At 43.9% G+C, this 72,089-nt stretch overlaps 1 protein-coding gene across 2 annotated transcripts; it reads left to right on the top strand.

The window, feature by feature from the left end:
* The first annotated feature begins 26,418 nt into the window (after positions 1–26,418).
* SSTR5 (somatostatin receptor 5) lies at positions 26,419–65,841 on the top strand. Of its 2 annotated transcripts, none has more exons than XM_033914470.1 (2): positions 26,419–26,480; positions 64,366–65,841. In XM_033914470.1, the coding sequence occupies exon 2, from the start codon at positions 64,424–64,426 to the stop codon at positions 65,525–65,527; it is 1,104 nt and encodes a 367-aa protein (XP_033770361.1). In that variant the 5' UTR covers positions 26,419–26,480; positions 64,366–64,423; the 3' UTR covers positions 65,528–65,841. The 2 variants fall into 2 exon arrangements, with proteins under 2 accessions (XP_033770361.1, XP_033770360.1); XM_033914469.1 differs by lacking the exon at positions 26,419–26,480 and adding an exon at positions 49,850–49,974.
* The last annotated feature ends 6,248 nt before the right edge of the window (positions 65,842–72,089 follow it).

Genomic DNA, 72,089 nt, shown 5'->3' with positions numbered 1-72,089 from the left:
AGAAACAATAAGGGCCAGATTCTGTAAACGGTGCCTATGTCGGGCAGTGGCTACAAAAACGGTGCTTTCTGTATGCCAATCTCTCATAGGCGCTGTTAACAGAATTGCAACTACAGAAAAATGTAGGCGCTGGTAACGTAAGACCTAGGTTTGACAGAGAATGGTGGCTAATGGTGCCTAAGGTCAAATATGCCCCTAGCCACACCTATTTTGACCTTAGGCGCTGTTAGGCACCATGCTTAGACAAGATTCCAGCGCCTACTTTTTTAACGAGCTATTAACCAGTTTTTAACAGCACAGTCAATTACTTTACCAATGAAAAACAATTCAAGCAATTACGTTATGTGATAGGGCGCCTACCACCGCCTAACTTATGACGCCATTTCTAGAATCCAGGCCCAAGTGGTAAATGCATCAGTACAGCAAGAAATATAGTGTTACTCCAAGACCAATCATGGATCAACATCAGAGACATGAATGGTTAAGGGAAGGGGAATTGAAACCTAAGGATGAGCGATTGATAGTTGCAGCCCTGGATGGCAGAATATGGATGAGATGGTTTACAGCAAGCACTGAGGTAACTGGTGCAACAAATCTATGTAGAGTCTATAAGAAAAAGCTGGAAATAGTTGCGCATCTCATGGCTGGCTGCAAAGTGCTGATGGCGGAAAATTTTTATACAGAAAGGCACGACAATGCAGAGCGTTTCATCCACTGGAAACTCTGTAAGCATTACAATATTGGTGTACCGGAAAAGCTTTGGGATCATGACCCTAAGAAAAGAGTGGAAACTGAAGAGGTTACGATCACCTGGGACATCCTTGTCCCATCCGATAAAAAGCCTGATGCCAGAAAATTAGATATAGTGGTAAAAAAAGAAAACCACCAGAATGACACTGATTATAGAGATATCGGTCCCAATGGATTACTGAGCGTGTAGAGAGGGAAGATCCTCAAGTGCCAAGCAAAGCAGACCGAGACCCAGAAAATGTGGTAGAAAGATACAGTTATACAGTATTTTCCATCATTTTGGATGCCACTGCGTTGATTAAAAAGAACTTCCAAATACACCCGGATAACATGTTACATTTTATGAATTCCAGAAAGAAGCCCTCTTTGGCACAATGAAAGTGTTATGGCGAGAGTTAGCAGGAAATTTGAGAGACTGAGATCATACTCAAAACGCCTTGGCTTAGGAGTGAGGTTCATTCCTGTTATGATATGCACAAAATTAACCCACTTGGAGAAATTGCCCCGAGACAAAACCAAAGGCCTAATAGGACAAGCCACGAAATCTAAAACGTGACAATACAAAAGGAATAAAGGCAATAAAATGGCATAAGTCATGCTGTCATGGTAAGAGAAGTATGGGGACCAACTTGAGCAAAGAAATTGGCCTTTATGGATGCTATGAATTTCTGAAAATAGGTTTCTATCCTGATAGTCAGAGGCAGGCTATTCCACAAGGCAGAAGAGACAGGTGTAGTCCAGTTAGATCTGGTGTTCGGAGGGGATAGAGTATTCTCTTGGCAGTAAGTAGCTCGAAAAGAATCTAGTAGGTAACAGGGAGCCAATGCTCACTCTTGAAAAAGAAGGGGAAGAGGACAGTAAGATGATTATATTTCTTCATGCCCAAAAAGCAGTTTAATAGCTGCGTTTTTGGATCAGTTGCTTAACTGAGAAGCATTCAAGCCCTGATTTAGTGAATCGCGGTAATCCAAGCAAGAAATCGCCAAAGTAAGAATAAGGACGGCAACGGAGTGATAATGTAGAGTAGAATGAATGAAAGACTTCCTTCCAACGCATTCTTCAAGAAACCTAGGTGAGTTTATGCTAGCATGCAAATTAGCTTGGAACTAGGTCAGCAGCACTGTTAACATGAATTACAGGATAAATAAAAGCCCTAATGAAACCACCAGGTTAGGGCAAAAAGATCAATCCCTATCCAGCAATAACAGCAGCCTATCAAAAAAGTAATGAACGGCATAGAATGCATCGGTATTCTTAGGGAGTTGACGAGAATTATCTAGCAATAATGAACAAGTATGTGTCTAGAAAGAAATTATTCATTTATCCATTATTCATGGTGCATGATAAATTATTTTAATAATATTCCCTAACATTCTACTCATATTGCAGGGAGATTTCTGAATAAGTAATCGATCTCAGACTCAGTAAAAACAATGTTGAAGCAGTAACAGAGAAAACTGTAATGTAGCACAGAAAACATTCCTGGCTTTGTCAAGAAAGCACCTTGTTTTCATACAATTCACCTTCTGCATTGAGAGGGCAGAAATATCCTTATATTTTCATTGTTAAGTGATCTACTGAAAACGTCACTCCAGATATAGACATGAGAGCCAACAGAATATGTTATTGTTGAAATTTTTAATCTAGGCTGGGCAAAGATCCTGGTAGGACACATGAATATTAACCAAAATGACAATTGGAGTGTAGCTGGTTGCATTAACAGGGCGGAGCAAACCCAAAGTCTACAAAGGAGGACCAATGGTCCACAATGCAAACGAAGAATCCGAGAACACAAACGGTGGAACAGTAGCTTCTGGATATGAGGGAAGTTATATAAAAGTTTATATATTTATTTCATAACAATAAATAGAATTGCTCCACTTGTTAGGCTGAGAGTATTATCCCAACGGAAGAAAAAGCCTCAGGTTTGTTCCGGCAGAGAAAAATGCTCAAACCAGCTCCACCCATATAATAATAATAATAATAATAACTTTATTCTTGTATACCACAATACCATGGAAGTTCTATGCGGTTAACAGATGAAGAGACTGTACATTTACAGCAAAGTTACATTTACAGTGAAGTTACATACAGCGGTGTTACATACAGCGATGTTCGATAAGGCAGAGCAGAGGCATTTATTGTGAGGAGTAACGAAGACAGGATAATTAGTTAGATTGAGTGATCCGTTTTGTTAAGCCATATAGTGGCTAACAAGATTGGAGGAGTCGAAGAGTCTGGAGGTATGTCGAAGTCAGAGAAGGAGGCAAGGAAGAAGGGGGGGGGAGAAGTTAGAGGAATTTGTCAAAAAGGTAGGTTTTGATTGACTTCCTGAACATTTGATAGGGGGGGGAATTGGAGATGAGGGCGGTAAGGCATTTGTTCCATTTGCCTGCTTAGAATGCTAGGGATCTATCGAGGAATTTCTTGTAGAGGCAGCTCTTCAGGGAAGGAAAGGAAAACAGGTAAGTGTTTCGTGTACGAGAGGGGCCTGCAATTTCAAGGTGCTCAGATAGGTAGATTGGTGAAGAGCCTGCTAAGGTTTTGAAGCACAGGCAGGCGAATTTAAAGATGATCCTTGCCTCCACCGGCAGCCAGTGGAGTTTAGTGTAATAGGGGCTTACGTGGTCATATTTTTTGAGGTCGAAGATGAGGCGGACGGCCGCATTTTAGACTATTCTTAAACGTTTGATGGTATTTTTGTAGGATCCCAGGTATATGATGTTACAATAGTCCAGTATGCTTAAGATTAGTGATTGGACCAGTAGACAAAAGGAGAGGTGGTTGAAGTTGTGTTTAATGGTGCGAAGTTTCCAGAGGGCACAGAAACATTTTTTGACCTGGGCACTGGTATGATCTTTGAAGGTCAAGCATCTGTCTAGGAGGACTCCAAGGATTTTTATGGTGGGGTTGATTAGGTAATCTAGGCCATTCAATTTCAGGGAAGTGTTTGTTAGTTTATGGGTAGGACTTGCCAGGAAAATTTTGTTTTTTTCAGTGTTCAATTTTAATTTGAATTGTGAGGTCCATAGTTCTAAATTGGTGAGGACAGAAGAGGTGAGTTGTTCCGTCTCTTGTGTGAATGAAGTTAGGGGAATGATAATGGTGATGTCATCTGCGTATATGAATGATTTTAGGTTTAAGTCAGCGAGTGTCCGTGCCAGTGGGGCCAAGTAAATATTGAATAGGGAGGGGGATAGGGGGGGACCCTTGAGGGGCTCCACAGGGATTGCGCCAGTGATGGGAAAAGGTTCCGTTGCAGTGGACCTGGTAAGTACGGTTAGTTAGGAAGCTTGAGAACCAGTTTAGTACTTGGCCGGTGATGCCAATGGAGTCAAGGCAGCTGAGCAAAATATCATGGTCGATCAGGTCGAAGGCGCTGCTCAGGTCGAATTGGAGTACTAGGGCGCTTTTGCCCAATGAGAATAGGTGGAGAAGGTAATTGGTCAGAGCAGCTAAGACAGTTTCTGTGCTGTGGTTTGAGCGGAAGCCGGATTGGGAATCATGAAGAATGTTGAACTTTTCTAGGTAATTCATGAGGTCATGGTTAACTAGGCCTTCCATTAGTTTTGGAAGAGTGGTATGTTGGCGATGGGTCTGTAGTTGGCAGTGGAGGAGATGGGTTCCTTGGTGTTTTTAAGGAAAGGGAATACAAGAATGTGGCCAAGTTCAGTCAGGAAGTGACCAGTGGACAGGCATAGTGAGACCCAATTGAAGAGTTTGGCTTTGAATGAGGGGGGGGGGAGGATTTCATGATGGTGGGTGGGCAATTGTCTAATAGGCAGTTGGAGTTAGCGTATTTTGAGTAGAGTTTGAGAAAAAGGTTCCAGTCTGGGCTTTCGAAGGAACTCCAGATCATGTCGGTTATTGAACCTACTGTATCTGCTGCAGGAAGGTTGAATATTGGCTCAGAGCTGGGAATTACAAGAGACAATTTTAAGGTGTGAATTTTGTTGGCAAAGTAGTCGGCTAGGATTGTAGCGGAGGGCGGGAGGTCTGAGCTGGAGCGTTTGTATGAATCTGTGTCTAGCGGGGAGTTGACTATTCTAAAAAGTGCTTTACTGTTTAGAGAAGGGGAGTTGATTACTGCATTTTTCGTTGATCAATCTTTTGTATTAATTGACTTTTAGTTGCCAGTTGAGTCTATCGTTGTCAGTCCCTGATTTACGCCATGTTCTTTCTAATTTCCATACTTCGCGTTTTATGGCTAAGCGATCCGCATCAAACCAGCTGTTTGAGGGCCGAGGTGTTTTCTTGCGAAGTCTTAGAGGGGCGATGATGTTTAGGACTTGGTCGCTGAAGTTTTTCCAGTCTAGGTGGAAGTTGGGGTCGGAGTCGGAGTTAGAGATGAGGGTGTAATGTGACCAGAAATCTGCTGGATTAATTTTTTCTCATCGTCTTTGTGTGGTTGGGCATGGGCTTCCTGTCTGGTTGTTTTTTGAGCCAGGCTAGTTCGATGTAACACAGGAGGTGGTTGGACCAGGGGGTGTTAGACCAAGTTTGATCTGTGAGACTTATATTGGGAGTAGTAGAGGTGTTGGAAAGGAAAGTGATCAGGTCAAGGTGGTGACCTTTGTTGTGTGTTGTGATATGGGGGGGGGGGCTTGGTGAAGCCTAGCGATGTGAGGAAGGAGAATAGGTCTGCAACATTGGGGTTCTCTTCTTGCTCAAGGTGTAGATTGATGTCTCCTGCTAAGAGGTTGTGGGTGCCGGCTGCCGAGTTCGTGAGAAGGAATTCGTAATAGTCTTCTTTTGATAGATTCCATTTATTAGGAGGTATGTAGAATAACGTGACGATAAGGTTATCTATGCAGTCAGTTTTGGAGATTTTGCAGGTGAGGATTTCCAGGTCGTTGGTTAATTTGGAATCTAGGGTTTGAAAGTGAAAGTGGTCTCGGAGAATGATGGCCAGGCCACCTCCCCTTTTTAAGTTTCTTGAGAGGGGGATGATTTTGTAATGTGGTGGGAGAATATCCCCTATGATAGCATCCTGATCGGAAATGAGCCATGTTTCAGTTAGAAGTACAATGTCTAAGTGAGTTTCTTCCAGCCAATCTTTGAAGAGTTGGGCCTTATTTCTAACCAAGCGAATGTTCAGGTAGGCGCCAGGAAGAATGGATTGATCTGGGAGGGGCGAGGGTTCCATATGTTGTAGATTTTCTAGGGATCGTTTTCTATTGTGTGTTGGTCTGGGTGGGTGGCGGGTAGTGTTGATCACAGGGATGGGGAAAGGACCTGTTTCTGTGCAATCTTGAACGAGTCGGTGGGGGCGGAGGAATTTATCAGATCCTGGGATTCTAGTCCATGTGATGTAGGTAGGTATAGGTTCGAAGGCTAAAGCTTTTGTAATCCAGCCTCTTGTGCTAAGCAAGTAGAGGAGGAGGAGAAAGGCAATGAGCTTATGAGTGAGAGTAGACATGTTGGAGTAGCAGATAGGGTAGCGAAAAAGGGAGGCTGGACTGGGAGAGGGAGGGGGGAGGGCAGGCTGGGGTGGAGGGAAGACAGACGCTTAAGGGGAGGTGGGCAAATACAAAAGACTTATGAGCAGATAAGAAGAAAAGATCTGAGGGCTTGAGAGCTAGTACTGAATATAAGTCTTTGAACAGATGTACAAAATAAGACTATGAGCAGATATGATATAGAAGTGTATGAACAGGTCTATGCAATACGGAATGTAGGTCATGAACGGATGTGCAATATAAACCTATAAGCAGATATGATAGGTATGAAATCGTGCGAGCAAACATTTGAAACTCTGAGAAGATAGTCTAAGAGCCCTGAAGAAACGGTCCAATACCGTGAACCGTTGGCTATTAATCAAGACGCCACTTAAATCCTATAACGCAGTTGTCAGTGTTGCTATTCAGTCCCACATTAAGATTAGCATAGTGGCAATTGTATATTCTCTACAGAAGTTTTTTTTAGCTGATGATGTGGGTGGAGGTGGTTTGAGCATTTATGCTCTGCCAGAACAAACCTGAGGCTTTTTCTTCCGTTGGGATAATACTCTCAGCTTAACAAGTGGAGCGATTCTATTTTATTGTTATTTATTTACCCACTTCCACCAACTTATATTGATTGGTATATTTATTTCATAACATTTTCTATAATAAAAGCGAAAGCATGTCAGGTACAAATTGTCTGTGTCAAAAGTACAACAATAATGTAATGTAATGTAATTTATTTCTTATATACCGCTACATCCGTTAGGTTCTAAGCGGTTTGAAGAAAATATACATTAAGATTATAAATGAGAAGTAAGAAGGTACTTAAAAAATTCCCTTACTGTCCCGAAGGCTCACAATCTAACTAAAGTACCTGGAAATTAATAAAGAAGAGAAAATAAAGATGGTTGAAAAAAGAAAAATTCTATGTGAATTTATAGGATGGAAATTAAACTGACAGTGAAGAACTGTATGAAAAATACATATGGAATGCAGTTAGAGAGGGTAGGTTACAATCTATTGATGGTATTTGTTTAATTGGAAGGTGTTAAGGTGGGTCATTTGGGGGAAGGTTATCTGAAGGTCAAAGAGGAGGGGTTAAGATATTTGGATGAATTTTTTGAAAAGCAGGGTTTTGATTTCTTTTCTGAATGTTTTGAAGTTGTCTGATATTGTCATAAGATTGGAGATGGTATGGTCAAGTTTTGCTGCTTGTGTTGCCAGAAGGTTGTCAAACATTTTCTTGCGTTGTGTGCCTTTTAGTGGGGGGAAGGCAAAAGGGTTCGGTGTTCTTCTGTGTCTTGAGGTGGAGATTTGGTTTAAGCGGTTGTTTAGATAGGAGGGGGAAGAGCCGTGTAATGCTTTGAATATCAGGCAGTGGAATTTGAATTGGATTCGTGCTTGTATGGGTAGCCAGTGAGAGTCTAAGAAGGCAGTTGTGAGTAGATCAATCTGAGGGCGGTGTTTTGTATGGTCTGGAGTTGTTTTATCATAGTGGCTGGACAAGGAAGATAGAGGGAGTTGCAATAATCCAGCAGACCTAAGACTAGGGATTGGACGATTAGTCTAAATTGTGCTTGGTCAAAGAATTTTCTGATTTTACGGAGATTTCTCATGGTTAGAAAAGCTTTCTGGGTTGTTTTGTAATAATTGCATCAAATGTACTTCGAGTGAGACCCGGACCCTATACGGGCTGTGTTTCGGCAATGTAGCCTTCTTCAGGGGTCCTGATGATAAACCCTGATAAAGTTTGAATTTTGAACAAGAGTGAATAAGGACACGCACCGGATAAGCACGCGCTATAGCCGAAAATCTACCGCCTGCTCAAAAGGAGACGGTAGCGGCTAGCGTGCGTGGCAATTTAGCACACGCTATTCCGTGCGTTAAGGCCCTAGCGCAGTTTTGTAAAAGGAGCCCAATGTGTCGTACCCAATTTTTGCTATAATTGTTTCTAGTAGTTTCTGACTTTTGACAGTCAGTCGCTAGAAAGAGACATTAACAGGGCTCCAACTCCTCAAGGGTTTTCTCCACTTCTGAACTTTCCTTTGATGTCTTCACGTGTTTGACCCTTAATATGCTGGAAATGCTGAAAAACTGTTGAATGTGAAAGAACAGAGGTGGATTTATAAACGAAATACAGTGGAGCCTGGGGGGTTTAAATGCTGAGTTGGAATGGACGTCTCTGATCTGACCAGGGTGTCTGACTGGATAGAATTCAAAATCAGCAGGGTTATAATTAGTTTAAAGATTGGGAGGAAGACGCTGCCGCCATCTTGACTTGATAAGTTTGGCGAGATCGGATGGCAAAGGATGTCTCTGGTATGATTCTTTATGAATTTTTAATTGAAATGTTTAATAATATTTTGTGAAACATGTTGGATCCAGTCCTCCCAGATCATATCATTGACACAGCTAAAAGAGAAATAAAATGTTTGATTCATGATAAATAAAGAAAAATATGGTGAAAATTGAAATCTTAATCTCTAAGGCTAGAAACATAGACACATGAGGGCAGATAGAGGCCAAATGGCCCATCCGCAGCATCCACTCTCTCCTCCTCTCCCTATTGGCTAAGACTCTTTACACCTGCATTGTGACATCATAGAAACATGAGAGTAGATAGAGGCCAAATGGCCCATCCGCAGCATCCACTCTCTCCTCCTCTCCCTATTGGCTAAGACTCTTTACACCTGCATTGTAACATCATAGAAACATGAGAGTAGATAGAGGCCAAATGGCCCATCCGCAGCATCCACTCTCTCCTCCTCTCCCTATTGGCTAAGGCTCTTTACACCTGCATTGTGACATCATAGAAACATGAGAGTAGATAGAGGCCAAATGGCCCATCCGCAGCATCCACTCTCTCCTCCTCTCCCTATTGGCTAAGGCTCTTTACACCTGCATTGTGACATCATAGAAACATGAGAGTAGATAGAGGCCAAATGGCCCATCCGCAGCATCCACTCTCTCCTCCTCTCCCTATTGGCTAAGGCTCTTTACACCTGCATTGTGACATCATAGAAACATGAGAGTAGATAGAGGCCAAATGGCCCATCCGCAGCATCCACTCTCTCCTCCTCTCCCTATTGGCTAAGACTCTTTACACCTGCATTGTGACATCATAGAAACATAAGAACATAAGAACATAAGCAATGCCTCTGCTGGGTCAGACCTGAGGTCCATCATGCCCAGCAGTCCGCTCACGCGGCGGCCCAACAGGTCCAGGACCTGTGCAGTAATCCTCTATTTATACCCCTCTATCCCCTTTTCCAGCAGGAAATTGTCCAATCCTTTCTTAAACCCCTGTACTGTACTCTGCCCTATTACTCCCTCTGGAAGCGCATTCCAGGTGTCCACCACTCGTTGGGTAAAGAAGAACTTCCTAGCATTCGTTTTAAATCTGTCCCCTTTCAACTTTTCCAAGTGTCCTCTTGTTCTTTTATTTTTCGAAAGTTTGAAGAATCTGTCCTTCTCTACTCTCTCTATGCCCTTCATGATCTTATAAGTCTCTATCATATCCCCTCTAAGTCTCCTCTTCTCCAGGGAAAAGAGACCCAGTTTCTCCAATCTCTCAGCGTATGAGAGGTTTTCCATCCCTTTTATCAAGCGTGTCGCTCTCCTCTGAACCCTCTCGAGTAACGCCATATCCTTCCTAAGGTACGGAGACCAATATTGGACGCAGTATTCCAGATGCGGGCGCACCATCGCCCGATACAATGGCAGGATAACTTCTTTTGTCCTTGTTGTAATACCCTTCTTGATTATGCCTAGCATTCTATTTGCTTTCTTAGCGGCTGTTGCGCACTGTGCCGTCGGCTTCATTGTCATGTCCACCATTACCCCCAAGTCCCTTTCTTGGTTGCTCTCATTCAATAATATCCCTCCCAACGTATAGTTGTACCTCGGGTTTCTGTTTCCAACATGCAATACTTTACATTTCTCAACGTTGAACTTCATCTGCCATCTCGCCGCCCATTCCCCCAATTTGTTCAAGTCCCTTTGCAATTCTTCGCATTCCTCTTTAGTCCCAGCTCCACTAAATAGTTTTGTATCGTCCGCAAATTTTATTATCTCACACTTCGTGCCTGTTTCTAGATCATTTATGAATATATTAAATAGCAGCGGCCCGAGCACTGAGCCCTGCGGAACACCACTCGTGACCCCCATCCAGTCCGAGTAGTGGCCCTTCACCCCTACCCTCTGTTTCCTACCCGCCAACCAGTTTCTGATCCATCTATGTACGTCTCCGTCCACTCCATGGTTCTTCAGTTTCCGGAGTAGACGTTCGTGAGGCACCTTGTCAAAGGCTTTTTGGAAATCAAGGTATATGATGTCTATGGGGTCTCCTCTGTCCATCCGTTTGTTAATTCCTTCGAAGAAGTGCAATAAGTTCGTTAGGCACGATCTCCCCCTGCAGAAACCATGTTGGGTTGTTTTCAAAAGTTCGTTTCTTTCCAGATGTTCATCGATGTGTTCTTTAATCAGTGCTTCCGTCAGTTTCCCCGGAACCGAAGTCAAACTCACTGGTCTGTAGTTTCCCGGGTCACCTCTTGATCCCTTTTTAAAGATGGGCGTGACATTGGCTATCTTCCAATCCTCCGGGATCATGCCTGTTTTCAAGGATAGGTTGCAAATTTGCTGCAGTAGTTCCGCTATCTCCTCCTTTAATTCCTTCAGAACCCTGGGATGGATTCCGTCCGGACCCGGGGATTTGTCAGTTTTAAGTTTTTCTATCTGCCTGTGTACATCATCAAGGCTCACTTCCATGGATGTTAATTTTTCTGCTTGATTTCCATTGAATATTTGTTCAGGTTCCGGTATGTTGGTTGTGTCTTCGTTTGTAAATACAGACGAGAAGAACATGTTGAGTCTTTCTGCGACTTCTTTCTCCTCCTTCACCGCTCCCTTCCTGTCTCCTTCGTCCAGCGGTCCTACCTCCTCCCTAGCTGGCTGTTTCCCTTTAACATATCTGAAGAACGGTTTGAAATTTCGTGCCTCCCTGGCTAGCCTCTCTTCATACTCTCTTTTGGCTTTTCGAACCACACGGTGACATTCTTTTTGATACTTCCTGTGCTCCTTCTGGTTCCCTTCAGTTTTGTCCTTTTTCCATTCCCTGAATGAATTTTTCTTATTGCCTATCGCTTCCTTCACTATTTTAGTCATCCATACTGGGTCTTTTGTTCGACCCTTTTTGCACCCCTTTCTGAATCTGGGGATGTGCAGATTTTGTGCCTCGCTCACTGTGTCTTTGAAAAAAGACCAGGCATGTTCTACTGTTTGCCATTTTTTGGAAGTGTTCCTAAGTTTCTTCCTTACCATTTCCCTCATTGCTTCATAGTTTCCTTTCCTGAAGTTGAAAGATGTCGCTATGGTTCTCTTTCCGTTCGGTATGCCTACTTCAACCTTGAACTTGATCATATTATGATCACTGTTTCCCAACGGTCCCACTACTTCCACTTCCTTTGCAGGTCCCCTTAGTCCATTTAGGATTAAATCCAGAGTGGCATTTCCTCTCGTCGGTTCTCTAACAAGCTGCTCCATGAAGCAATCTTGTATAGCCTCCAGGAATTCTGTCTCCCTAGCGCATCTTGAGCTTCCAAGACTCCAGTCTATCCCAGGATAGTTGAAGTCTCCCATAACAACTGTGTAACCACTTTTGCATTCTCGCTTCATCTCGGCATCCATTTCTTTATCGCTATCTCCGGTTTGCCCGGGTGGACGATAGTATAGGCCCATCTTTATTTCATGCCCTTTCCTACCCGGTATTTTAACCCATAGCGATTCCAGTTTGTTGATCATCTCCGCTGTGTCCATTCTTGTCGATTGTATGCTTTCTTTTACGTATAGGGCTATTCCTCCTCCTTTCTGACCTGACCTATCCCGGCGATAGAGCTTGTACCCCGGCAGTGCTGTATCCCATTTGTTTTCCTCATTCCACCACGTTTCAGAGATTCCAATGATGTCTATGTCCTCTGCATTGGCCATGGCTTCTAGCTCCCCCATTTTGTTTCTTAAACTCCTTGCATTAGTATATATGCAGTTTAGATCCTGGCATTTTGTCGTCTTCATTTCTTTTCCCTGTGCTTCAGTCTTTGGTGTCTTCTCTTTTGCTACAATCTTTCTAACCTCCTCTTCTGGGTTAGTTGACTCCTGTAATTTGTCTCTTGTTTCTTCCCTGCCTTTTTTCCCCTTAGTATCTTCACGGGATACCTTCTTCCGAATCATCGACGCTAGGTCGACTGTCGGCTTTCCCCTTTCTCTTAGTTTAAAGCCTGTTCTATTCCTCTCTTGACGTTGTTTGCTAGAAGTCTTGTTCCCGCCACGCTCAGGTGCAGTCCATCTCTCCTGTAGAGCTTGCTCTTGCCCCAGAACGTTGTCCAGTTCCTCACGAAGTGGAACCCTTCTTCCTCACACCATCTCCTCATCCATGCATTTATTGATTGTAGTTCTTCCTGCCTTTTCACATCTGCCCTCGGTACCGGTAGGATCTCTGAGAATGCTATCTTCTGGGTCCTCATCTTCAGTTTCCTTCCTAGAATCTTGAACTGTTCTATCAGCGTGCCTCTTCTGTAGTCTCTCCTGCTGACATCATTCGTCCCGATGTGGATCATTACTGCGGTCTCTTCCGTCTCTGCTCCTTCCAAGACCTTCTCAATTTTGTCCACGATGTCCTTGGTTCTCGCTCCTGGGAGGCAGGTCACCAGTCGATCCTCTCTTCCTCCTGCTATGTGGCTGTCTACATGCCTCAATATCGAGTCTCCCACCAGGATCGCTGACTTTCCCTTCTTCAATTTTCTTATCGGTCTCAGGTCAATGTCCTCGGTGTGCTTAGCTCTCTCTTCTTCTGGGCATCGACTAGCCAATTCTTCCCCCTCGTGTGGTATTCTTCTGTGGGTGTCTTCTTTGAGGTCATCTGCTTCTTGCTCCCCCTTCCAAGTTGGTGTTGCATCATCTCTCATCTGGAGTTCGTTCTCTTCCACCCTCCTCCTGTATGCTTCCTCAATGAATTCCTCGAGTTCCCTGACTTCCTTCTCGATGTGTTTCTCACTCCTGAAGTCTTCAAATGCCCTGGTAGGGTCCTCCGTGGTGTAAAGTCCTTCTAGCTCCTGTATCTTGTCCTCAAGTCGCTTGACTTCTTTCTTCAAGCTTTTCAGCTCCTGACACCGACTGCATACGTATGACTGTCTCCCCGAGGGGAGGTAGTCATACATATGACAGTCCGCGCAGAACACTGGAAAGCTCATCTTCTGGTTACCTTCTGCTTCCATCGGGGTTACTACTTTAAGAAAACAGATAAGTTTACGTGTTCCTTCGGTGCCTGCTTCCTTCTGCACCTGCTTCTTGCTTTACTGCCTTCTGCCTTTGTATGGACTGCCTACGCTCTACCTTTCCTTACTTTTGTTTGTGTGATTGTTCTTTCTGTGCCTGGTGCCTTTGCACAACCTTGCCTAACTTTTGCTTGTGTGTGGTTGTTCCTTCTGTATCTGCTTCTTGCCTTGCTGCTTTCTTGTGTGTGTTGTCTTTTCTCTTCCTTACCTTACTGCTGCTTGTGTGTTCGTCTCTTCTGCGCTGCTTGCCACTTCCTCACCTTTCAGTCCTTCCCTGTGCTCTTGGGTGTAGTGACTTGGCCCTTCTTGAGGCCCTTCGCAAAGGCGCTCTCGCTAAGGCGAGCGCCTTTGCCGCTCGCCTTCGCCGCGCGCCTAACGGCTGTGCGCCGTTGGCTCCGCCCCCTTTTATGGGGGTTCGGCCCATCCGCAGCATCCACTCTCTCCTCCTCTCCCTATTGGCTAAGACTCTTTACACCTGCATTGTGACATCATAGAAACATGAGAGTAGATAGAGGCCAAATGGCCCATCCGCAGCATCCACTCTCTCCTCCTCTCCCTATTGGCTAAGACTCTTTACACCTGCATTGTGACATCATAGAAACATGAGAGTAGATAGAGGCCAAATGGCCCATCCGCAGCATCCACTCTCTCCTCCTCTCCCTATTGGCTAAGGCTCTTTACACCTGCATTGTGACATCATAGAAACATGAGAGTAGATAGAGGCCAAATGGCCCATCCGCAGCATCCACTCTCTCCTCCTCTCCCTATTGGCTAAGGCTCTTAACATTTGCATCTCCTCTTCCTATAGGCTAAGGCTCTTTACACCTGCATTGTGATCTCATAGAGCTTTATGATTATAGAAACATAGAAACACGATGGCAGATAAAGGCCAAATGGCCCATCCAGTCTGCCCATCCGCAGTAACCATTATCTCTTCCTCTCTCTGAGAGATCCCATGAGCCTATCCCAGGCTTTCTTGAATCCAGACACAGTCTCCATCTCCACCACTTCCTCTGGGAGACTGTTCCACACATCTACCACCCTTTCTGTAAAAAAGTATTTCCTTAGATTACTCCGGACCCTATCACCTCTTAACTTCATCCTATGGCCTCTTTGTAGAATGTCCTATCAAAATGCTTGGAAAAGGGAGAAATTATGCAAATACTCTATTTAAGTAAAGGACCGGTGACGAGTGGACACATAAAGCTTTACCGCTATGAGATAATTTGAGCGGAGTTTGGTGTCGCTGAGGTCCAGAAGACACGGTTGGAGACTTGGGGGAAGTTTTGTAGATTGGCCCTTAAATATAACACGCGATTCTCAGCTGTTTTTCTATGCAACCTCATTTTTATGCCACCAGAACTGGGAAAGAAATGGAAGGGCTGAAAACCCTTCATGCAAATCAGATCTGAAAACATTTAAAGGAAAGACAACACCTTTTGCTCTCATTTCTTTTTCCCTCCCTGGCATTCTCTTGCAACACTTTTCACTTTGTTACAGTAAGAAAACACTTCTGTATTTCCTGCCATATCGGGAATGAAATTGGCGTCATGGGGATGTGCTTTACTGTCTCAGATCTTCTATTTAGAAATATGAGCTCTCAGCATCCAAGCTGGTAGGAACCGATTAGGAGGAGGCAGGTTACGAAGGGATGGAGATAGTTTTTGTACCTCTGGCAATTTTCAAAACCCCGTGAAGAAATACTGCCGACAAATGAATCTTTTGTTTGTAAACCAGAAATGTTTCTTTTTCACCACAGGTCTCTTCTCTCTCATTACATCTTGCCTCATCTCTGTCTGACGTAGCCTCCTCCTGCCTTTCCTCCCATTTAGACTTTTTTTATACCTTCCTCCTATATTCTCTCCAGTCCCTTCTTCTCTCCCTCCCTTCTGTCTGTTACTACTACTACTGATCACTTATATAGGGATGAAAGGCGTACGCAGCGCTGTACATTTTGACATTTATAGATGGTCCCTGCTCAGAAGAGCTTACAATCTAACTTGGACAGAGAGACATGACATATAGGGTTGGGCATGCAGAACCCAAGGTGAAAGGAGCTGAAAGCACTCTCAAAGAGGTGGGCTGACATTTATAGATGGTCCATGCTCAGAAGAGCTTACAATCTAACTTGGACAGAGAGACATGACATATAGGGTTGGGCATGCAGAACCCAAGGTGAGAGGAGTTGAAAGCACTCTCAAAGAGGTGGGCTGACATTTATAGATGGTCCATGCTCAGAAGAGCTTACAATCTAACTTGGACAGAGAGACATGACATATAGGGTTGGGCATGCAGAACCCAAGGTGAGCAGACTTAGGAGTTGAAAGCACTCTGAAAGAGGTGGGCTGACATTTATAGATGGTCCCTGCTCAGAAGAGCTTACAATCTAACTTAAACAGACAGACATGACATATAGGGTTGGGGTTGCAGAACCCAAGGTGAAAGGAGTTGAAAGCACTCTCAAAGAGGTGGGCTGACATTTATAGATGGTCCATGCTCAGAAGAGCTTACAATCTAACTTGGACAAAGAGACAAGACATATAGGGTTGGGCATGCAGAACCCAAGGTGAGAGGAGTTGAAAGCACTCTCAAAGAGGTGGGCTGACATTTATAGATGGTCCATGCTCAGAAGAGCTTACAATCTAACTTGGACAGAGAGACATGACATATAGGGTTGGGCATGCAGAACCCAAGGTGAGCAGACTTAGGAGTTGAAAGCACTCTGAAAGAGGTGGGCTGACATTTATAGATGGTCCCTGCTCAGAAGAGCTTACAATCTAACTTAAACAGACAGACATGACATATAGGGTTGGGCATGCAGAACCCAAGGTGAGAGGAGTTAGGAGTTGAAAACAAGTCTCAATGAGGTGGGCTTTGACTGGACCTTGAACACTGCCAGAGATGGAGCCCGCTGTAGGGATTCAGGCAGCTTGTTCCAAGCATACGGGGCAGCAAGGCAGAAGGGATGGAGTGTGAAGTCGGCAGCCGAAGAGAAAGGCACAGAAAGGAGGGACTTACCAGCTGAGCGGAGCACACGGGGAGGATCATAGGGGGAGATAAGGGAAAAGAGATAGTGAGGGGCAGCTGAGTGAGTGCATTTTATAGGCCAGTAAGAGGAGTTTGAATTGTTTTCAGAAACAGATGGGAAGCCAATGAGGTGACTTTAGGAGAGTTTGGAAATTCGCATTTTCACGCCAGCATTGTCATGGGCAAGTGCACACTTATGCATCTAAGGGGCAGAAAACCATCTGAGAGCTGTGGAGGGCCATTTTCATAAAGGACGTCTAAGTCTGACTTGAATGGTTCCCACTAAATGTCCAAATTCAGAAGCACAAAAATGTCCATTTTCAAAAGGGACGTCGAAATATATAGATATAGATTTTTTTTTTTTTTTTAAATGTCTAGACCACCAGAACGTCTAACTTTATTCGCCATTTTCGACCACAAAAACGGTCAAGTTAGAAATGTCCAAATCAGCACCATTTGGATGTCAGAGGGGGCCATCATTCTTATGGACTGGCTACATGGACATGCTAACAGAGCAAGGGGGCAATGCTATGAACTTCATGGAAAAGGTACCAGGTATAAAGTACATCTCACCATATATCCCTTATTATTTATGAAGAGTCCTCCAAACCTACTACCCCCACTTGTCTACCATCCCAATAGCTCTTGTGGCTGTAGGTGGCACCTAAATGGCTGTATAGTAGGGTTTTGATGGGCTCATAGTTTGCACCATTGATGTTGTGGTTAGATTGCCTTATGGGTATGGCTTCTTCTCTCTATGATACACTAGCCCACCCCACCCCCAATCTGACTACTTAAGACACCTGTGTGATGCTCTTACCAGATGCTGGTGTTCAAAATTGTGGGAGGGGGGTCAGTGAACACTGGGGGAGTGAATGTATGTAGGGGGGGGGTCATTATTTAATCCTTCCAGTGGTCATCTGGTCAGTGTGGGTACATTTTGACACATATTTCCAGAAGAGGTCTAACCCCAAATGACTTAAGTTCTATCCAGGATGTTTTGGGAAAGGTTTGATTAACCCTGCAAGAAGACAAGTCTAGCACCCTCACAGCCCACCCAAAGTGCGCCCATAACACGCCTCCTTGAACTCTGGACACACAGTGGAGGAAACATCTCACTAGATGTCCAAGACAATGATTTTGATTATCAGCACTTGGACGTCCCAGGAATTAGGATATCCACGTGCCAACTTAGGCGGTTTTTTTGGTTGTTTTAGTTTTTTGATTATGTCCCTAATAGTGTAACGGCATGCATAAGTAGCACAGTGTATTAATACAATGAGGGGGTTTCAAATGGACAGAGTTTGGGAAGGACATGGATGGTGCTGCCACTTACACGTATCATTTATAGAATACACTTTGGGATTCTGGAATCTTGCTACTCTTTGGGATTCTGGAATCTTGCTACTCTTTAGGATTCTGGAATCTTGCTACTCTTTAGGATTCTGGAATGTTTCTTCTCTTTGGGATTTTGGAATGTTGCTTCTCTTTGGGATTCTGGAATCTTGCTACTCTTTGTGATTCTGGAATGTTTCTTCTCTTTGGGATATTGGAATCTTGTTACTCTATGGGATTCTGGAATGTTTCTTATCTTTGGGATTTTGGAATGTTGCTACTCTTTGGGATTCTGTAATGTTGCTTCTGTTTGGGATTCTGGAATGTTGCTACTCTTTGGGATTCTGGAATGTTGCTTCTCTTTGGGATTCTAGAATCTTGCTACTCTTTGGTATTCTGAAATGTTGCTTCTCTTTGGGATTCCAGAATCATTCTACTCTTTGGGATATTGGAATCTTGCTACTCTTTGGGATTCTGGAATGTTGCTTCTTTTTGGGATTCTAGAATCTTGCTACTCTTTGGGATTTTGGAATGTTGTTTCTTTTTGGGATTCTGGAATCGTTCTACTCTTTGGGATATTGGAATCTTGCTACTCTATGGAATTCTGGAATGTTGCTTCTCTTTGGGATTTTGGAATGTTGCTACTCTATGGAATTCTGCCAGGTACTTGTGACCTGGATTGGCCACTGTTGGAAGCAAGATACTGTGCTAGATGAACCATCAGTCTGACACAGTATGGCTATACTGATGGTCTTCTTTAGATACCTGCAGTTATTCCAGATCTAAGACTGGTGTATAGGGAGTAAAGTTCTTCCATGTATTCTTGAAAGAGGAGGTGCACATGGAGGTTGCTGTACCTGAGGATTTAAGGATGGCCAAACTGGTAGAAAAGGTGATAGAAAAAGCAGAAGGATGTTTGGGTGTATAGGGAGAGAAACAGCCAAGAGGAAAAATAAGTGTCTTGGAGTAGTGCGCACAGTTCTGGTGAAACCACACAGGAGACATGACAGAGACATCAAAATACCTCCTATAGATAAATGCACAAGACACGGGCCTCTTTGACCAGAAAAGAAACCCTGAAACAAGGAGTCACAGGATAAGGGTGAAAGGTGATAGACAGAAGGTTTGGACAAGTTCCTGAAGGAAATGTCCATAGTCTTCTATTGACATAGACATGGGGGGAGCCACTGCTTGCCCTGGATTGTAGCATGGACTGTTGCTACTCTTTGGGGTTCCAGACTCTTGCTTACTCTTTGAGGTTCTGGAATGTTGCTGCTGTCTGCCTTTCTACCAGGTACTTGTGATCTAGATTGGCCACTGTGAAAACAGGATTCTGGGCTAGATGGACCATTGGTCTGACCCACTATAGCTATACGTATGTTCTTATGAAATAAAATAAAATGATCTACCAGTCCTAAACTGCTTTTGAGAGAGACATGGGAGAAGCCACTGCTTACCCTGGATCGGTGGCATGGAATGCTGCTACTATTTGGGTTTTTGCCAGGTACTTGTGACCTGGATTGGCCTCCATGAAGAGAGGATACTGGGACAGATGGACCATTGGTCTGATCCAGTAAGGCTATTTTTATGTTCTTAACACTGGAGTTGCTGAAGCTTCACCTGTCTTTTGCCAAAAGCCACATTGAGCTAAGGCCATCATATGGCTCCAGAAAAAGGAGGATGGAATTAGATATCCGGGTTTTACTTCCATTGAAAGAAATGGAAGTAAAACCTGGCTGTCTTAATCCATCCTCCTTTTCCTGGAGCCATATGGTAACCAGAGGAGGGAAATTCAATAGTGACGTAAGGAAGTATTTCTTCACAGAAAGGGTTGTAGATCACTGGAACAAGCTTCCAGAGCAGGTGATCAAGGCCACCAGCGTGCTTGACTTTAAGAATAAATGGGATGCCCTAGTGGGATCCTTACGAGGGTCAAGTTAAGGAACTAGGTCATTAGTACTCAGACTTAATGGGGTGGGTCAGTAGTGTGGGCAGACTTGATGGGCTATAGCCCTTTTCTGCCATCATCTTTCTATGTTTCTATGTTTCTACATTGAATGCAATCGACTAATATGGGGGTATCGAGTAAGTGTCAAGAATGATGGATGTAAATGAAACAATATACAAAGAATATTGGTATATTCGATGGCATTTTTAATGTCTTCACCTCCCCAGTGTCTACAGAGCTCAGTGAGTCACACTGCGATTAAAACAAAGAGACAGACCCGTTAACAGGAAACAGTCGTTAAAATGAATATTGCCTGTGGCAACAGCGACAGGACAAGGAATAAAAGATGAAATTGTTAAAAAAGTTAATTAAATCTCCTTCTGAGCATGTTGATGTGAGGCATATAATTGTCTTTTCATCCTTAAATCTGCCTTGCCTGCTGTCTTGCCCAGCTGCTTTATTGGGTCAGAATTCACCAGAACTTTTATCATCTGCAGAAACCGTTGATAAACTTGGGGTCTTCATATACCCTGTTTCCCCGAAAATAAGACCTACCCAAAAATATGCCCTTGCATGATTTTTAAAGATGCTCCTAATATAAGCCCTACCACCAAAATAAGCCCTAGTTAAGATCGACCCCCGAAGCCCCTCTCCCCTAATGTCCCCAACACTCCCTGACTCCATCCCTGACACTAGTGCTGCCGATTTGCTGAAAAAAATCAGACTCGTCAATTCAGCAACCCCCACCCCTGCTGCTTTAGGAGGTCTCGGAGCAGAGGTATGTCAGTCTCACGGTGGGAGGGTCGGTGGAGTTCTGCTGCACAAGGGCATGGGTGAGAGGGGAGGAAAGATGCTGCACCTGGGAGGGTGGGGAGAAAGGAAAGAGGAAGAATTGGGGTGGAGGAGAGAAAGGGAGAGATGATTGTTGTACATGAAAAAAATAAGACATCCCTGAATATAAGCCCTAGTGCGTTTTTGGACCTAAAATAATAATAATAACTTTATTCTTGTATACCGCAATACCATGGAAGTTCAATGCGGTTAACAGAAGAAGAGACTGTACATTTACAGCGAAGTTACATACATGGCAATGATAAGACATATAATATATAGGCGTAACCAGGGAAGGTCATTTAGATAAACAGAGTCGATTAAGAAAGGCCATATAGTGGCTTGGCAAGGTAGGAGGGTTCAGAGTTTGGAGGCATATCAAGGGCAGGGGAGGGGGAGGAGAGTTAGAGGAATTTGTCAAAGAGATAGGTTTTTAATGACTTCCTGAACAATTGGTAGGGCGGAGAGTTGGAGATGAGGGCGGTTAGGCAATTGTTCCATTTGCCCGCTTGGAATGCTAGTGATCTATCGAGGAATCTATTGTAGAGGCAGCCTTTTAGGGAGGGAAAGGTGAACAGGTAGGCGTTTCGTGTGCGGGAGGGGCCTGCGATTTCAAGGTGCTCAGACAGGTAGATAGGAGAAGAGCCGGTTAGAGTTTTGAAGCAGAGGCAGGCGAACTTAAAGATGATTCTTGCCTCTACTGGAAGCCAGTGGAGTTTGGTGTAATAGGGGCTTGCATGGTCGTATTTTTTGAGATCGTAAATGAGGCGACACTGTCTTATTTTGGGGAAACACAGTAGGTAAAGTAAACAGGAAATGGCATGAAGATGGAGCTGGAGAACGAGCAACATCCATCATTTCTTTTGCCTGTAAAGAAAGAGATCGGACCAAGAAGCCTCTTTGCAGAATGTGAAACTGTGAAAGGCTCCATCTTTAATGATCGTTGATACGCACACTAAGGCCCAAATTCTCAAAAGTGCGCCTAATTTAATTGTTTTTAATCAGCGTGGTAAATGACCGTGTCATTTAAAACCACAAAGAGCGCCCTTTACAAAATAGATCATAATAAACGTATGTAAATGAGCAGAATGCTGGCATATACTGTATATCTGAATTTATGTGCACATATGCATATGTATGCAGTGTACGTGTGGGTACCTTTTCCTGCTATTCAAATCGTTCCCTCACTAAGCACCAAACATGGTATCTGAAAATACTTAAAGGGAAGGATTAGCAGTGGTGGAAATTGTTCTTTGCCTTGCAAGGACCGCGCTCGGCTCTTTCTCTCCCTTTTATTCTTTTTTCCCAGCCGCTGACATTCTCCTTCTTTTCAGACTGTTCGCTGCTTGAACCTCCTTCTCATTAGCATTCCAGCCTGTTGCTACGGGCTTCTGCTCCTCTGTTTTCCTTCCGTCCCTTCTGTGGACGCTTAACTCCTAATCCCCAGAGGTCCATAAAGGTGAGTGCTTTCCTGGCAAGGGCTTTATCAGCACCGGATACGGATTTATCTTAGGACTTAGCCTGCTTTGCTCCCATCTGAAGCAGAACTCATCCCTCTTACTTACAGAAACTCATCAGAACATTGAGGCCAGAAATTGTTTTATCTCCAAATTACAGACAGCCACTAATTGACATTCAATGTACAGTGGTGGTTGGGGCTTGGAGGACCTCAGAGTCTGATTAACATATACAGGGTTATGCAGTGGCGTAGCGAGGAGGGGGGAGAGGCGCCCCTTCCCTTACCCCATACCTCTGGTGGTTCACCCTCACAAGTAACAACTCGCAACGCCAGCAGCTCTCCCTATGACATCACTTCCTGTGTGCGGCACCCAGAAGTGACATCAACGGAAGAGATGACAAGGTTGTGCGGAACACATTGAAACGGTGAATAGAGGTGCAGGAGAAGGGGGGAAAATTTCATGGTGACACCAGTATCCCAGACTTCAAGAATAAATGGGATACCTACGTGGGATCACTGCGAGAGTCATACCAATGAATAGGGTCGCTAGAATATAGATTTAATAGAGCAGGTCAGTAGAGTTAAGGGGGCCAGTAGACTTAAAAGGGGGTCAATGGTATGGGCAGACTTGATGGGCTGTAGCCCTTATCTGCCGTCATCTTTCTATGTTTCTATGTTTCTACTTCTTCACCGAGCGGGTGATTGATCGATGGAATAAACTTCCACGCCAGGTGGTCGAGGCTAGTAGCGTGCTCGACTTCAAAAGTCGATGGGACAAACAGGTGGGGCTGCTACAGAGTTATGCATAAAAGATGGGTACTCCAGGGAGGGAGGGGCCTTGAGTGGGCAGACTTGGGCCGCCGGCCCTCTTCTGCCGTCATGCTCTATGTTTCTATGAGTAGGGGGGCATGCATGTGGTGAGAGGAGGCAGGGTGAGGGTGCCCCCCCAAACATGGCACCCCTGGTGTACCACCTCCCTTACTAAGCCACTAGGGGGTTATGTGTTCTTAGGGATACACATTTTATTCATTAACATATCTGAAAATTTAGGACTAATTCTAAAACTGAGTGTTGCATCTTAAACACCCAACTTAGGCAGGCTGTGAGCCCTTTTCTGCAAGATGTTAAGTTGGCATCAGTGCTTTTTCGCCATGGTGCACCCAAAAGTGACTCTGAATCAGTCCAACAAGGAGCTGCATTCTGTGGCTCTTAAACAAAAGTTTGGATCTTTCACTTAGAGGACATCGCATTCATGCCGCAGGTGGCGTAATCATTGCAGACCAGTTTCAGGTATATTGCTCTGCGGTTTCTTCATTTATGAGGCGCTGCATTACTTTGGATGGCCCCCGGTGCAGGCATGGGATTCGCTTCGGCCAAAGGTCAGAGCCAGAGCAATTCACCAGCACACCGGTTCTCAGGGGAAGGCAAAATTTCCCAGACTAAATGTTTCTTACAACTGAATACAGCATTTAGTAGCAAAAGAAAGAGTATTTACAAAGTATCAAAACATCACCGCGATAAAAGACTCATAGTATCATAGTAAATGACGGCAGATAAAGGCCTGAATGGTCCATCCAGTCTGCCCAACTGTACATGCTCCATAAATTAATCTTGACTCCATCTTCTAGCCTTTCAAACAAAGACCGGGAAGCCCCAAAGCACGGTGTGGCCCGGAGTTGCTCACGGGAGGGATCCTGGGCGGTAGAACTCATACACCACAGGTGAACTTCAAGCCAGCCACCCACAAAGCATAAGATGATACATGTTCCCAAAATATGAAACTAATAAGGTAAACTCAAGACATCTGCTCACGGAGAAGAAAAAACGGGTCAGCACGTGAAAGTTGCCAAGCGGTGAGAGCAGATGTTCTGCCTGAGCCTCAGTAAAGAATTTGGTTTCTCACAAACCCTGGCAGACACAATAGGGCTCCACTGATTAGACTTTATATTCCAGCACTGGATTCAATTCCTACCAAGCACGAAACGTGTCAACAAAACTATGCCAGTAAGCAGCCAGCCATAGTCGAGTCAGTAGAAACAATGGCCAACTCACCTTGTCTACCTCTGTGATACAGTTCATAATCCTATCCTACATAGTATATAGGCCTTAGGAAAGGGCTCTAAGCTAAATAGTGCACCAAAGTGTTCTACACCAAAATGCAGCTCGTGCTGGGTCACTAAAGACTGTTACCTGTTCGTTGAGGCCCTTTGTGCTTTTTGAACGAGTTGCTTGGGTGTACTTCGACCCAGTTCATGTTCTTCTGGCCTCCTAAGTGTACCATCTCCAAGCCAGTATATGCCTGGCCAGCCCTGATGGAGTCAATAACTCACAAAACAGTGCCCAGCGCTATCACCTAAACTATGGGGCTGGTCCCTAAAGCACTGTTGTACACTATAATATTGGGTTCGTTGGTTTTGTACTTGGAATGGTGCTTCTCTGTTGGAATGAAGAGAAATATTCTCCATTTACAGCTCATTTTCCATGCCTTGGACTGATGTCGACCTAGTTCCTTGAATCACAGACCCAATTAATTGCTGTCACGGTTCTTTTCAACTATACCTGAAGGGCTCTGGTGGAAAGTCTTATGTAATGGATAACCTGTTTCCATCGCTGCCTGAAAAGAGCAGAAGCCCTGCCTTTCTACACCCCCGACCTTCATCTAGGACAGAGATGGGCAACCACCTGCTTGAGGGCTGCAACGCAAATTTCCACAATTAACATGCATGAGATCTATTTGCATACAATAGAAACAGTACATGCATATTAATATCATGTACATATATTCATTGTGGAAATCTAGAAAGCCCAACTGGGTTGTGGCCCTCGAGGACCATGGTTGCCCACCCCTAATTTATGAGGAGTCATTTCTACCTTGAGAACTGTAAATAGGAAAGAGGAAGAAGGAAGAAGACCATAGAGAACTATAGAAACCTGATGGGAGATAAAGGCCAAATGGCCCATCCACAGCATCCACTAGCTCCTCCTCTCCCTATTGGCTAAGGCTCTTAACATTTGCATCTCCTCTTCCTATAGGCTAAGGCTCTTTACACCTGCATTGTGATGTCATAGAAACATGATGGCAGATAAAGGCCAAATGGCCCATTCACAGCATCCACTATCTCCTCCTCTCCCTATTGACTAAGGCTCTTAACATTTGCATCTCCTCTTCCTATAGGCTAAGGCTCTTTACACCTGCATTGTGATGTCATAGAAACATGATGGCAGATAAAGGCCAAATGGCCCATCCACAGCATCCACCATCTCCTCCTCTCGCTAAGAGATCCCATGAGCCTATCCCAGGCTTTCTTGAAATCAGACACAGTCTCTGTCTCCACCACCTCTTCTGGGAGACTGTTTCGTGCATCTACCACCCTTTCTATAAAAATGTATTTCCTTAGATTACTTCTAAGCCTATATCACCTCTTAACTTCATCCTATTCCCTCATTGCAGAGTTTCCTTTCAACTGAAAGAGACTCAACTCATGCACATTTACATTACGTAGGTATTTAAACGTCTCTATCATATCTCCCCTCTCCCGCCTTTCCTCCAAAGTATACAGATTGAGATCTTTAAGTCTGTTCCCATACGCCTTATGACGAAGACCACACACCATTTTAGTAGCCTTCCACTGGACTGACTCCATCCTTTTTATATCTTTTAATTACACTGGCCAACACTCATTTTGGTGCCTCAAATGTTAGACCTATCTCTGGGTATATCTGACCTGCTGATTCCAACAAGATTTCTTCTATCAGGTCTATTTTTTGAGATACAGCACACGTGCCATATACTGTACCACTCTTCACTCTGCTCGTCCATTAAAAAATCAGAATACTTTAATGTAGTATTTAAATTAATATCTTTTAAGCATGAAGGAATCATATAAAAATTGAAAAGAAAAGTGTACAACATGCAAATCTACTGATTTCATACCAAAAGCAAACTTTCCAGTCATTCGAAACCCAAGAAGCTCCTTTAGTAAGACTTCCGAGAGTGGGATCTGCCAGGACAATAATGGTCTGCCATCACGTGTGCATCCCATCTTCCTTGGGATCTGGCTTCCATAGTTTTTATGCCACCTTGCTCTTCGCTTAAGTCATCAAGGTTCTCTGGAAAGAGATCTAAGTGACTGTGCAGATAATGGACTTGAACTCTCATGTTAAAGCCAAGTCTGTTGAAATGAAAGAGCATATCGTCTACTAATTGTGTGTAGTGTCTGCCTTCTTGTTGCCAAGAAAGTTTTTCACAACAAATGAAGACCAGGCACATGATTCGATTTCATTCACTGATGCTCTGAAATGTCTGATCTGTAGACCATCGAAAATTCCTGCCTTCAGTATTTCCATGGTAAATCCAGGTAACTTATGCACAAAGGAGGGAGTGCTGGCTGCTAATTATGCTTTCAAAACATAATTTAAAAAATGTAAAACCTTGTTCATTTCTCTTTCATTTTCAAAGGGGTAAAGAAGCAAAATGGGACATTGCAAGGATACTTCCTATTTCTTTTCAAACAAAAGAGCTCCTGCAACTGCTTTTATGTACAATTTCTAGCCTTATTTTCTCGGTTCAGCAACAGGAAGGTCCTAGTTTTTATGTGGAAAAGCAATAAAAATGCAAAACAGCCGACATGCTGGAGGGAAATGCCGCCGTACAGTATGGCGACGTCTGCTCTGTAGCACAATAGCTAATAGCTGGGGACTGAAAACAATGCCCAAGACAGAGCTTTGACGTTATCTCCGAAAGCAGCAGCAAGCCACCTATCATTCTCTTCACTACTGGTCCTCGGGGGTAGCTGTGTTTTATGTATGATTTCCTCCATTAATCCGGCGAGCACATGGCGAGCAGCTGGTGTGCATCTGGCACCTCGTTCCATTCCAGTGCTAAGCAGGACCTTTAGAAATACTGACACACAATAAGAGATGCTGTATGGACACAGAGATTAGAAAGCGCAAACATCGCTGTCCTTTAAGAATAGCACAAGGGGAGAGGGTTGTCTGTTTGTGATCACTGCTATCTCGCACATGGATGGGGGAATAATGGTGACCCGCCAAATGCGGGTAGGACAATTTCACGCCCCCCGACCTTTGCGTGCATGGACAAATGTGTGCACTAAATGGGAGGTGACCCGACAATTAGGATATTATTTTGTATTTTTGAGGGTTGGTGTTAGGGTTAGGTTTTAATCATGATTATGGGAACCCTTTTAGTGCATATCTGGAAGGCCCTGATTTGCTCAGACTCCTCAGGCCCCATCCCTTGGGAGGGGCTTGAGGGGCCTCAAGCCCCTCCCAAGGGATGGGACCTGAGGAGTCTGAGCAAATCAGGGCCTTCCACCGACAAATCCAATGGGCTGCAATTCTCCTGCATGCACTTGTCCATGCGTGCAATTGTCGGAGCGCAATTATCCTGCGCGGATTTGTCGGTGTACCGGAATAATAATATTCTGTAACATGATCAAATTTCTGTAAAGAAAATATCAATAGTTGAAGCAGTCTGGAAAATTCTTCAGGAATGACCACTGTCACATACTTTTTCCATCTAAGGGAAATTTTTCTCTACATCACATTGCGACCGTGTTTCCCCGAAAATAAGACCTACCCTGAAAATAAGCCCTAGCATGATTTTCTGGGTAGGTCCTAATATAAGTCCTACCCTCCAAAATAAGCTCTAGTTGGATCGACCCCCGAGGCCCCTCCCGAATGTCTCCAACACTCCCCGATTCGCCGGCAGCAGCGCTTTCTCCCCTCCCCCCCATGTGCCTCATTTTTCCTCCCCTCTCACCCATCCCCTTGCGCAGTTTTCAGATGCTTTCGGAATAATTGGTAGGAGCCCAGATTCCGCAGCAGGGCAAGAAGGTTATTCCAAAGCTCAGTGATTTTGAAGAAAAAAGATTTCCCTAATTTTCCTGCATAGATGACGCCTTTTAACAAGGGGAAAGATAGTTTAAGTTTTTGGGTGAAGAATTCCAAGATAGTGGGATTAGGGGAGGAAGAATGCCATGTAGGATCTTGAATGTTAGGCAGGAACATTGAAAGTGAATCCTAGAAATCACCGGAAGCCAGTGAAGTTTTGACAGAAGCAGGGAAACATGATCGAATTTGCTTTTTGTGAAGATCAACCTAGCCGCAGTGTTCTGGATCCGCTGAAGTCTTTGAAGCCTTTTCTTGGTTAGACTTAGATAGATGGAGTTAGAATAGCCCAGTCTGGAAAGAATGATTGATTGTACAAGGACAGCGAAATGTTGTTGGCGGAAGCAGGATCTCACGTTCCTCAGCATGTGAAGACTAAAAAAACATTTTTTTTTTTTTACCAGAGTTGAGATGATCATTAAAGGAAAGTGAAGAGTCAATAATTTACCCAATTTGTTGGGTAGAGCCCTCCAAGACCCACCCAAAACCTATCGTATCGACATAAAGCTTGCACCTGCAGGCAAAAGGGCTTTTGTTGTGGTGTGCAGATGGGTACAGTAAGTTTTGGGTGGGTTTTGGAGGGCTCACCATACAGTATAAGCAGGTTATAGTGAAATGTGTACCTGGGTCATTTTGAAAATGAGAAAAGCAACCTCCCCCCCCCCTCTTTCTTCTTATCTGGGATTCCAAAGGTGCAGGAATGATACCTTATGGGTCGGACCCCCTTGTACTGCCTTTTTGACATATGAGACTCCTGGAGCATAAGAAACTTTGGGTCGTTCATGCCTTCTTCCAATCTTGTGGGTAAGGCAAGAAGTGGGAAGGCTTTGGAGCACACTGGGCATGGCAGCAAGCCTGGGGACATTTTTTTTTTAAAGTTTGATGGATACGTTTAATAGGTTGGGAGGAGGAAGCAATTATTGGAAACAAAATACAACAATGAAATAAGAAAGATCGTTGGCATCTCCATAATGGGCAGACGTTCCCTGTGCATCACCAGTGGAGAGGTGAGGGGAAGACAGCAGAAACCTTGGAAAGGACTGCAGAGGAGAAGTTGCAGAAGGACTGAGGCCCCAATGCTCTAAACTCATCGTGCCTTTAAATCACTGCTAAAACAAGCAATCCGGGCAATGCTCTGACATTGCCTGGTGATGCACAAACTGAAGCGCTGACTTTTAATGCTACAAAATTACCAGCTGGTCTGGGGGGGGGGGGGGGGTTTCGATACTGTTAAAATTGCATCTCAAGCGCATGTGTCTGGGGCTGGGGCTGACACTTGCATGATATGGAAGTTAAAAAAAACAACAAAAAAAAAACATAAGAATAACCTTACTGGGTCAGGCCAATGGTCCATCCATAATAGTCCATTCTCATGTTGGCCAATCCAGGTTCCTAGTACCTGGCCAAAACCCAAGAGTAACAACATTCTAGAATCTCAAAGATTAGCAAGATTCTGGAACCCCAAATAGGAGCAACATTCCATGCGGAATCATAAGAACATAAAAATTGCCGCTGCTGGGTCAGACCAGAGGTCCATCGTGCCCAGCAGTCCCCTCACGCGGCGGAGACCAGTGCCCTAACCGAGACTAGCCCTAACAGCGCATGTTCTTGTTCAGTAGAAACTTGTCTAACTTTGTCTTGAATCCCTGGAGGGTGTTTTCCCCTATAACAGCCTCCAGAAGAGCGTTCCAGCTTTCTACCACTCTCTGGGTGAAGAAGAACTTCCTTACGTTTGTACGGAATCTATCCCCAAAGAGTAGCAAGATTCCGGAACCCCAAATATGAGCAACATTCCATGCGGAATCCCCAAAGAGTAGCAACATTCCATGCTACTGTTCCAGGGCAAGCAGTGGCTTCCCCCATATCTTTCTCAATAACAGACTATGGACTTTTCCTCCAGGAATTTGTCCAAACTTTTCTTAAAACCAGCCACACTATCCGCTCTTACCACCACCTTCTGGCAACATGTTCCAGAGCTTAACTATTCTCTGTGTGAAAAAAAAATCCTCCTATTGGTTTTAAAAATATTTCCCTAGTCTTTGTCATTTTTAACGGAGTGAGAAATCGATCCACTGTTCTACTCCACTCAGGATTTTGTATATTTCAATCACATCTTCCCTCAGCTGTCTCTTTTCCAAGCTGAAGAGCCTTATACGAGAGGAGTTCCATCCCCTTTATCATCTCGGTCGCTATTCTTTGAACCTTTTCTAGTGCCGCAATATCTTTCTTGAGGTAAGGAGACCAGAATTGAACCCAATACTCCAAAACCTGGCAGATGTCACCATTATTATTTCAGATACAAACTGTATTTCCAATGGACAAAAAAAAAATCTCAAAATAGTAAATGATAATACAAGCAAACTGCATCTGGAATCGTGTTTTGGGGCGCCATATATGTATACGCATGTGTTAAAACCTTTCGTTTCAACTTATGAGCACAAGTGTTTTGTCCGAATCACACAGCAACTATTTCTCTGGCATTTGAAGTTTTTTATTTCTCCTTTGGGTTCCTTGAAACAGACCCTCGAAACATGGTCCATGTCGGGACCTGCTAACACATCTTAAAGTTAAGTGGAGTGTTTTTTCTCCCCATTGCCATTGAGAACAAAGTTAATAGTCAATAGAGCACGTTGCCTTACTTATTATTCTTTGCACCAAAGTCATACACAGTGATGGGACGGTGGGCTCGACTTTAGGAGCCACGGCTCTTGGTCGGATTACCTTATATTTTTATATCCACATTCAAGTTTCATTTATTTGATTTATATATTAAGAAGTCTTGGTTCTAGTTATATTTTTAAAACCGTGTCTCGGGCATGTGTATTAAAGGCATTGTTTGCTGGCAGTTCACAGTCCCTCCCCTCCCCCTCCATTCAATAGCACTGACAATAAAACACGCCTATGACGTGCGTTTCCTGGTGCATGTGCTCGTTTGTTCCTCTTTCCGTGGACTATTCTGCTCATGTTTCAGTGATGGGGTGGGATTCTCGTGGGCCTCCGTGAACCTCATTTGGACATCGCTCATCATTTTGAAATCGTTCAATTCACCGGCACTGCAGCGGCCTGCAGGATTTTAATGGCAATTTTAGAGCATCAGGGTCTGAGTTTGCGTTTCGTCCCGATGCTGAGCACTGTGCACATATGACGCCAAGGTGCTGGAGCTAGGAATGGCCAGATTTTCCCCCTAGCCCTGACCCCTGGCCCACTGAATTTTCCTCATCCCCACCCTCAAGCACGCCCTAGCCCTGCCCCCTGCTCTTGTTGGTCAGGGAGGAAGTCTACGCCTGCATAGCAGCCACACGATTAGAGAATAACACGGTGACAAAATTCATCACCATTCCCGTCCCCGCGGATAACCGCGGGAAACCATCTTCATGTCATTCTTTAAGGAAAGAGGGAAGAATCAGAGTATGAATGGCCACAACCACTGACCCACAAGCTTTGCTTTGAAGAATGCTGGTGTAGAAGGACTGAGGTTGAGAATGACAGTCTCTGGTATCCAGAGCAGATATTGTGATGTCATAATGCCTCATTCCACCAGTGCCTAAGAACCAATCACATCAGTGTTGTCACAATGGCTTCATTATCCTTGGCTCCCATAAGAATCAGAGTATGAATGGCCACAACCACTGACCCGCAAGCTTTGCTTTGAAGAATGCTGGTGTAGAAGGACCGAGGTTGAGAATGACAGTCTCTGGTATCCAGAGCAGATATTGTGATGTCATAATACCTCATTCCACCAGTGCCTAAGAGCCAATCACATCAGTGATGTCACAATGGCTTCATTATCCTTGGCTCACATAAGAATCAGAGTATGAATGGCCACAACCACTGACCCGCAAGCTTTGCTTTGAAGAATGCTGGTGTAGAAGGACTGAGGTTGAAACAGACACTACAGAATGACAGTCTCTGGTATCCAGAGCAGATATTGTGATGTCATAATGCCTCATTCCACCAGTGCCTAAGAGCCAATTACATCAGTGATGTCACAATGGCTTCATTATCCTTGGCTCCCATAAGAATCAGAGTATGAATGGCCACAACCACTGACCCACAAGCTTTGCTTTGAAGAATGCTGGTGTAGAAGGACCAAGGTTGAAATAGACACTAGAAAATGACATGGGATTATTTCCCGCGGTTATCCGCGGGGACGGGAACGGTGATGAATTTTGTCACCGTGTCATTCTCTACACACGATGACTTCATGCACACGCACGTGTGCATGTAATATCATTGTGTGATGGCCGCGCATGCGTGTACTTCCTCCCTGACCGACACGGCTTTTCAAAACCCGGACAAAGTGCCGGGTTTTGAAAAGCTGTCCAGCCCCCGGTCATGTCCTCAAAAATCCAGACATCTGGTAACCCTGGCTGGAGCAAAACGGCAAACAAAAGCCATTTGCCGACTTGGTAAATAAGAGGTTTCAGAGAATGTTTTTGCAACAAGGATTAATTGGAAAGAAATGTAACAGCGTCCACTAAAGACCTGCTAAGCCACAGGTGCCATCTAAGGATAAGGATTCTGCGAGCAAAATAAACAGAAAGCAAACACCGCTGCCCTCCAAAGCAACATTTCCATTAGGGCTTTGCAGACAACTGAGCATGAGAACAGGAGTCACATTCATTATAAAGTGCTTTCGTTAAGGCTGCACTTGCGGATAGCGGGGTTTCGTGGGATGCTCATGGAACAGGACAGAAAATAATCCTGGCTTCTGATTAAACACCGCCCTCTTCGATTCGCATCATTTCCAGACAATCTGTTGGGACCATTTTTCCCACAGTTAGAAACGGGAAAACGCCGTAATCCATCTGGCCCTCGAGAGACATAATGTTCCTTGTTTTTTTTTCCTAGTGAAGCTACTCCTGAAAGACGAAGTTGACACTCTCCATTTTCACCCTAATTGATATGATATGGGCAAGTGACTGCTCAAATTACTTTCACAGCCTGGTGGCTGTGAAGCTCCTTTCCTCTAACTCCTTGCTCCCCTACAGCTCCCCCCCATCTCTGCCCTCCTCCCTTCCCATGCTCCCCTCGCTCCCTCTCCCCTTCTCTCTCTCTGTCTTCTCACCTGCCTCTTCCTCGAATGCCTATAATTTTATTGTCCTGTAACTTTACTGTGAATGTCAATTGTAACCCGTTCTGAGCTCCCGGGAGAACGGGATAGAAATCTAAACAAATAAATTAATAGGGTTGTACAGGGAGTTTCATCCTTTATCTTTCCTCTGCTTACGGTCTTTTGACCATGAAATGTTGATCCTCTTCAGCACTAAAGTGCCTCCACCCTACACGTTTCGCAGGATATCTTCTCTGGATTCTTGGATGCAGATCGGGCGTTGGGGTGGAGCTTCGTTGCCAAACTAGAAGGCAAGGGGCAAATCACAAACTCTCAACCCCCTTCTCTTCTTGGGAATTCTCTTAGGCTTGACAATATCCATGGTTGTGGTATTTGCCCTAAACAGTTCATTGGAATTCTTCAGATTCTACTCGGTTGCCAGACGTTTGATAGCCCCATTCTCTGAACTTTACGCAGATTTTTGCTGCCTGTTTCAGTAGTTTTTTTGGGGGGGGGGGTCCAATCAATTTTATTGAAGATTGCAAGAATGACCATACACCAGCAAAAATACAAACAGAAGGGAATCAGAACAAATAAGCAGAAATAATCAAGGAGTCAACCGCTCACCGAACAAACAGAGCAGCAAGAAAGGGCAACATAGGTCAACCGCAATCCTTTTTTGAAATGTGGAACCCATACCCCCCATGCACTCCCACACCTTCCACCTCACTTTCCTCCATTCCCCCAAACTCACCACACCAAAGTCACCAATCAAACCCCACTCATGCCACCCTACGCCTCCCCCCACCAGGCGGCATCCTTTTCTCAATGGATTGCCCAATGGACCACCTGGTTTGAGATCCGCTGGGTGGATCGAGCACAGGTGCTACGTGGCTTTGTGGAAGGAACTGCTGAAGCGTTGCCCAGGCTATGGGCTGCCGTAGGCCAGTAGATCTGAGTACTGTTTCCTTCCCTTTCTGCTGTATCCACATGGTTCTTGTATACTACTCGAAAGGGTCCAGAGAAGAGCGACTAAGATGGTTAAGGGGTTGGAGGAGCTGCCGTACAGCGAAAGATTAGAGAAACTGGGCCTCTTCTTCCTCGAGCAGAGGAGATTGAGATGGGACATGAAGGTACTGAAGGGGATAGACTTAGTAGATAAGGACAAGTTGTTCACCCTCTCCAAGGTAGGGAGAACGAGAGGGCACTCTCTAAAGTTTAAAGGGGATAGATTCCGTACAAATGTAAGGAAGTTCTTCTTCATCCAGAGAGTGGTGGAAAACTGGAACGCTCTTCCGGAGGCTGTTATAGGGGAAAACACCCTCCAGGGATTCAAGACAAAGTTAGACAAGTTCCTGCTGAACAAGAACGTGTGTTGGTAGAGCTAGTCTCAGTTAGGGCGCTGGTCTTTGACCAGAGGGCCGCCGCGTGAGCAGACTGCTGGACACGATGGACCACTGGTCTGACCCAGCAGCGGCAATTCTTATGTTCTTATGTTCATATTTGTAACCTGAGCATCATGGAGCCCTGAGGAAGAAGTGTTTTTCGAAACACGGTCCGCACCCTTTTAACCAAGAACCATTTTTGTTATCATACGTTTTCCATTCTTTTTATCGACTTGAATTAAAATTCTGGCACCTTGTACATTCTCTGAAGTCTTTTAGTGTTCCGCCCCTTTCTCGTAATCGTCAAGTCCCAAACACAGGGTCTTTGAATCTGTAGATTCTTGAAAGATCTGTTGTGCACATTGTTGACGATCTCCACTGAGCCTGCCTCCCTCTGGTCCTGCAAGATGACAGGTCACAGTTCGACTTTTCAAGACCGGCTACTGCTTTTCCTCCTTAACATACGCATGCTTGATCTCAGCAGGTTGTGTGCCTACCCTCACTAGTGCTGCCTGATTTAGGGGGGAAAAATGTTCAATTCGATTTGGCCTATTGAACTGGTTTTTCGATTCGATTCAATTTGACTCGATTCACTTTTCCCGCCCATTTAGGCATTTTTGTTTTTTGTTTGGTTTTTTTTTTTTTTTTTTTTCAAACATCCTGGCGGGTTTATTTTGTAGCCTCTTCACCCCCTCATCCCCCTTTGCCCTCTCCAGCCCCATGCCAGCGCTGTAGTGTAAACAAAATAAACACAACAGACTTTTGTGTGCTGATTTCAGGATCTCAGGCAGCCTTGGGCGCTCAAATTAGGATGCCATCCATAGAATCCAGGGGGGGAAGGGGTGTGTGACTAGGACGATTCATCATAGCCATTTCATTGCAGCCATTTCATCACTGAATTGGCCGCAATGAATCATCCATGGCAGCACCTGACCTCTTGTGGGGGGGACTATGCCCTCCCCACACCCCCAAAGTAGGAGTGCCCCCACAACCCCCCCAAATAAGAGCATCGCCCTGAATCCCTCACCCCTCCAAGGTAGGAGCGCCCCTGCCCCGCTTACCTCTTGATAAAAAACCGGTCAAACGAACATCTCCAGAAACAACGAATATAGATGATCCAAAATGAATGATTTCGGGCTGCTCATCCTAATGCATCCATTCCCTTCAATAGATAAAAGACTTGCATGTGTCTCACCTGAAATATGCAATTAAAAGAAGGAACAAAAAAAATACAGATCTTAACCGAATGTGTTAGGGAGAAGCTGAAAAGAAGTGATGGTTAATTGGCTGACGTGCTGTGCAAATTGGAATCTATTCCAGTAGCAAAGAACTAGGAACAGTTCTGTACAGCTTGTGATACAATGACAAAATGATATCCACATGGATTTTGTGCTGCTATTTGCCTTGGTTCAGTATTGCCCTGACAAAATAAAACCAGAAATTACAGGGATCATCTTTGCATTTGTTTTGGTTTACAGCAGAACATGTCCTTCAGTAAAAAGCCTATTTGTCTAGGCTAAGAATACAGATATCTATTTACGGAGCCTGCTCGCTAGAAGTCACATTTTCTGATGCTCGCACCTGCCAGAGCTCCAGTGTCCTTCCATTATTCAGGTTAATAGATTCGTCTCCCAATCAAAAGAAGTGAAACAGGACAATCGAGCAACTTACCTGCATTAACCCTCGCAAAAGCTTCTCTATTGGAAAAACACTGATATTTACTCAGCATGAAATAAATGCACAAATTCATTATTTTTTTTCTACGAGAAGTCAGGAGAGCTCTCGGCCTAGAAAAGAGGATAATGGCCTGCAGTGACATTTAATAACTTACTTGAAAATAGGATCTCGTTCTTTCCAAAGACACCAGAACAAAATTATTGATTATCCAAGCAGTCTTTCTTCAGCTAAGGGCCTCCAAGTGTTTTAAGAAGCAAACACATTTTTTCCCGTGCTTTACAAATGGCCTTCAAAGGCACCGGCTGCCTCTTAAGAACGAGGCCACTTTGGGGCCAGCAACACTTGAATAATGACAAGTTCTAAGTACATAAAATAATACGATCCCAGTTTTCTGCAGCAATGTTGAATTACACAGGCCAACAAGAAAAAAAAATTTTTCTTGGTGCCTTGAGGTTTGTTTGTTTTTTTTACCTGTTATTCAGAAAATTGCATTGGATAGACCACATCAGCTATAGTTTCATAGATATGTTGAATTTATGAATTTTTTTACTGCTATTTAAAAGATCTTTTCTGCAGAATCGGGATGTCAAAACTAGTAGAGAATGAGACGTCCCCGTGAGTTTTGTCTCTATCCCTGCCCCATAACTCTGCTTTAACCGTACAAGCTTCGAACACCTATGATTTTTGAAGTGTTTGAGACTTTTGTAGATGATGACAGAGCTTTCAGGAATGAAGCAGGGACAGGAAAAGAACTCACTGGGACGGGAAAATGAGTTTCCGTGGAAATGGGGAAAAATTTGTCCCTGTGTCATTCTCTAATAACAAGCTTTCCTTTTTGAATGGGAAGTTTAGGCATTTAAATGACCCACATTTTTTTGTGTAGCACGAGATAGACTCATACTGCCACCACTAAATATAAAGCTACACCTGATGAAACACTTTGGAAAGGCTTTGAGTAAAGACGGTTCGTGCATATGTTACCTGGACTTACAATGGAAATACTGAAAGCAGGAATTTTCGATGGTCCACAGATCAGACAACTTATAAATGACCCACAGAATGCTAGGAATGATAAAGAAAGGGGTCACGAACAGATCGGAGAGGGTTATGATGTCGCTGTACCGGGCCATGGTGCACCCTCACCTGGAGTACTGCGTCCAGCACTAGTCGCCGTATATGAAGAAGGACTACTCGAAAGGGTCCAGAGAAGAGCGACTAAGATGGTTAAGGGGTTGGAGGAGATGCCGTACAGCGAAAGATTAGAGAAACTGGGCCTCTTCTCCCTCGAACAGAGGAGATTGAGAGGGGACATGAAGGTACTGAAGGGGATAGACTTAGTAGATAAGGGCAGGTTGTTCACCCTCTCCAAGGTAGGGAGAACGAGAGGGCACCCTCTAAAATTGAAAGGGGATAGATTCCGTACGAACTTAAGGAAGTTCTTCTTCACCCAGAGAGTGGTAGAAAACTGGAACGCTCTTCCAGAGGCTGTTATAGGGGAAAACACTCTCAGGGATTCAAGACAAAGTTAGACAAGTTCCTGCTGAACCAGAACGTACGCAGGTAGGGCTAGTCTCAGTTAGGACGCTGGTCTTTGACCAGAGGGCCGCCGCGTGAGCGGACTGCTGGTCACGATGGACACCGGGTCTGACCCAGCAGCGGCAGTTCTTATGTTCACATTTCAGAGCATCAATGAATGAAATGGAATCATGTGCCTGGTTCTTGTTGTGAAAAACTTTCTTGGCAACAAGAAGGCAGACACTACACACAATTAGTAGACGATATGCTCTTTCATTTCAACAAACTTGGCTTTAACATGAGAGTTCAAGTCCATTATCTGCACAGTCACTTAGATCGCTTTCCAGAGAACCTTGATGACTTAAGCGAAGAGCAAGGTGACATAAAAACTATGGAAGCCAGATCCCAAGGAAGATGGGATGCATACGTGATGGCAGACCATTATTGTCCTGGCAGATCCCACTCTCGGAAGTCTTACAAAAGGAGTTTCTTGGGTGTTGAATGACGGGAAAGTTTGTATCATAAACTTGTGCTTTTGGTATGAAATCAGTAGATTTGCATGTTGTACACTTTTCTTTTCAATTTTTATATGTTTCCGTCATGCTTAAAAGATATTAATTTAACCACTACTTTAAAATATCCTGATTTTTTAACAGTAATATAATAAATGATGGCAAATAAAGATCCGAATGGCCAACAGAATGAGTGTTGGCCAGTGTTATCAATAAGTGGTTACCAATTCAACCCTTTTACTATGGCAATGAAACCATGGCATTGAAGGGATTGTGAGCATTTCAGAGCCAGAACTACCCAGTAAAGAGAAGCAAAGGGCATCACTCAGGGGAGGAGAAGGAATAACTACTGCTACCTTCTATATGTTGGTGCGGTGACCTGTCAAAATCATTGCGGTCCCTAACCCAAAGACTGATTTCTCAACAGACACGGAATGAAGTATATCATGAACACTCTTACAAACTAAATTACAGCTGGAAATGAGAATTATAATTTGATCTGCTATTTTGGTACATGTCATGACTACGTTCTGGTCTAACTCTTATAAGGTTCATTGAGTTGGAACAACTAGACATTGAAGCTGTGACCTGGACCACAGTGAACTCACCCCTCCCTGTCAACGGCCTTAGAAAGAGCATTTAGCTGTGGAGAAGAACAACACATGAGTCACATGAGGAGAAGTGAAATACGATCATTAGGCGAGTGAGAGAAAAATGATGTGCTGAAAATGGGAACTTCCCCCATGAATTCCAATCATTGTAATACTATTTCTTCAACAATACAGAAAAGGTATCTGATATACTCATATATGAAAGTCAAAATGAATTCTGAGAATGTTATTGAGAGAGACATAGGGGAAGCCACTGCTTGCCCTGGATCGGTAGCCTGAAATGTTGCTTCTCTGGGGATTCCGGAATCTTGCTACTCTTTGGGGATTCTGCATGGAATGTTGTTCCTATTTGAGGTTCCGGATTCTTGCTAATCTTTGAGATTCTAGAATATTGCTACTCCTTGGGTGTTGGCCAGGTACTAGGGACCTGGATTGGCCACCGTGAGAACGGGCTACTGGGCATGATGGACCATTGGTTTGTCCCAGTAAAGCTATTATGTTCTTATGTTATGTTCATTTGTAACATGGGAGGAGAAAGAGAACGCAGAAGGAGTTTCCAGAATTGTGTGAACCTAACTAAGGGCTCCTTTTACAAAGCCGAGGTAGTGATTCCTGGCGTGGCAATGAGATATACTCAAGCTGGGGAAGTTGAAGAGTTGCGGGAAAGGGAAGGGGCATATTACCTCTGACATGGCCATGGATGTGTGGCGGTCATTCCTGGTCAGAGAAGAAGGGAATCAAGTCATTGTGAGTGAAGGAAGGGAGGGAGGGTCGAATGGTTAGAAGCAAAGCCTAACTCCCCCCCCTCCCCATGTTCTGTCACACACAAAGGTGAAAATCAGATCATTGAATTTAAATTCAGTACTGTGTGTTAAAAGCTGCCCAAGCTCCTTAGCCTTTTGTCATGATTTGCAAGCTGTCACTGAATGGCACTTTTGTCCTTCAGTGACAGACTGTAGTAAGATTCTAAATCACATTAACATGTTCAGCTCTCAGGAACCCACAAATATTTATTGTAAGTATTAATAGATGTCTTATGCATTGACTACATGCCAAGTTGTCTCAAAGAAGAAACATGTACTGGAAAAATCAGGGGTGGCCCCTGGGAGATGTGGACGGATGTGGAGCCATGTGTGGGGCCTCATTTGCATGAATCAGTGGCTAAAAAGTAGGGCTGAAGAGCAGAGCCATTTGCAAAAACCAGAGACACTGAATGGTAGGGTCAGCCCTAAGGAAAGTGCAAAAAATATGAATATTTCAGAGTCTATTTCACGGTCTGTGTCTGTATATGGCCGTTTGGGAGAGGATGGGCTGGAGAGGGCTTCAATGGCTGGGAGCATGTAGATGGGCTGGAGTAGGTTTTGACGGCGATTTTGGCAGTTGGAACCCAAGCACAGTACATAGAACATAGAACCTAGAAGATGATGGCAGAAAAGGGCTACAGCCCATCAAGTCTGCCCACTCTGCTTACCCACCCCCTGTCTATGCCCTAATGACCCAATTTCCTTATCTTGACCCTCGTAGGGATCCCACATGGGCATCCCATTTATTCTTAAAGTCTGGCACGCTGTCTGCCTCGATCACCTGCACTGGAAGCTTGTTCCAATGATCAACCACTCTCTCTGTGAAGAAATACTTTCTGGTGTCGCCATGAAATTTTCCGCCCCTGAGTTTGAGCGGGTGCCCTCTTGTGGCCGAGGGTCCCTTGAGAAAGAAAATATCATCTTCCACTTCGACACGTCCCGTGAGGTACTTAAATGTTTCGATCATGTCGCCCCTCTACCGGGTAGAGCTTTGGATTCTTGCCCAGAAATAGCTAAGAAGAAAAAATTTAAATTGAATCAGGTTGGGCAGACTGGATGGGCCATTCGGGTCTTTATCTGCCGTCATCTACTATGTTACTATGTCTATTAATTTATGTAAGGTACAGAAGATTTAGGAACAGAGGAAAAGGGGCCTGAAAACAATATAGAAACTGCTTTGATTGTATCACAGTATAGAAATAATATAATGAATATATATTTAGGGAGAAAAAATGAAACAGAAATGAAGATAACTGTGTTAGCGTTTTTAGAACTGGTCACCGCGGTAAATTCCTCTGAGCGTCTGAGCTGTTACCGCCACAGCTGGCACTAAAAATGCTTTGTAAAGGATGGGGTAAATTAGGAAGCTCCTGGATTTTGGTAACTTACCCTTCTCCTCGCGTCACTTCATTGGCTCCCCATCTGTTCAAACTCCTCTTACTGACTTACAAGTGCATTCACTCAATATCTCTCCACACTTATCTCCCCCTATGCTTCTTCCCCCCCCCCCCCCGCGAACTCTGTTTGTTGGATAAGTCCCTCTTATCTGTTCCCTTCTCCTCCACCGCTAACTCCAGACTCCATCCCTTCTTTCTTGCCACACCGTATGCCTGGAAAAGACTGCCAGGTTCCGTCTCTAGCAGTCTTCAAATCCAAGCTAAACGCCTACTTTTTTTCAACTCTTAACTTCCTTTACCCATCATAGCATTCGTCCTGCTAGAAACTTCCCAGCTCTGTGATGTCCTGTCTCCCGATCCAAATTAGATTGTAAGCTCTTCCGAGCAGGGACCATCTATTGAAAGTTAAATGTACAGCGCTGTGTACGCCTTTCAGTGCTATAGAAATGATAAAGTGAACTCTCTGAATCACTATCAGCCAAGGGACTGATCGATACGTGTGTCCCGTGTGACTCGCTCTCTACCATGCTAACCACTAGAATTCCAGGAATAACTTTAACAATCGTTATCAGGAAATAGTACTTTAATTTTACATTTAGGCAAACAATGTCAGGTTACACATTGCTATACAGTAGATCTCTTGCAAAACTGAAAATTGAAAAGTCCGGCACTGGCTGTAAAGGTGATGGTGAAAATCCTATGAGCGCCGGAACTAATACTGCCGCAGCTGGTGATAAAAAAAAGCCTAACGCAGCTTCGTAAAATGGAAGGGGGGGGGAGCCAAGTATATAACAATGAAGCCATTGTGACATCACCGATGAGGTTGTCTGTTAGGCATTGGTGGAATGAGGCATTATGACATCACAATCTCAGCTCTGCAATGTTGCTACTCTTTGGGTTTCTGCCATTGTGACATCACTGCTGAGGTTGGCTCTTAGGCATTGGTGGAATGAGGCATTATGACATCACAATCTCGGCTCTGCAATGTTGCTACTCTTTGGGTTTCTGCCATTGTGACATCACTGCTGAGGTTGGCTCTTAGGCATTGGTGGAATGAGGCATTATGACATCACAATCTCGGCTCTGCAATGTTGCTACTCTTTGGGTTTCTGCCAGGTACTTGGGACCTGGGTTGGCCACTGTTGGAAACAGGATATTGGGCTTGAGGGACTTTCAATCTGTCCCAGTACAGCAACTCTTATGTGAGCCAAGTATAGGACAATTGAGCCTTTGTGACATCACTGCTGAGGTTGGCTCTTAGGCACTTGTGGAATGAGGCATTATGACATCACAATCTCAGCTCTGGAATGTTGCTACTCTGGGTTTCTGCCAGGCATTAGGGCATCAGGGAAAGGGATTGGGTCTTGGAGACTGCCTTTTTGTAGTTTTGTTCCCTCTCTGTCTTGCTGGGCTCACAATCTGTCTAATATACCTGAGACGGTGACGGGATAATCGCGTGCCAGATGCCAGCGCGCCGACAATTCGGCGCAAGACAGAAGCGCGCGGGGGAAAAAATAATTTTTAAAGAGCTCCAACTGGGGGTTTGGGGTGGCAACCCCCCCCCCCACACACACACTTTATTGGTTAGTGTTCGCACTGCCGTTGTGTGGGGGGGGTGAAACCCCCCACATTATAGAGAAAATGGAACTTTTCCCCAAAAAAATCAGAAAAAGTTCAGTTTTCTCTATAATGGTGGTTTCCAACCCCCCCGAACCCCCCTCCAACAGCAGCATGAACACTAACCAATAAAGTGGGGGGGGGTTGCCACCCCAAACCCCCCGTCGGAGCTCTTTAAAAATTATTTTTCTCCTGCGTGCTTCTGTCTTGCACCGAATTGTCAGCGTGCTGGCGTCTTGCGTGCCACTGACTATGAACCCCTGAGACAGTGGAGGATTAAGTGACTTGCCCTCTGTCACTAGGAGCAGCACAGTGTTTGAACCTACAACTTCAGGGTAGCTCTATCCACTCCATGTGTGGGTGCCTTTCATAGAATCTGGAGTGTCATGTCTTGTTTTTTTCCTGCTAAATTTTCATTTGTTAATGATGCAATGAAAAGGATCTGTTGTTGGAATTCCCCACATCATTGCAAATGTCATTCCAACCCTACCAACCACTGGGCTGTCCTTCCACCAACCCCACTTACAACCCTGGTCAGTCTCCTTGCTCTCCTTTATTTCCGCAGCAGCCACACAGCACCTCACTGTGCCTTTCCCAAACCGTCTGCAGCCTGCCGTTCCGTCTTCACATGCTCTTCATGGCAGGTTCATTCATCTCGATATAATTAAACATTTTTAAGTGGTACAGATGTAATTAGACTTCAATTCAGGCTCTATTTCAGTGGCATTTGCGTCGACAGACACCTATAACACTGCACAACAATTTTTTGGTTAAGTCTTGATTCCTGAAAAGTTTTTGGTGATTATGACAGGTACCAACTTGGTATGCTCAAATATGGTTTTGGTTTTACTGCATCACGTAAGAACTATGAGAAATAGACATTTTTATGTTTACTGACAATAAAATATATAGTCAAGTTTACGTTTCGCACAAGCGACTAAATGAAACAGAATTAAAAGTGTTTTGCTCCCGAGTTTCTTTTATATTCAGTGTCTGGTGCATCACGTTGTAGCATCCAACAATAGTCGGCAAGCATTGACGGATTCCAATTGCCCTGGTATCGTTTCTCCATCGTAGCTATGTCTTGATGAAACCTTTCACCGTGCTCGTCACTCACAGCACCGAGATTTGCGGGGAAGAAGTCCAAGTGTGAATGGAGGAAATGAATCTTGAGTGACATATTGCACTTCATTCTCTTGTATGCTTTGAGAAGTTTGTCTACCAGCTGAATGTAGTTTGGGGCTCTGTAATTGCCCAGAAAATTGTCAACAACGTCTTTCAAGGCTTTCCAGCCAATTTTTTCCGGCCCAACTAACAGATCTTCAAATCGCTTGTCACTCATAACATGTCTGATCTGGGGGCCAACAAAAATACCCTCTTTGATCTTGGCATCAGTTATTCTTGGGAACATCTGTCTTAAATAACGAAAACCTTCCCCTTACTTGTTCATTGCTTTCACAAAATTCTTCATGAGTCCCAGTTTAATGTGAAGAGGAGGCAAAAATATCTTTGTCGGGTCAACAAGCGATTCATGTGCTACATTTTTCTGTCCTGGAACTAACTTTTTACGGAGTGGCCAGTTCTTTCTAGAATAGTGCGACTCTCTGTCTCGGCTGTCCCATTCGCAGATGAAACAGCAGTACTTTGTATAGCCAAGCTGCAGTCCTAGTAACAGAGCAACGACTTTGAGGTCTCCACAGATATTCCAGTTATACCTGGTATACTGGACATACTTTAGTAACATTTCCATATTCTCATATGTTTCTTTCATATGTGCTGCATAGCCAACAGGTACTGAAGGATAAACGTTGCCATTGTGCAACAGAACAGCTTTCAGGCTTAACATTGACGAATCAATGAAAAGACGCCACTCTTCCGGGTTGTGATCACAACCAAAGACCGAGAACAATCCTTCAATGTCACAACAGAAACAGAGACTGTCGACTTGTGCAAAAAATTTGGTTATATCATGATGCCGGTCTCGAAACACAGAAATTTTCGTACCTGGTGATAGCAAACACCATTCCTGCAGTCTCGAACCTAGCAGCTCAGCTTTTGCTTTTGACAGACCCAAATCTCTGACCAAATCGTTCAATTCGGACTGTGTTATCAGATGTGGATCGCCTGATGAGGATGGTTCAAAATCCGGGTCAATGTCACTGTTAGAACCCTGCACTGCAGTTTCTTCATCTGGTTCGTCTAAGGTCCAATCCTCTGGTGGTTTCGGAACTGGAAGACTGTCATCATGTGGCATGGGTCTCATTGCTGAAGGCAGATTAGGATATTCAATTGACTTCTTGTTTTTGGCAGAGAAACCAGACACATTAGTCAAACAGAAATAACAGTCCGTCACATGGTCTTTCTGTTCTCGTCATATCATCGGAACAGCAAATGGCATCGTCTTTCGAGTACCTCTGAGCCAGGCTCTCAGACTAACAGCACATGTCGCACAGCAAATGTGAGGCGCCCATTGCTTGTCTTGATCACCTATTTTGCAGCCAAAATACAGATGATAGGCTTTCTTTACAAGGGCAGTCATCGAACGTCTCTGAGGCGTAAGTGTATATTCCCCACAGATATAGCAGAATGTGTCGCGGCTGTTACGACACCGACGAGACATATTGCCCGACACCAAAACGTCTATAGCATCAAGCTTACTTACTGTTATATTGCTACAGCTACTATACTACTATACTTTACTATACTGATACTATATACACACACGGACTATCTATATTAACCAAATGAGCAGGATCGGTGTATGGAAGCCACCATTATAGCATGGTGAGACAGCGCAAGCTCGTTCAGACCTGCCCAGACATGCCCAGGATGTCATCTTCCATAAAACAGCTTCCAACCTGGCTAGATTTTATGCATGGACATACCCAGGCGGCACAAACCGTTGTTGATAAGACACTTATGGGAGAAAAAATTGTTTGCATCCAAATATAAGAAAAAATCACGACAAAATTGAAGATTTCTCTGAAATGGTACGTGATGGGTAATTTTTGATGTAATATTCATGATCAGCACCCAAAATTCTATAAGAAACACCCAGCAGTGTTCAGGAAGCAAAAACTTTGTTGTGCAGTGTAATCAGTATTCTTCTTCCAGAGAGAAAAACAAATATTTTAGTTCCTTGTTTTGCTCTGCATTGTCAACCAAATTAGAAAGAAAAAAATATGTATTAAGACAAATAGAAAAAGATGTGTATTTTTTAATGAGTTTTAACTGATTATTCTAGAAATCAAACCTTTTCCTGCTCTTAGCTTCGAGGAGATAACCCAATCGAATTTTGCAGAACGCTGGTTACGTTTCAAAATTACACCCTGACCCTGATTCTCCAAAGTCCACCTAAGGCGATGCTAGCACTCAACGTCTCGCAATTGGCTTTAATTGGACTTAATTGAAAGTTAGACGCCTAATTTGAAACCCTCAATTCTATATAAACTAGGCGCCTAATTTGAAATGCCTACTGTAAAAATGGGTGTGGTTAGGGGGGGCAGATCATGGTCGTGTTTTCAAGTTAGGCACCTCTTTGTGAATCAGGTGCTTTTAGGGTCTGCGATCGGTGTCCAACTATAGGCGTAGAAAACCCTAAGGGCTCCTTTTATCAAGGCGCGCTACGGGGGTTAGCGTGTCGGACATTTCATCATGCGCTAACCCCTGCGGCAAGCCTAAAAACTAACGCCTCGTCAATGGAGGCGTTAGCGACTAGCGCGGCAGGCGGTTGAACGCGCAGTGTTCCGCGCGTTAACCGCCTACCGCACCTTGATAAAAGGAGCCCTAAATGTTAGGATACTGAGTGCCACCTAATCACGCGTAGATGATGTTGAGCGTGATTCTTTAATTGGCACCTAAGTTTTAGGAATTGGCGCTGATATTGGTGTCTAGCTTTGGGTGGACTTTATACAGTAGAATCAGGTCCTCTACGCACTGTGTACTGGACACATATAGAGAGAGGCAGTGGCGTAGCGAGGGTGATTGGTGCCTGGGATGGCAGTGCCCCGCCCTCTTCTCCAACCCCCTCTGCCACACACACGCACCCCCTTTCCTTTAATTTTTCAGGCGTGAGCAGCCTCACAAACTTGCTGCCTGCGTCATGTCGGCTGTCGGCTCTCCGTCTGAGGTCATTTCTTGGGCGCGGGATCCGGAAGTGAAGGCAGAGAGAGCCGACACTGACGCGGGCAGCAAATTTGTGATACTTCTTGTGCCAGGAAAATGAAAGAAGGAATGAGGGAAGCGAAGAGGTGTATACACTGGGGGGTGGAGAGTTCCCGGGGCAGTGCCCGCAGTGGACTATACCCCTGCCCCCCCCTGACGTCACCGAGTATGATTGCTTTTAAATGTAGAATACGCTTCCCCCTCCGCATTCATGGTGATAGGGGAACGGCAAGGCAGCGAATAGAGAAAAACTGTGAATAATTTTTGTATGTTATTCATGGTTTTTCTGGAAAAAAAAACAACAAAAAAGGCACAAACCCGTGAATAATCTGGCCTGTTCCAGTGAAGAAAGTGCAGCTTGGAGTAGCAATTTCTTGTGATGTAAATTTGGGGGCGGGGCCTTCGAGTGAAAAACCGCAAATAACCGGAACCGTGGACCGCGAAACCGCAAATATGGAGGGGTAAGTGTACTGGCATAACTTGATATTGATGACCAACCAACAAGAGAGTTGACCCTGAGTCCTCCACCAAACAATCCAACCATAACAAAGGGCTTGTGGAGAACTGATGTCCAAGATGAAGACAAATCAATAATCCACATAAAAATGTCTAGGGGCCTGAACCACTGGAAACATCTGGACCCCACACGGACCGTGTTTCGACACTATCGTCTGCCTTAGGGGGTCCCTGCAGGTCCTAAAAGCAGACTTGTGGATTAAGTACGAAGAACAAGCGATGAACCTCTGCGCTGAAGAGATGTACTCGAAAGCGAAAATGAGCACATGCATCTCTTCAGCACAGCGGCTCGTCTGCACATCCGCCTGCAAAGGACAGCGTCAGAGAGATGCCTCTACTTACAGAATCACACAGAAAGAAGCCCTACAAAAATGGGTAACTGCCCAGCAAGTCAAAAATTAAAAAAACCCGAACCTACAGGCGGGGCTGGCACCGAGAACAGCAGTTACAGAATGGCACGTGGGCACACATCCAGCTTGTACGCACGTATGTGCACACACGCACATGTATGATAATATCCTAAGCATGGAAATTACCCCAATAGCCCTCCCCCCTCCCCCACTGAGAATAATGGGGCTTGTGCTATTTAACAACCGAAATCACATGAATGCCTGTTTTTATTTTTTTTTTGGTTGGTTCATTGTATTACAGGATGCCAGCATGCCTTGAATCTTCTCGGTTCTATTTCCTCTCATCTCTGATGCTGAAATTTGGGGTCCTCATTTGCCTCTTCCTCTCTCTCTTTCTATGCCCAATAGTTCAGTTTTTGCTGCCTTAGCTCTCTCTAGCCCCCTCTATCTTCAGTCATCAAGAACTGCTGCTTTCAGCTGTCTTATTTATTTTTTTATAATTCAGGCTTTTTTAAAAAAAAGAGGTTGGGGGGTGGATTTATAGAGATTATTAGATATATTTAGATGTGTGTGAAGTTTCTGCCAATCTAAATCCGGTTGGAAAGGTAGCAGGTGTTTGAAAGGTGCTGGTTATTCACCTCTGTTTTTCAGTTGTCTGACAACTGTTTTCCTGACTGCCCTCTGTTATGCAGAAGATGAGGTGTGGATTTGAGACTGCCGTTTCCAGAAGATCCCTTGATATGATAAAGCAGCAAGTGGGATGCAAGAATTTGTTGTTGATCCCTGGGAAGCCCGGAGGTGCTCTAAGCTGCATATGCAATGGGAATGCCAGAGCTTTGTTCAAAGTGATTCAGTGAATTCTCTCTCTCTTTTGATCACCTGTTTTAAAACCCTGCACGTCTGAAGGAGAAGACACCCACCCTCGGTTTTTTTCCATGTTCTTCTTTGATCTCAACAACGGGCATAAAGAGGTGGTTCAGCCTTTCGCAGCCACACATCATGAGTGGTGATGAATGGAGAAGTGGCCGGTACCGAGCTGTGGTTCCTTTCAGCAGTAAGATCCAGGGCAGCTCTGCACAGGGTGCATCCTTCACTTCGTTGCAAACACGGAGTCAGCTCTTCGGTGCCTGCCTTTAAATATCTGCTTCCTTCCTGAGATTTGTAACCATGCCACGAGCAGTTTGAAATCTGGTGCCTGAAACACGAGTTCGCCTCGTTTACCTAGAAATTGGGGGAGGGGGGTAAACTCAACAGATCAAGAGTCCAACACTTTTTTTTCTGCACCTGCCAGACAAAACATCTGCAGAGCATCTGGACGTAAACAGAAGGATCCTGGTACCTGAGGCGTCTCCAGATCCACAAGTGCCTCGTGAGGGGGGGGGGGGGGGGAGAGAGACTGAAGGAGATCATGCAGGTCGTGGGGGAGGGATCAGCATCTTTCTCAAACAATGACAACAATTCACTGTCTTAAAACAACTTTCCCCCGTTTTGACCTAACTTTTCTGAAGCAGGTGCATCCTTTAGATTCTTCTCCAGACCCAGAGGAAGGAAGGCATTTCTAATGATCGCTTTGTTGTTCTATATGAAGATACAGCTGTGAATTAGACGTTTAAGGTAATCGGGGGGCAGGGAATGCATGGAAGAAATCCTGCTCAGAAATGCTCCAGTATTAATTAGGAGGGGTCCTAATGATGACCAGTATGTGAAAGTTTTGCACCTTATGGTGGCACCGCTGTCGTAATCGGAAACGATGGTCCTGAAGCCAGAAGCCCCCAGACCAGGCAACGCAACGAGGCTGCTTGTTGGAAGAGGAGGCTGACGAAGCCGGACCCTGCTTCCACTTCTCTGCATTTCTCAATGTCGCCCGTAGACTTACCAGAAGGTAAGGGTGCCTTCCAAACTGGCACCAGCTTTAACCTCTCTCCCAGTCCCAGTTTTAAGAGAGACCACTGAAGCTCTTGGGGGGGGGGGGGAGGATTTGCAGCAGACAGGCTACCATAAGTTGCCCACAGCTGCTCTGCTTTGGGGGGTCCCTGTCCCTGTGGGCAACGAAACGTTCTGGCATTGCAATACTGGCTCGGTTCAGGGCTCCACTTCTTAATCACTTGCCTGGATTAACATGCTGAGGAAAAGCAGCCGCCAGGACTGATTATCCCCCTCCCCCCCCCAAAAAAAAAAAAAAAAAAAAAAGAGGCCAGTATTTTTACACGATTAATCATTGATGGACGCCGTTGTCAAGCAAAGCTGAACTTTCTTGAATGAGAGACTCCCAAATGCCAGGAGAGCTCCGGGGACGGGGGGCTGAAGACATCGACTCAAATCAGTCCAGAAGGGACAAACTGGTCAGTTCAAACTGCTTTTCCTTTCCATAGTACTTAGATTCTCACTTTTCTAGTCTTGTCAGGTTGACCTTGCAACATTATTATTATTATTATTATCATTTTAATAATAGCAACAGGGAGGCTTCAAATCACAGCCAGAGTCGCTTGCCTTTTAATTCGGGGTCTGTAGACTTGCACCCCAGTAGGCATTCGCCTAGGGATACAGAAGGACGGGCACATACACACCAATTTATGTTAAAAACAAACCTGAAAACTGGAGCCAAATTTCCATGAGGTTTCACACTCAATTGCACGTCTGTTTATGGCTAAGTGTGCACTTTTATTTGTGCATATGTTTATCTGGTTCAGAAGTTGTGACCTCAATTGCGCAGACAGTCTGGCCCTGTGTTCAGCATTATTTTGATCATTTAGACTTATTTCTGACCTCCACCTTTTGGCCTCTGTCTTTCCTGCCTATCTTAGCTCTTCACTATTGGATGGAAGGGGATGGATTTTGATGGAAATGTGTGTGGGTTTTTGTTTTGTTTTGTTTTAACTGTTCATTAATGTCATATTTCATGAGGAAAGGCTCAAATGTCTAGATCTCTTCAGCTTGGAGAAGAGACGGCTCAGGAGTGATATGATAGAGGTCTATAAAATACTGAGTGGAGTGGAAAAGGTAGATGTGAATTGCTTGTTTACTCTTTCCAAAAACACTAAGGGCTAGGGGGCATGGGATGAAACTACTAAGTAGTAGATTTAAAACAAACTGGAGAAAATATTTCTTCACACAATGTAATAGGTAGAAATAAAGCAAAAACAAAAGAAAAAAAATACCTTTTTATTGGACTAACTTAATGTAGTTTATGATTAGCTTTCAAAGGTAACCCTTTCTTCCTCAGATCAGAAACACAATGTGTAATTAATGTCAAATGTGTTGCCAGAGAATGTGGTGAAAGCATTTAGCTTAGCAGGGTTTAAAAAAGGTTTGGATAGTTTCCTAAAAGAGAAGTCCAAGTGCCTAGATGCCATAGGCCATTATTGAGATGACTTGGGGAAATCCACTGCTTCTTCCTAGGACAAGAGGCATAAAATCTGTTTTACTACTAGGGATCTAGCCAGGTACTTGGGACCTGGGTTGGCCACTGTTGCAAACAGGAAATTGGCCTTGAGGGACCTTCAGTCTATCCTAGTGTGGCAACTCTTATGTGAGCCAAGTCTAGGACAATCGAGCCATTGTGACATCACTGCTGAGGTTGGTTCTTAGGTATTGGTGGAATGAGGCATTATGACATCACAATCTCAGCTCTGGTATGTTGCTACTCTTTGGGTTTCTGCCAGGTACTTGGGACCTGGGTTGGCCCCTGTTGGAAACAGGATACTGGGCTTGATAGACCTTCAGTCTGTCCCAGTACGGCTATTCTTATGTTCTTATGTGAGTAGAGTACAGGACAATGAAGCCATTGTGACATCACTGGTGAGTTTGGCTTTCAGGCATTGGTGGAATGAGGCATTATGACATCACAATCTCAGCTCTGGAATGTTGCTATTCTGGATTTCTGCCAGGTTCTTGGGATCTGGGTTGGCCACTGTTGGAAACAAGATACTGGGCTTGATGGACCTTCGGTCTGTTCCAGTAGGGCAACTCATGTTCTTAATCTTATTTCTGATGTATTTTTATCAAAGTTCTGCTTTCTCAGCCTTCTGCTCTGCTGTGATTGGTTACAGATGGGGCTAAATAGGTAAAAAGTTCCTGGATAGGTTCGGATATAAATCCAAAACAAATAAATAAAATGCAATTACAGCTAGCAGAGAGTAACCATGGGCATGTTGGCTCTGGGCAGTACTTTGCAAGCGTTATTCAACCATATAGGACATCTCGGTATTGATCATTCCAATTACGCACCTTGAAGAGCCAAATTTGCTGGCAGGCCAGAAACATACCCACCCTTTCTAGCCCCAAATGTAGCAGTTCTTCCTAGTTCCCCTTTGCAAGCCTGGAAAAAGCATCTTCTAACAGAGGAAATTTCAGGGTGTCCTGAGCTTCAGAACTGGGGTCTCACAGGAAACAATGTCCTTGATTGGGCTGCAGAGGTCTCTCAGTAGTCCTGGTGGAATATATCGCATCGCATTGATTGTAGGACAGCCTCTTGTCTCAGTTGGCCGATGTTGTACAGATACGGGGATTGAATCAGCTAGGCTTTATTTTCCCACAGACACAGGATGTGAAAGAGGTTTCATGAATGAGGCATTATTTGTGTCTGCTTCCCCTGGGATTTTCTATGGTCCTGGACTGCAGTTAGCACAGGAATTAGAGATGTATGTTTTATATATCTATGTATATATAATATTATATAAGAACATAAGAATTTGCCGCTTCTGGATCAGCAGTCTGCTTCCGCGGTGGCCCCCAGGTCAAAGACCAGTGCCCTGAGATAAGCCCTACCTGCTTACGTACTGGTTCAATAGGAGCCCGTCCAACTTTGTCTTAAATCCCTGTATTAGAAAAGGGATGGTTAACAAGACTAAGAATGTTATAATGCCCCTGTAGCACTCCATGGTGCGACCTCACCTGGAGTATTACGTTCATTTCTGGTCTCTTTATCTCAAGAAAGATATGGTGGCGCTAGAAAAGATTCAAAGAAGAGCGACCAAGATGGTAAAGGGAATGGAACTCCACTCGTATGAGGAAAGACTAAAACGGTTAGGGCTCTTCAGCTTGGAAAAGAGACGGCTGAGGGGAGATAGGATTGAAGTCTACGAAATCCTGAGTGGATCGATTTTTCACTAGGGACACTCGATGAAGTTACATGGAAATACTTTTAAAACCAATAGGAGGAAATATTTTTTCACTCAGAGAACGCATTGCCAGAGGAAATGGTAAGAGCGAATAGCGTAGCTGGTTTTAAGAAAGGTTTGGCCAAGTTCCTGGAGGAAAAGTCCATTGTTACTGAAAAAGACACGAGGAAGCTGCTGCTTGCCCTGGATCGGTAGCATGGAATGTTGCTACTCTGGGGATTCCGGAATCTTGCTACTCTTTGGGGATTCTGCACGGAATGTTGCTCCTATTTGGGGTTCCGGAATCTTGCTATTCTTTGAGATTCTGGAATGTTGCTACTCCTTGGGTTTTGACCAGGTACTAGGGACCTGGATTGGCCACTGTGAGAACAGGCTACTGGGCTTGATGGACCATTGGTCTGACCCAGTGAGGCTAGTCTTAGGTTCTTATGCTGGACTTGAATGTCTTGCAGCGATAATCAAAACTTTTGCAAAATGTCCTGGATGGAACTTCGGAGCTGTGTGTGTCTAAGTGCCACAAAGGTACCCAAACTGATCAGATGACCACTGCATACATGAAGGTATGACCCCCACATACACACACAGTCCTCCAATGCTCATTGACTCCTCCCACTCCCTTCATGTTTCTATGTTTCTATGATGAAGTTAAGAGGCTCTAAAGAAATACTTTTTTACAGAAAGGAAGGGTGTTAGAACAGTCCCGGAAGAGGCGGTGGAGACAGAGATTGTGTATGAATTCAAAAAAGCCTGGGATAGGCAGGTGGGATCTCTTAGAGAAAGGAGGAGATAATGGTTACTGTGGATGGGCAAACTGGAAGGGCCATTTGGCCTTTATCTGCCATCATGTTTCTATGTTTCTAGAACACCAGTACTTGGTAAGGGGAAGCAAACAGGTGACTTAAGTAGCCTAGTGGATGGGTAGTAAACCCATAGGCCGCTCTAAGGACCACATTTAAGGTATTAAGTATAAGTCCACCAAAACCCTACCAAACTTCCATTTAAATGCTTCCTGCAGCCATAAGGGCTATTGGTGTGGTAGGCAGGTGGATATATTAATATTTTTTTTTGGGGGGGGGGAGTTTTAGAGGGCTCAGCGCAAATTATAAGGGGTATATGGTGAGATGTATATCTGACACCCTTTATGTGAAGTTCACAGCAGTTCCCTTTAAGGTGCCCCACAGGTGGTCTAGACCAGTGGTTCCCACCAGGCCAGTCGGGTTTTCAGGCTAGCCCTAATGAATATGCATGAGAGAGCTATGCATATAATGGAGGTGCCAGGCATGCAAATCTGCTCCATGCTTATTCATTAGAGCTATCCTGAAAACCCGACTGGCCTGGTGGTCCTCCAGGACAGGGTTGAGAACCACTGGTCTAGACGTTTTGGCAGCCAAGGATTCCAAGTAGGTGATTTAAAAAATATATATATATTATTTGGACGTCCCGTTCGAATATGGAAGTTTCTGTGCTTTCAGCTTTGGATGTTTAGTGGAAAACAATCCAATTGGCTTAGACATCCTTTCAAAAATGGCCTTGCACGTCTACTAAATATAAAAGCTGATAGGACTGAACTAAATTTGAGACTAATTTTAAAGGAAGTGTTGCTAAACTTTTGCTCTTTTTCCAGCCTTAATAGCCATCATGCACAGTCTAGCTTTGAACCTAAGACCTTTGGGTTGGATAGTAGGTACCTTCCAGGAAGATCTATTTTTCCTCTCTCTAAGGCAGGGTGTCCAAGTCCCTCCTCGAGGGCCGCAATCCAGTCGGGTTTTCAGGATTTCCCCAAAGAATACGCATGTGATCTATTTGCATGCACTGCTTTCATTGTATGCTAATAGATCTCATGCATATTCATTGGGGAAATCCTGAAAACCCGACTGGATTGCGGCCCTCGAGGAGGGACTTGGACACCCCTGCTCTAAGCATTTCTTTTGGATTGTGTAGCAGTCAAGACTTACTTTAGTTACGGTTCTTGTTCTTTAGCATCCTCCACCCCTAGACAATCCCATAGACTGGCTCATAGTAGCTCAGGGGTGTCCAAGTCGGTCCTCGAGGGCCACAATCCAGTGGGGTTTTCAGGATTTCCCCTACGAATACGCATGAGGTCCATTTGCATGCACTGCTTTCATTGTATGCTAATAGATCTCATGCATATTCATTGGGGAAATCCTGAAAGCCCGACTGGATTGCGGCCCTCCAGGACGGACTTTGACACCCCTGCTCTAAGGGAAATAGTAGATGGCATGGATGGGTAGACTGGATAGGCCATATCATTTTTCTCTGTTTCTCTTGAGAGTCTATCCTAGCCAGCCCATGCCTACTGTGTCTTGTATTTCTGGTAATCTTAGGGCTCCTTTTACGAAGGTGCGCTAGTGTTTTTACCGTGTGCTATCCCCACACTAATCGGAAAATACTAACACCAGCTCTATGGAGGCGTTAGCACCTTAGTTTCTGCAGGCCAGTCAGGAAACAAGAACTATCTCAGCGAAAGCCATTTTGCCCCTCCACTGCGCTTGTTTCCTGTTGCTCCGGTGTTATTCCGGTCCTGTTGGGCCCTACATTATTTTTAAAACAATGCAAAGCGAAATGCAAAACAATGCAAAACGGAAAAAACTATACAACGGACTACTGGCCACTCAGGCAGCGAAGATAGACAACCAAGTCTCCAACCTATTGACAACAACCCCAGACTACAAGATGTTCAGAAAGGAAATAAAAACTATACTCTTCAAGAAATCCCTTAATAAAGCTTAACCCCCCTCTTACCATCCCCTCCCTAACCCCAGATCCTACTTTTCCCTCTCTTGGAAACCTTCTCTGATCTAACGTTGTAACCCTCCTTCCATAACTCTTTTTGTAATCCGCTTTGAACCGAAAGGTAATGGCGGAATAGAAATCTGTAATGTAATGTGTTCTTTGTTGCCTTCCTTGAAAAAGTCAAAGTTTTGGAACATCCCTGAGCAAGGAGAATGATTATAGCCAGTAGAATTCTCCTGAGAGATAAAGATGCCCTCAGGTCTGTGGGATGTTTCTTGCAGCAATAGCCCTAAGCGCCTTCACCTCCGTACCAGTGCATTTGAGCTCAAATAATGGGATGACGCACTGGCTTGAGTTGTAAGGCAGTACGTTCCGAGTGCTTTTCTCTGCAAAGCAGGGATTATGTAGGGTTCATCAACCGCTCAGGTTTAATGAGGGTACTTCAGCTCATCAGCAGTCCCTGAAGGGCACCTCGTCACTGTTTACATGGAGATAACTAACTGTGAAAAAGCATTTGAGTGAAAACCACTGCGATTCCCAGTTCATAATTTCCTAGAAACTCTTCATCTTAAAATACGTGCTCAGTAATGCATATCATCAACCAAATCAAGAAAAGGGATAGAATAAAGTCAAGATATAAAAGCATCAATCATGTAGGTGCTTTTAAAAAAAACAAACCTGTGGTACTGAAGGAGGATATCGTGTAAATTCCAGGAAAGGTACAGTAATTATTTAAAAGGTGCCTAAGGGCAGAAAATGCCCATTGATATTTATTTATTTATTTTACAAATTTGGTCTTTGTTAGAGAATGACATGAGGACAAACCACCCACAACGCTGCCGCGATCTGTATTAAGTAAAGTGGGGGGGGCTCCCCAACAAAACCCCCCGTCGGAGCCCCTAAAAACTGTCATTTTCTTCGGCGCGCGCCTCTATCTTGCGCTCAGTTGTCGGCGCGCGCCTTTGTCTTCCGCGAGAACTGAGCGCAGCGTGGAGGTGCGCGCCGAAGAAAATAACTGTTTTTAGGGGCTCCGACGGGGCTGTGTGTGGGGGGAACCCCCCCACACTTTACTTTATACAGATCGCGCCGCGTTGTGGGGGGTTTGGGGGGTTGTAACCAAAACTTCACTTTTTCCTTAAAAACAGGGAAAAAGTTAAGTTTACAGTATTTTTCAACAGTAGGGCAGGATGTTCCAGACCGCTTTACACCCCCCTAGCCATGCACCCGGGGCAGACCGCCCCCCCCCCCCCCCCCGCCTCCCCTTTGGTATGCCACTGCCTAATTTCATTTAGCTACTCACGCGGAGGTCCTCGAAACCCTGAGAGAACTCAAACCCTCCAACACCATCCTCGACCCCTGCCCGTCCAGCCTCCTGCTGTCTGCCGGAGACGCCATGGCAGAATCCATCCTCCCCATCATTAACACCTCTCTAACTACTGGAACTGTCCCCCTCAGCTGGAAATCAGCTATTATCAAGCCCACTCTCAAAAAACCCTCCCTTGATCCTAATGAACCTGGCAACTATCGCCCAGTCTCCAACCTCCCAATTGTCTCCAAACTCCTTGAACGAATTGTGCTCCACCGCCTACACCCTTTCATTGAAGAACAAGCTGCCCTATCCCCAGCCCAATCCGGCTTCCGTAAGGGCCACAGCACAGAATCAGTACTCCTTGATATCATCGACGACAGCTGGTCAATACTCGACAAAGGCAATGACGCCCTACTATTCCTACTTGACCTTAGCGCTGCCTTCGACACAGTTGACCACCACCTACTCACATCTAGGCTCCACGACCTCGGAATCAAAGACACAGCCTTCCAATGGATCACCTCCTTCCTTCACCAAAGGACCCAAACTGTCCTACTAGGGACACATAAATCTAACCCTAAGCCTATCAAATATGGCGTTCCTCAAGGCGCCCTTCTATCCCCCCTCCTATTCAACCTCTACATCAAACCCGTCATCGAAATAGCGCAAAAATATAAAATCAAAATCCACTCTTATGCAGATGACATCCAGCTGCTTCTCCCCTTAGGCGAAAACCGGCCATCCCAAATTGCTAACCTCGAACTCTGCCTCACTGACATGAAAACTTGGATGTCAAACAACAAGCTTCAACTTAACGCCTCCAAAACCGAACTCCTATGGATCAGAAACAAAAACACCAAATACCTACGACCTACACTAACATGGGATTCCACTCTACTAACGGCAGCAGATCATGTTCGCAGCCTGGGAGTAACCCTAGACGGACACTTATCCCTATCTAACCACATATCCCAAGTAGTCTCCACCTCCTTCTACTACCTTCGCCAACTGAAAAGGATCAAACCCTACATCTCCACACCAGACCTCGCCCAACTCCTATACGCATATGTCCTCTCCAGAATGGATTATTGTAACTCCCTATTTAATGGACTAACCAAAAATAATATCAAACGCCTCCAACGGGTCCAAAATGCAGCCATCCGCCTCCTACACAACCTCAACTACCACGATTCCATCTCCCCGGCACTCCATGCTGAACACTGGCTCCCAATTAGCCAACGCTGTACTTTCAAAGCCCTGGCAATTGCTCACAAGAGAATCTACTCCACCACCCCCTCCTACATAAAATCCAAGCTTCCCATCTACAACCCCACTCGCACCCTCCGCTCAAAGTCAGAGATACGCCTATGCACCCCCCCCCCCCCCCCGGAAGATCCCTGCTCACAGAAACTGCCCACAAACGATCCTACAGCCACTTCATTCCACACCTCTGGAACCAACTCCCCCCCAACTTAGACAACAGAACTCATTATTAACATTCCGTAAATCGGTAAAGACCCTCCTCTTCAACTAAAGATCTCCTCTGTCTTCTCCCCCCCTTAGGCCCCACCCTCCACTCTCCTATCACCTTCCCGAAATTCCAGTATGACCCTCTCTTACTCTATCCACTAACAAATTGTACCTAAACGCTTTAACTTTCCTTAAACTAAACTACTGTATTTCCCCCTTCTCTCTTTCTGCTTACTCTCCCTGTATTTAATTCTCTCCAAAAACTATAAATCCAATCACTAAACCTGTTGTACTACTTATATGTCTAGTTACTCCCCACTGTGTATGTTCATTTGTAAACCGTTCTGAGCTATTGGGAGGACGGAATAAAAATCTAAATAAATAAATAAATAAGTTATAACATATAAGTTCCATCTAGGCAGTCTCATTAAACTTTCGATTATATTGCTGTAGGAAGATTAAGTCTGGGTCGGCCCACATCCCTCCTACCTCCCGCCCTAACCACTCCTTGAAAAACGCCCCTTTCCACTCTGGGCGCACAGCAGCAGCAAAAAGGCCTAAGCTGCTTTTAGATATGTCTAAAACCCGCTTCGATTATCGGCACTTGGACGACCTGTCTTTTAGGTTGTCCAAGTACCGATTTAGGAGGGTTTTTAGATGTATTTTCGTTTTGATTATGAATCTCATAACTAACTGGCACACAAATGTTAATGACCACTTTATAGAAGTACCCACCAGGGTACCAAAATATTGCACTATAGTAAAGTCCCCCAATGGGAAAATAACAAATATAGTATTACCTAGATATTCCCATATGTAAAAGGAAAAGAGAAAAAGTGTGGCACTAGTGATTAAACTCTATTCAAGATACAATTTATCTTAACTGGGAAGAGACCTCAGAAACGGAGCCCACGCACAGTCGTTATTCACAGACCGAGAAATTCAGCGTGGTTCTATGCTCCTTTGCTCCAATCATTGGTCTTCTTCCCTCCCAATATCTAGTACCTATCTGTGATCTAAAAAGATATAATTATTTTTTTATTTTTGTTATTATTTTTTTAAGGAAACATCTTAATAAATAGTTTCTAAAATATTCATTTCAATATCTACATTGTGTCTACACTCATTCCCTAGAGATACATGAGCACTGCCGAAGCTAAGTACTTTTGCTAAAAAATGCTGAAATGCTAAAAAATCAATGCTAAGTACCTTTTCTATCAGAATATTGAATAACAAATATAAAGTAAATAGGTTAAATTTTTGCTAGTCTAAGTCTCTAGGGAATGAATGTAGACACAATGTAGATATTGAAATGAATATTTTAGAAACTATTTATTAAGATGTTTCCTTAAAAAAATAATAACAAAAATAAAAAAATAATTATATCTTTTTAGATCACAGATAGGTACTAGATATTGGGAGGGAAGAAGACCAATGATTGGAGCAAAGGAGCATAGAACCACGCTGAATTTCTCGGTCTGTGAATAACGACTGTGCGTGGGCTCCGTTTCTGAGGTCTCTTCCCAGTTAAGATAAATTGTATCTTGAATAGAGTTTAATCACTAGTGCCACACTTTTTCTCTTTTCCTTTTACATATGGGAATATCTAGGTAATACCAAAATATTGCCCCATCCGTTATCTGCTCTGCTTGGCTGTGGTGCAGTAGGATGAGCGGCCACTAGGTGGCATGCTGCACAGGGTGCAATTCCAGCTCAGTGGGATTCTGTTTCCCCAATGATGTTTTCATTATGAATCACACCTCTATCAGGGCTTCCTATTCACTTAGCAGATAATGGGAGCCAGATTTGGGGTAGGGGGAAATAGGATAGAATTATATTTCCTGCATGCTGGTGCCCTCTGCTGGCTATCAATTGGTTTTGCAGGCTGCCAAGTTCACTACAGCTGGTTTTCATCTGTATTTCCTGCCTAACAGCCCTGTTTATCATTGAAAGCCATTGCTCAAGCCATTTCAAATAAAAACAACTTTTTAATAAGCCCCAAAAGTCCAGCTGATTACCCTCAGGGGCTCTCCTTTTTTTCTTTACATTGAAACAGGAAAGGGAATGACATTATGAAAGTAAAGATGTTTCTCATCAGATTTCTGACTTTTTCACACCACTATATTTCCTGCCATTTCTGAAATGAATGTGTGGGGTAAGAGATGTCTCTTATTCCTGGAGGCTGGGACTGTGTTAGACCCCACTCTTTATGTAATGAAGGGGGATTTCTATAGCGCCCAGGCTCAATGCAAGCAAACTACAACCTTACACCCCCCCCCCCCCTCAAGTATATTTCATGCCTAGAGATTTTTAAACCCAAACATCAGGATTGCACCAACATCATCCATCCCAGAACAATCCTGTAGAAATGCATAGTCATGGGTAAGCTCAGGTGAGCAGAGACACTGAGTATCAGTCAACAATTGCATCGTTTCCAAATAGAAAAGGGATGGAGCTTGATATACTGTTTTTTTCTGCACAGTTTACACAATCAAAGTGCATCTACCACCCTTTCTGTAAAAAATATTTCCTCAGATTACTCCGGAGCCTATCACCTCTTAACTTCATCCTATGCCCTCTCATTGGAGAGTTTCCTTTCAAATGAAAGAGACTCGACTCATGCGCATTTATGCCACAAAGGTATTTAAACATCTCTCAAGATGAAAAAGAGTAGTGACAGTAAAACCCAAACGATTCCAAAAAATGTCACTCACCAGCAGTGGGCTACCTCTCTAAGATCCAACATCATCAATGATTGCTGTATATTTAAAACGTTTTTGAGGCTTTTTCTCCACCTGTTTTTGAATTTAAATGTTGGATCTTAAAGAGGTAGCCCACTGCTGGAGAGTAACATTTTTTGGAATCGTTTGGATTTAATCATCTCTATCATATCTCCCCTCTCCCACCTTTCCTCCAAAGTATACAGATTGAGGTCTTTAAGTCTGTCCTCATACGCCTTATCGCGAAGACTACCCACCATTTTAGTAGCCTTCTTCTGGACCGACTCCATCCTTTTTATATCTTTTTGAAGGTGCGGCCTCCAGAATTGGCCATACCTCTCCCTATGCAACCTAGCAAACTTCTAGCTTTCGACGTCACCTTGTTCTTATGTTAATGTCATGAAACTCTAGGATAGATATCAACAATTAAGGTTGGTCACAGAATCCAACGACTTGGATCGGAAGAATATAAGGTTCAAAACAGTACATATAGTAATATAAGACATCCTCAGTGGAACATATGTGAACAGGAGATTAGCAAACCACCACAGAAAAGAAACCCGAGGTTTTCTTATTGTTTGTGACTCTGTTCAGTGCTGCGTGCATCTGATAGCACTATGAAAGTAATTAGTAATACCCCTCTTTTCCAGTGACTTGTGCAGTACTCTTAATAAAGCAGAGGGAAGGGAGGATATGTTATTCTTGGCATTGCCCTGCAACAAATTTCCCTCTGAGCTCAGGCACTGACCCGATACACTTCAGAGAGGCAAAGTCTTGCAGTTCACAGGTCTTCTTCATGTAGGCAGACACAGCTGCAGGGAATGTAGTCCTCTGGGCCTCTAAGGTCAGAAATCCTTTGCCTTATTTGGCCCACACAATGCTGACAAACAGCTGGGAGATGCTCTGTCATCCTGGATTCTTCACATCTGACGATTGCTCCATTAAGAAGAGATAAAACAGAGGCTTTGCGCCTACCAAAACCAACCAAAACCCTTTTGTACCGCCATATAGGTGGTACCTGCAGCCATAAGGGCTATTCGGGTGGTAGACAGGTGGGTCTAGTAGGTTTTGGGGTGTTTTGGGGGCTCACCATGATCTGAAAGGAAGTTGAGGTGAAATGTTTATGTGGCACCCTTTTTGTGAAGTTCATAGCAGTGCCCTGTAAAATGCCCCACTACTCTGTTTCCATGTCTGGGTGGCCAGTCCATCACTTTGCTGACCCCACCCACGTCCAAAAGGTCTTGTTCAGTTCAAAAAGTTTTATTGATTTAAGCGTTTTTGACTTGGACGATGTTTTGGACGAGAATGGGGTATAACGATAGACGAATTAGCGGTCTGGACAATCATACAACTGGTCCTGCAAGTAGACGATTTTTAAAAAAAATTTTTGGACATATTTTTCGAGAATAGACTGTAGGCACTGCCGACTTTGGGTGACTAGCAACTTAGGCCCAAAATGGACTTAGACGTGTTTTTTTATTATGCCCCAACTCGTGGGCTTTCAGTGGGGGATGGAGGGAAGGAAGATGCAATGCCCACCCATGTTACATATTGCTTCCCTCTCTGCAAATTCTGTTCACCTGGTTTGTTTGTTTTTTTTGCATGCATGTGCACTACAGAAGTTCAAAGTTGTTAAAACGCATGGAGACTGTGAAAAATTGCAGGCAGACCTTAGGCAACTGGAAGACTGGGCGACCAAATGGCAGATGAAACTGGATAAATGCAAAGTGATGCACATTGGGAACAATAACCCCAAATCACATTTACCAGATGCTAGGGTCCACCTAGGGGATTAGCACCCAAGAAAAGGATCTGGGTGGCATTGTAGACAATACAATGAAATCTTTCGCCCAATGTGCGGCAGCAGCCAAAAAATCAATTAGGATGCTAGGAATTATTTAAAAAGGGATGGTTATTAAGACTAAGAATGTTATAATGCCCCTGTATCGCTCCATGGTGCAACCTCATCTGGAGTATTGCGTTCAACTCTGGTCTCTTTATCTCAAGAAAGATATAGTGGCGCTGGAAAAGATTCAAAGAAGAGCGACCAAGATGGTAAAGGGGATGGAATTCCTCTCGTATGAGGAAAGACTAAAGAGGTTAGGGCTCTTCAGCTTTGAAAAGAGACGGCTGAGGGGAGATAGGATTGAGTGGTATAAAACGGGTACAGGTGGGCCAATTTTTTTACTCTAAGAAAAATGACAAAGACTAGACAACACTCGAAGTTACAGGGAGATACTTTTAAAACCAATAGGAGGAAATATTTTTATCACTCCGAGAGAAGTTAAGCTCTGGAAAAGTGATAAATACCTGGTTTTTAAAAAGGCTTGGACAAGTTCCTGGAGGAAAATTCCGTAGTCATCTGCTGAGACAGACATGGGAGAAGCCACTTATGACCTGGATTGACTACTGTGGAAACAGGAGATCGGGCCAGAATGGATCATTGTTCTGATCCAGTAAGGCTATTATGTTCTTTTTCTGTGTATAAAAAATACTTTACAAGTGAAAAAAGCTGGATAAAATGTCTCTAAAAGGCAGATTTAAGACTAGGCTATAACTGCTAATGTGTTTTGAGTCCAAGAAAGACACAAAGTTCTCAGCCCAACCAACAAAGTTGGGGCAGTCTCCATCGAGGGTATACACTTAGTCCAGCGATGTTCCAACATTTTCATTTTATTTTATATGTCAAGATCCGTTATATTATGGGATTCTTATTTTAGTACATAATTTTTAAGCTAAAATTTCTGCAATTTTTATGATCTTTGTACCTTATAACATTTAATTTGTAATTTTATTTTACTATTATGTTTTTTTTCTTAAAACTTAATGTATAAATTGTTAAATTTTTAATATTTTATGTTAATTACTGTTTCAATATTGTGTTTACTTACAAACTGTAATTCGCTTAGAAATAATCTAATTAAGCGATTAATCAAATATAAATAAAACTTGAAACTTGAAACTTCATTCTGTCAGAAAAATACAGAACAAAAAAAGTTGAATATCGTTGGACTACGTGTATAACCCTTGATGGAGACTGCCCCAACTGTGCTGGTTGGGCTGAGAAATTTTCAGTGGCACCTCATAGTGTTAAGATCTAATTATATTTAAGTTGAAGCACACAGAGGTAATGTGGCCTTAGCTGTAGATCAGGAAGTCACGTTGAATAACACACACAAAAAAAGAAGTATGGCAGATCTGAGAGTACAATTTACAAGTTCCTCTCACATGCATGGGTTAGAATTTTGAGTACTCTTATACATAGCAGTCCGATCCGGAAATTACCGGTGATAATGTGCATATCCTTGCGTAAGACACTCTTTACTATTACTACTAAATTTCATGTATTTTATGTTTTAGAAATGCGATGTCCGTGAATCATCACACTGTTCATCCTTGAAGCAAAACCAGAACTAGCATGGAGCCACTGCACTTCCCGTCCTCTGCTAGCCTGCAAAATGCTCCACTGAATGACAACTTCTCTTCGTTGGCCAACCCAACTCACAATATAACGGAGGCATCCGTATCGAGCATTAGAACTATCCTCATTCCAATCATTTACCTCTTGGTATGCGTCATTGGACTCAGCGGGAACACTTTGGTCATTTATGTGGTTTTACGATATGCTAAAATGAAAACTGTCACCAATATTTATATTTTAAACTTGGCAGTTGCTGATGTACTCTTCATGCTTGGGTTGCCATTCCTTGCCACTCAGAATGCCATATCCTATTGGCCTTTTGGAACATTTCTTTGTAGACTGGTCATGACGGTAGATGGCATTAATCAGTTCACCAGTATTTTTTGCTTAACTGTAATGAGTATTGACCGGTATCTGGCTGTCGTCCACCCCATCAAGTCTACCAAATGGAGGAGACCAAGGGTGGCCAAATTAATTAGTGCAACGGTTTGGACTTTTTCCCTCTTGGTCATTCTTCCGGTTATTATATTTGCAGATGTGCAGGAAGATTTCCACACCTGCAATATTAATTGGCCAGAGCCTGTGAGCGTCTGGTCTGCAGCTTTCATTATTTATACCTCAGTTGTAGGATTTTTTGGGCCTCTGTTAGTGATATGCCTCTGCTACCTTCTGATTGTTATTAAACTGAAGTCTTCTGGTCTCCGAGTTGGCTCCACCAGACGCAGAAGGTCCGAAAGGAAGGTAACCAGGATGGTCGTCATCATCGTTGCTGTCTTTGTGTTTTGCTGGCTCCCGTTTTTCACTTTGAATATTGTCAATATAACCTTTATTTTGCCAGAAGATCCTGCCTTGGTCGGGGTCTATTTTTTCGTAGTAATTCTCTCATATGCCAACAGCTGTGCCAACCCGATTCTTTATGGATTTCTGTCAGATAACTTCAAGCAAAGCTTTCAGAAAGTGTTATGTCTCCGGAAAGGCAACGGCGTCAGAGATGGAGACCCTACTGGACACAGGCAAGAAAAAAGCAGCCGATTACAGGAAACCTTTTTAAGCCAGAAAATTTCTGAGTTTAATGGACACATGCAGACAAGTACAGTCTGAAAATAATTGATATACCTAACATTGTACATGTGCAAAGACCCTCTAATCCTTTGTGAACTGCACTCCAGACATTGGATATCCCACTGATATGGAAACGTCAGTGTTCAGCCTAACTTGTTATCCTGAGAAGCAGAGGATGAGATTGAAATCGTCAAACAAAAGTAAAAAGCGTTCTTTGAAAACATGGCAAAGACTCCTAGGTCTTTCATGAACAGTTCCACTTAAAATTGGTTTTGTTCATTCAATTTTTAGTATATTGGATGTATACGATAACTGAAGGATTGCCCCCTTATGTCATTATGTTGTGTTGTGACCCCTGTAGGTATGGTCTATACCAGGGGTAGGCAATTCCGGTCCTCGGGAGCCGGAGCCAGGTCAGGTTTTCAGGATCTCCACCATGAATATGTACGAGATGGATTTGCATGCGCTGCCTCCTTGAGATGCAAATCTATCTCGTGCATATTCATGGTGGATATCCTGAAAACCTGACCTGGCTCCAGCTCTCGAGGACCGGAATTGCCTACCCCTGGTCTATACCAAACATTGGTGTCCTTTTATTAAGGTGTTCTAACCGGTTAGTACGCTTAATAAAAGGACCCCATATTTTAAAATGGTCTTTACAGGGAACAAAGGTCATTTAAACGGACTATAGAATCCAGTAGGATTCATTCTGGAACTGATATTGGTAGACAAACCACTGGTGCTCTGAAGCTGCGATGAAGGTTCCTACTGCGGGCTGGCGAGGTCAATGCTCCGACGCTCGTAGAATTCTTATGAGCGTCGGCGCAATTACCTCACCGACCCATGGTAGAAACTTCTACTGTGGCTCTGTAAAAGGATCCCTACATGTAGAAAAAATATGATTTTTTTTTCCAGTGGGGAGTTGAGCAGAAAAGAGCTGAGAACAGCTCTACAGTCAGTCTAGAACTTGTATCACAAGACAGGGCTTTCCATGCAACACGCCAACCAGAAAGCACTCCAAGCGTATTAGGAATCTCTGTGCTACCGTGGATATAGACAACCATTGTCTCTTTGGACACATTAACGCCGCTGAGCACCAGACCACCACCCAGACTCACAGCATTCTGGTTCTTGAGATCTGATAACTACGGAGCTAAACAGGAACCCGAATGTACGAGCAACAGAAATCTTTCGCCGTTGCATTTTTAGGGAACGTGGGATTATTTAAGCATTTCCATAGAAGTGGACTTCGGCTACCTGTGCCGTACATTTACACTTTCAAAATTACTCTTCAGGTCACAGCTCAGTATTGAAAAGACTTTAAAGCTCTCGAGGAAAGTCTAAATGTTGTCATTGATTGTACAGTGCTAGAAAATTGAAATGGTGTAAAACAAAGCCTTCGGGCTCATCCACGTTTTCATTTGTGAACTCACAGTTATGTAAAGCAAATCAAATACTGCTGAGATGTTACTCAATGAGATCAAGCCTGAAGCCTTTGAAAGATGCTCTGATCCAGACGACGTATAGAGTGTTTTGGGATTTAGTGGTATAGATGTACATGGAGAGTTTAAAATAAATGGAGCTATTGTGTTGGGTTTTCGTAGCCGTCTCGTGCTCTCTTGTGCCAGCTGCTAAAGGCAAGACTTTGTACTTAATATGCTCAGAGCCCACAGTGGTTTTGCAACAGGCAGGGAAAATACGAGACCTTGCTGACGTTTTTATATTCTGAGCCCAAAGTCAGTTTTACGTTCCTGTCCAGCAGCAGGGGGTCTTTGACACTGTCAGAAGTGCCTGCAGACTTTTTGCGCTTTCATCCAAATTAAATAACCATAGAACCCCCCTACTTGAGTGGGACGCTTTGCTCACACTGAGACGAAATCCCGGCACTTTCCACCACATTCAATTCCATCAAACTTGTTAGTGGAAACAGATATGTGCGGTAAAAAAAATAGAGCAAAAAGGCACTGCGAGTGATCATAACACCTTCCTATCCACATTAATCTCTCGGTGCGGTGAAGTCGGACTGAAGCCAGTTGTTCTCGATCGTTCCATTAGCCCCGAACAAAAGAAGCAGAGGAGAAAATGTAAAAATAAATAGTGGAAGAAATCCACGTAGGGCTAGATTCACTTGTGACCCGATTTCCCTCCAACCTGATTCACTAACCTGTGTCCCGACCATCCTCCGATCCGCGCATTCAAATGATGGCAGGCAGCGATTCACTAACCAAAACCCTGCGACTGGGCTGGCCGATCACAAACAAGCTGAGGACCAGCCGCTCAGGTCCTTTCCGACTGCCCTGCTCTCTCGATGATTGGAACCTCCGATATAGGGGTCCTTCTACTACGATTTACTGGCCGCCTTAGCCTTTAGCCTTAGCCTTTGTAAATCCGTGTGTCACCGCGGACCTTAATTTAATGAATGTGAACCGCCTAGAACTTTTTGGGTATGGCGGTATACAAGAATAAATTATTATTATTATTTAGCCCCCCCTTAGTAAAAGGACCCCATAGTTTAAATCTCTAGTTGAAGGCCATTTATTGCTATTGGGATTGTCAACAAAATGAAGGGCTTTTATGCCTGTGAGGATATTTGCAGTGGAGTGTCTTATGGCTCACCACAGAGTGTTGCACTGGTTTGTGCTTCCTTCTATCCGTACTGCTTTGGGAGATGCCCCTGAGGTTGCCCCTGACGAAGGATACGACACGGGGCTCTGTAGGGCAATCCGCTGGCACCCCCGCATGAAAAAACAAAACAGCGGTTTGCAGATAAGTTCCCGGTTTTCAGCCACTTTATTAAGGGTTTAAAATTCGCCAGGCTTTATACTTCTCAGGAGCTTTTCACCAATGTCATTTAAAAACCTTAATTTATTGATTTGAATCTTATTTAAATTTAATTCTCCACACCAGGGTTTGGGTCGATTAATAACAATTCTTGCATTAATTTATAGCTCAAAGGGAAAAAGTTAAAAAAGCAGCTTTTGCACTATGAATTACAGATTTTTCGATTAGCCCACAGAGTGTTTTAAAATGACGTGAGTGGGTAATGTCTGCCAAGCACGCTTGCGCATTTGGCGGTGTTGAACGCGGACAAAACCTTTTCACGCGAGTTCCCACTTCCTGATGCAACACTCTTGTTTGCAACATCCAAACAAACACTTGGCATAAGGGGTTCAGCCAGCCCGAAACCCCTCAGGTGTCTGGAGAATAGAGACTTTTCCCATCACATCGTCACCTCTTGGTGATTAACGTAAGGCGCACGGCGACCTTTGGTATATAGTCTGGAGAGTTTGATGGGAATAGGAAGTGCTCTGTACCTCCAGTCTCTCTGTAACCCCTCCCCCTTTTACTAAACCGCAATGGCGAATATTAGCGCAGGGAGCCGCGCTGAAGGCTCCGCACTGCTCCTGATGCTCAGAGAGCTCCTATGAGCGTTGGGAGCAGGACGGAGCATTCAGCGCAGCTCCCTGCGCTAATATACGCTATCGCGGTTCAGTAAAAGGAAGGGGGGGATTTAGTTTGGTGATCAAAAAACCTGACATATTTATTGCAAACCAAAAAGAATACACACAGAGAAATGTGTTTTTCTGTTCAGGAGTACACACACCAAACTTTTTCACTTTGCATTGCTTCCAGGGTCATTTGCAGGAATTTTCATGGTGTTTTTATATCTCATTATTTGACAATATAATATACACTAATAAAACTTGGCAAAGGAATAGTAATCAAGTTACATAAGAATTCTAAGAGAAACACAAAAACACCATGGAGTGGTGACGTTCCTGAGACAGGCTGTATTGTTAAATCAACTTAGTAATCCACCTTTAAAAAACCTCTAGGACCCAGTCTGCTGGGAAAGCTTGGACCCGACACGGTCCGTGTTTCGACAAGTGTCTTCCTCAGGGGTCCTATGAATAATAGTGTAAGAATGTAATGATGTAGAGTGTTCCCCCCGCAAATTCACAGTTTGCAAACTCACTAATTCGCAGTATTCTCCGACCACCTCTTCCTGTACTAAATTCAGGCTACACCAATCAGGAGCTGCGTGTCAGGAAGAGGCGGTCGGAGCATACCACGAGTGATTTTGCACCCGCCGGCACCCCAGCTGTCCTCTCCTGCCTATAAAAACCATATTTGCGGTTTTTCAAAATTTGCGGGGGTTCCTAGAACGGAACCCCCGTGAATTTTGGGGGAGTACTGTATGTATTAGAAAAGCTACATATGTGTTGGTGAATCTTAAAGTCCATGTGCTATGTGAAGCGTGAGTAGGTGAATGGAAATCTGAATCGATGATCTGTGATCCAAAACGTAAAAGTGTCTGACGCAATACATAATCTCTCATCCGGAAAGGAAAGACTTGACCGGAAGGAAGTGAGTGATAAACTAAAAAAGCCTAATTGGGGAGGTCATGCAAAGCAAGAAATGCATAGAAGAGGAAATACCTCCCCTGCTAGTCCCGGGGTTTGAAGATACATAGAGAAACTAAACCGTCCAAATGTACTACAATTAAAAATTAAAATAATGGACTAAATAAAAGACATGAAGACACTAAACAATCCAGATATACTACAAGTCAAAAATACAGAAGTGAAGGCAAGGGTCAGCCAAATGTATAATACTGAAATTATGGAAAAACATGAGAGTACACAGAGGACTTACATCAAAACCTTGAAAAGCTTGAAAAAATAGGACAGCGGCATAGAGCAACGGCTCAAGACTACGCCAAAGCCTAGTGATTTGTATAAATGAGAATCACGATGTCCTGTTCTTGGACGATAAGAGTTCTAGGTGAAAATACATCGTGTGTCCAAACTACATGGCCAAGGACACCATTCAAAAGATGTTGAAACAAAGACAGTCTTGTGACGGCACAAAAAAAAAAAATTAAACCAGAAGTGGAAACTAAGAAAGTAATAAATGAAATGAATTTTTAAAGACTCCAATTTAAAAGTGCCTAATGGCCATTGCTCACTGAATCCTAAGTTGGCTCAAATCCACAAATAGCCCCGTATCAAACGTGCCCAAGTGGTCAGGAAAAGGCTGAAACAGCTCACATAAGAATTTAAACCATCTACGGTGGTACCTTGGAATCTGAACTTAATCTGTTCCAGAACCCTGTTTGAGTTCCAAGACAATTTTCCTTATTGAAAATAATAGAAACTGGATGAATCCGTTCCTTGGTCCCACAAACTCAGATTTTCCAATAAATTTAATAGAGGCAGCAAGATCAGGTCACCCTGGCAGAGACAGCAAGATCGGACCCACGTGGCAGAGACAGCAAGATCGGACCCACGTGGCAGAGACAGCAAGATCGGCAACAGTAACTGCAAGCGGTGCTCAGCCCAAAGCTTCCCTCCCAGGCGGAAACAGGAAGCTGCGGCAGAGGGGAGGCTTTGGGCTGAGCGATGCTTGCAGTTCCTGTACGTTCAGATTCCAAAGCAGCGTTCGGATTCTGGGGCAAAATTTTATGAAAAAAAAAAAAGTTCTGGGGCATTCGGATTCCGAGGTACCGCTGTACTAATATTTCAAAACATCATTAACATCTAAGCCGCTTTAGGAGGGGAAAACAGCTCCAATATGCCAAGGGAAGATTGGTTATTATAAGGCAGGGGTAGGCAATTCCGGTCCTCGAGAGCAGGAGCCAGGTCAGGTTTTCAGGATATCTGCTATGAATATGTATGAGATGGATTTGCATGCACTGCCTCCTTGAGATGCAAATCTATCTCATGCATATTCATTGTGGATATCCTGAAAACCTGACCTGGCTATGGCTCTCAAGGACCGGAATTGCCTACCCCTGGTATAAGGGAATAGAGGAGTAAAACAAAGCAAGACTCGTACAACTCCTTAATTATTTTTTAATATTTTGCTACATTGACAGAGTGCAGTGTTTTATGTATAACAATTTTTATTGAAAGAATCAAATAATCAGTACAAAAGGATAATATAAAAATACATTCAATACAATAAGAATTACAATAATATTTCATACAAATTTACATCATTCTTTCAAATTTAATTTCCATATGAATTAATTCAATCTTATCTACACCCCCCCCTTAATTCCATCCCCTACCCACTATCTTCCCCTAAATGAAATCCCTCACCCTGGATGAAAGTTGACAAAAATAAAGAATTAAAATAAATAACTGGAATGTAATTATTAAACCTAATTTTCATAATAAATCATTGATAACCAAACTTCGTATTTTTGGTAAAAGATTCTGAATATAAGGATCCCAAACGTCCATAAAAAGACGAGTGTTTTAGGCGAACCTCGAACCTCCCAACTCTCAAATAAAACTAAGCGATGTAATTGATTCCTCCAATGCCAAAAACTTGGAGATTCTTTCTGCAACCCAAATGGCATAATGCATTTATGCCCAATCAGACAGGCTTTCTGAAATAAAAGACATTTTAGTTGGCCACAAGCTGATACTTTACCAAAAATTATTCCCCTAGGACAACCCACTATCGAATTACCCCATAAAGAACCCAAAAATAATAGGATGGCAGACCAAAATGAGTTAATCAAAGGACACAACCAAAAAGCATGAGACCAACTCCGCCCCCAACAACCCTTGCTGAGCCATTCTTCAAATCT

The sequence above is a fragment of the Geotrypetes seraphini genome, chromosome 11, assembly GCF_902459505.1.
Source record: "Geotrypetes seraphini chromosome 11, aGeoSer1.1, whole genome shotgun sequence".
NCBI lineage: Eukaryota > Metazoa > Chordata > Amphibia > Gymnophiona > Dermophiidae > Geotrypetes > Geotrypetes seraphini.
Note: the sequence above shows the minus strand (reverse complement) of the source record. Positions and strands in the feature narration are given on the sequence as shown.

What these genes read in the sequence shown, in the direction of transcription:
- SSTR5 (XM_033914470.1), top strand. Translation starts at nt 64,424, where the DNA reads ATGGAGCCACTGCACTTCCCGTCCTCTGCTAGCCTGCAAAATGCTCCA.